This window comes from Glycine soja, chromosome 2 (genome assembly GCF_004193775.1).
Source record: "Glycine soja cultivar W05 chromosome 2, ASM419377v2, whole genome shotgun sequence".
In the NCBI taxonomy this organism is placed as follows: Eukaryota; Viridiplantae; Streptophyta; class Magnoliopsida; order Fabales; family Fabaceae; genus Glycine; species Glycine soja.
The window spans coordinates 14,017,871-14,078,818 of record NC_041003.1 but is presented as its reverse complement, the minus strand read 5'-3'; the positions used below and the strand labels follow the sequence as shown (position 1 = coordinate 14,078,818).

The window sequence follows — 60,948 nt, the reverse complement described above, 5'->3', positions numbered from 1 at the left end:
TCAAATACTCCTAAATACCTTTCATTTGAAGTTGTGTTTCCAATGATCATTTTCTATTTTTCTTTTTTGGTGAATACATTTTCTAATTTCAATATCAAGTTCTAATCAGAAGTAATTTAAAGATAAAAGTTACAGTATTTTTTAACCAAATGATAAAAGTTCAATTTAATAAAAGTATAGTGGGTTTCTTTTTCTTGTACTTGAGACGGAAGAAAATACTAGTGCTATTAATTTGTATTGAATGTGTGACTTGACCAACAGAACTTTCTGGTTACTGAAACGCAACTGCAATTTATTAACTAGGAGAATTTATGATAGCTGAAACCGATTTTCAAAGTTTCAACAACCAAAGAAACATAAACCAGAAACCAAACCACCATGATTGAATGTAACCAAAAAAACCACCATGCTTGAAGAACAGAGACAAACAGAGTGTTCACAGCACTCTTGGGAAGAAACTCAAAACACTTTATAAGGCTAAGTACACACAATTCGACATATTTGTAGACCTAAACGAACTTTAAAGACTGAGACTTTATTTATAAAAAAATAAAAGGGTGAGAAAAAAACAGAAAAAAAAAGTGATTTTTCCTTGGGCAGAATTCAAATTTCATTAACCAAGAAAGAAAAAAAAGCATATTTTAATTTTCATTAAACTAAACCAACTAATAATAAAAATTGTATAAATATGAAGAGAGGAAAAACCTCAAGATTTAACAATTAAGGGCCAGAAAAAGAATATACATGAGTTGAATAAATGAAAAAGAACTCATAAAATTATGTTAACAATCTATTTATAAAAAAAAAAACTTGTATTCGATTTTGTCTTTGTATAACAAAAATTAGAACCAATGAAAAATATTACCATAAGCGGATTAATCTCTGATCCAAAAAATAAGCTGGAGGACACCGTGGTGTCTCAATCAAGACTCAAAAAATAAGAAATGAAAAGAAAAACCATATCTTTAACCTGAGTCCATTATAAGCAGAAAAGGAAACTGGATTCAAGGAATACAAGAAGTCCAGCCAAAACCCAGAAAAAAAAAGGGCATCAATTTTCCTTACAACAACAACAACTGGGTTTGCATCAATCAGCGTTTGATGCACCCAAAAGGAAAAGAAAACATAGGGTCTATACAAATTGCGGAATTTCACAGAAGAAAAGAAAATAAATAAGAGATATTCTTCAACTCAACGGAGGTAGCCATAGAAAGGAAGAGGTGTACTTGCGCGATTCAACGTTCCAAGAGGCTCAGCGGTTCTCTGTTGAACTATGACCACTGTTTCCGCGACGCTCACGACGAACTCTATGGCTAGTCGAACCATGGTTATGCACAATTCGAGTCTGTGAATCACCATGGTTGTTGCTCTGTTCTGATCTGTTTTTGGTGTTTATTTTTGTTACTTTTTTTTTCTCACTTGAGTGAATGCAATGGCTTATCTCATGAATGAATATATGCGTGTATTTGTGAGATGCTTTGGCCCTTATATAATAGGACGAGGTTGGTTTTGTGGACCACTTATTAGTTATTAGTATCACACGATACCGAGGGAATAATGGACCCACGCCAACAGTGTTGGGAAAAAACTAACATGGGTTAGTTTGCGGTTCAAACTAGTGCATGTTAAACTTTAAAAAGAGTTGTTGTGTGAGAGTAAAGTTATGTTGAAGGTGCATTGGAAAATGGAAATATGTTAAATCAAGCAATGAAAAACACACACTAATCATATGTATTGTCACTGTAAAAATGTTTATTACTCATGAATCATGGCTAAGAACTTTTAACATAATTATTATTAATATAAGAATGGTGATATTTGATCATTTATTGTTTATAAATATTTTATTAATATTTGATATTTTTTAATTTTTTTCCTATTATTGTATCATCAATCTTATTGATCACTTTTTTTTCTCTTTCTATCTCTCTCAAGGTGTTTATATATCTTTTGGGTGTTTAAAAATCAATTTTCTTATTATAAGAATTTTATTAACCAGTATTTTTAGGATAGTAGTTAAAAAATTAAAAAAATGGTAATTTTTTATATCAATAAAAATATTGTTCCTTTAATTTTTTTAACCAATGCCCTTAGAACATCTAATGTGACTCGTTAACATTTATTCTACTATAAATGTTAATAAATTTATCATATATATATATATATATATATATATATATATATAATGATTTGTGATATGAATGTTAACATAAAATTTAGTGAGAAACTATATAGAATCCACGGTGTGAAAATGCATCCCTTGATCTTAGTGACAAACTTATATATAGTTTTTGTATTTTGTCCTCTTTGTCTTTTTATATTTGAACTCATTATTTTCTAGTTTTTTGCTCTCCTTATATATTTATTATTGTTTTACTTAAGAATTTGATTTGGAAGTAATGTTGTCCTTTTTCCTTATAACAATAGCTAGCTTTCTTAATTTCAAGGGTGTGTTTGATTCGTGTTTAGACACCCAAAATAAGGTTTTTCTCATGAAAAACTATATCTACTTGTTTGACAAATCATTTTTTAGATGAGTTGAATATAACTTTCACCAGGAGTGAGATTTACTCCAAAACTACTCATATCTTATTTTTGCACTCAGGATAAAAAATTTAAAACATAAATCAAGTTATATTAAATTTACTTTTAACTAAATTTAAGTTTACAAAATTAAATTCAATTAAATTCTACTTTTTTTAATTATAATTCAAACTCACACTTAATTTCTGGATCTGCTGCTAGTAAAATTGATTTACATTATTTTTAAATAATAATAATTCGATAGTGGTAGGGTACATCCACTATTAAAAAAAAAATGATGTATTTGGTTGATTACATTGTCTTTTCTTCATGGAAAGTTGATTACATAGTTAAGTTGTACTATTGTACTATTATTATTTAATATTTAATTGAGACTGAAATGTGAACTTATTCTTTTGAAATTTAAAATATTAACCCATTATGATGATGTCTATCTTTATCTATTCTTTGATTTGTTTATTATTGGCATACATATGGTAAAGAAGTGAAATAGAGGAACTGAGGAGGATGATTGGGGTTGAAGATTCATTCATTCATTCATGGTGGGTTGAAAAGATTCATTCATGGTGGTGGGGTAGTCATCAAGACCCATCACCTATCATGTTATGATTTAAATTTGAATTGGAAACGGACGGAAAATATGAATTAGTAAAGCCAAAAATGGCCATTCCATCTACCAAGGGTCAAGTGTTCCTCACGCTCCCCCCTCTCACTAGTCACTATTCCCTCCATTTGAAATACTTTGTCTTATTCGTCTATATACTGTACTATTTTTTAAGAGGCAATTTTTTTTACCAAAGAACATAACATGAGAAAAAAAAACATAAAAGCTATGTTCCGCATAATTAACTAAAATTTATGAAAGTGACGGTAGTTTCTCTCTTAATCCAATCATTTAAAGTTCGACATTTAGTGTATTGTTAAAAATTATCTTCAAGAAATATTCACCTTCTATACCTTCACGGTTAACGGACGATTAGACATGTTCATAATTTGAGAATTTACATAATTATAAATATATCTAATAAATAACTAGATTATAAGTAGATATTATAACTATAATCATAATTAGCTTTTAAAATATAAGTATAATTTGATATAATTAGTTGTTGTTTTTAAAATATGAATATATAATTAATTACTAATAAACTAGTTATATACCCAATTATATAATTAGTTATGAATGAATAAAAATAAGTTATTTAAATACTCTTAATTATAAAATTGGGTATAGTTTTATACCTACTTTTATATAACTAGTTATATAAAACTAGTTAGTTATTTTTTTAAGACTAGTTTTTTTTTAGCATTTCTACTCACCGTCTCCGACAAAGTTAATTATAGTTTTTGACAATGATAATTTACATTAATATTATGATTAACAAAAAAATTTAGCTAGTGACTTAAAATGGACACTTAGTAGTTGAAAGTTGTTAAACTAAATATTTATTAAATATTTATTAAATTATAAGTATTTGATAAATTATAAGCTATTAACCAAGCTTATTAAATCATAACAACAAAAATGAATATATTTATATAAATTTAAATTTTATTTTATAAATAAAAATATATTTTGGTGTTATTATTTTAGTTTTTTTAATTAATTTTAAACCTTTGTAATTTTTATTTATAGATAAACTATTTTAAGAGCTTAATTTATATACATTGAAAGTACAAACCAGTTTTATATTATCATCAAATAACAAACAAAATAGAATTTTATGTCATATCACCACATTTTCATTAAATTAATTAGGGTAATGGTTTAAAATATTAAAACTCTACGTTATGAGTGGAAGTAGAGAGCAAAAGAAAATATAATAAAATATTACCTATAGAAAAGATTTAGAAGAGAATGTACAAACCAGTTTTATTTTATAAATAAAAATATATTTTGGTGTTATTATTTTAGTTTTTTTAATTAATTTTAAACCTTTGTAATTTTTATTTATAGATAAACTATTTTAAGAGCTTAATTTATATACATTGAAAGTACAAACCAGTTTTATATTATCATCAAATAACAAACAAAATAGAATTTTATGTCATATCACCACATTTTCATTAAATTAATTAGGGTAATGGTTTAAAATATTAAAACTCTACGTTATGAGTGGAAGTAGAGAGCAAAAGAAAATATAATAAAATATTACCTATAGAAAAGATTTAGAAGAGAATGTAATAATTATACAAGCAAAAAAGAAAATAAAAAAGGGGTAAAACCCAGAAGCTATAGCATTTAAAAAAATATTAAAATTTTTAAGATGTTAAAAATTACTAAAAATTATTTATCGAATAATCAATCTAATTTTTCATCTAATAATAAAATTAAAAATTAACTGAAATAATTTGTAATATAAACAAAGTCTTAGAAATAAATAAAAACAATTACGGAAAATACACTACTTAATCCCGCATCAAAACTATAACTTTTTTTAGTTTTTAAAAATTAGTTTTCTTCTGTTAAAAAATAGTTTTATATTTTAATTTTTAATTTCAAAATAAATTCACTTTAAAAGTTTTCTAACCTATAAATTAATTTAAGAATATATTTATAGGACGGAAGTAACCGTGGTAGCCGAGGCGGTATTCACAACAGGAAAGTCTACTATCAAAAGTAACAAGAATGTATTCTTTTAAAATAAAAACAAATGCCTATTTTTTTAAAATCGAATTAAAATAATTTCAGTTTCAAATTAATCGATCGTACCTTATTTTCCAAATTACATTTAAAAATATAAAAAACTTACAACCACTGAAAACAAATATTAAATCAATTTCTGTATTAAAAAAGTATTAAATCAATTTATTTTTACGTCTAATTTTGATACTTTCACACTTGGCATTTTTAAGAGAATTAATAGCAGATAAAAAGAAAAAAAAAAAAAAATCTTTGGTGAAGGTAGAAAAGCCTGTCATTGTTGCGTACTTTATTAAAATATGATGACAGATGTCATTAATATCTCTATATTTATCACGAAGATGTTAATTCAATTTAATTCCACTTCTAGAATAAGAAAAACATAGCCACTTCATGATGAGGATTTTGCTCCTTTGCGATGACACTAACATGTATGCGAGTAAATTACACAAAAAATTTCTGTAGTTTGAGACTCCATCCATTTTGACACATAACTTTCACTTCCTTTATTATTGGATTTAATTGTTGTTTTAACTTTTTAATTTTTGATGAATTTTATTCTAATAAATTAATTTGATGTATTTTTATTTTTAATTTTCAGAAACCTACGGATTTTATCTTATATTATTTTATTCCTAACATAATTATACTTTTTATTCTTAATTTTATTTTTGGCAAATTTTACACCCAATTTTTTTTTATATTTTTGACAAATTTTCCCCAAATTTCTTTTTCTTTTTTGGAAAATTTCACTCCAATTTTTTTTGACCAATTTTACTCTCAATTTTTGTGTTTATTAATGAAAAATTATTGGACAAAAATTTGCTAATTCCATAAAAATTAGGAGTAAAATGTGTCAAATTAAAAGGTTAGGAGTTAACTTTCGCTAAAAATAAGAAAATTGGAAGTAGAAAATGCAATTAAATCTTATTAATAATGTTTACTTAACAAAATTAATAAAACTTAAAATTCATTATGTATTTTGGATATTCCATTCCTATCCTTTTCAAATTAGACCCTCTCTTTCTTTCAAAGGACCTTATCAATTGGTAAAATTGGAGCTAGGTTTATGGGTTTCTTGGAGGAGAAAGCAAGGATGATGCTTGTTGGTGTTGGTTAATGTATGGCCATGAGGGATGGTGAGGGTGTTGTGTGGATTTGTTGAGCTAATGACGGAAAAAAGTTTGGGTGGAAAGCACATGTGTGTTCTAACAAAGGGAAAATACTATTAGAAAAATGTAATTTAGCAACCGAAATTAGCGATAAAAAAACTTCGGTCTCTGCTAGCGATCGAAGTAGATATCACATAGTTACTGGTGCAAATCGCGATTGAATTTGCGACCGAATTTGATCATAATGACTAACTTGTGTCAACGACTGAATTAGAGACCGAAACTAAAGGTCGTGGCTATTTCGGTTGCTGTATATGTAAAAAAACAAAAATACTTTAGCCACCGAAGTAGAGATCGATATGTAGTTGAAGATAACAATTGAAGAGGTTTCGATCGCTATATCAAGATTATAGCGACCGAGCATTATTCGATCGCTATGCGTATTTTTGTTTTGAGATTAGAGACCGAATTAACGACTGAAATCTCTTTTTTGTATGTAAGTGAAGTAACAAAATTTTTATTTATTATAAATTGTAATAAATATATAATATACTTAAATATATTTTATACTAGAAAATATTGAAATTAGTATATTAGTAATATTTTTCAATTAAGAAAATAATATTTACATTATTTGATTAAGATAAATAAGCCATGCTTATCATTATTAGTCTTTTAATTTGTGTTTTTTTCAAAATAAATATTTAAAAATGATAATAAATACCCTTTATATTATGAAAATATATGATAATTAAAATTTATAAAATTAAGTAATTCCAAATATAAGGTATAAGTGTAACACCAATTATTCATTAAGTTTAAATATGACATAAGTAAAACTTATGTATTGATGAAGATCCAATTTGACTTTAGTACAACATGTTACATGTGCATTGAGCAAGACCGAATAAGATGCAATGTGTAACATATGCATTCACTAAAATCTTAAATTTACTTTAATTTAAGGCTTAATTGCAAAATATGTCCCCCTATTTTACCTATTTCACCAAATTAGTCCTCCTATTTTTTTAATTCACTATTTGAGTTGCTGATTTAAATTAGGGGTGGATAAACAGGCTCGAGTCTATGGATTGGATAGCAGGGCCTATGGTTTGCGCAAGCCACAAATCATTTTTTTTTTATAAAATCCATGGTTATGCAAGATTTTGGGTCCATTATGCATAATTCGTAAACTGTGTGGGTTTGAACGATGGGGTTCATAGGTTGACCCGCAAACCCACAACTACTAACCAAAGCCAACCCAAACTAAATTAATCCTAAAAGTCTAATACAAAATTTCTTTTCATTTATGTTGAAAATTTATTTGGTTGTGTTAAAATTTTTGTAATTGAGTATTTGTTAGAGATTTATTAAGATATATATATATATATATATATATATATATATATATATATATATATATATATATATATATATATATATATATATATATATATATATAATTGAGTGTAATTGACTTTTTTTTTAAGAGAAACAAACTATATTTATTTTCAAATTAAGTGTTTATTAAAAAAGTAGGCCCGCGAGGCGGGTGCGGACCAATATATTAAGTTCGTGTAAGAGTGCGGGACAGACTGGTCCGTCTGCTACTAATGTGGGGTTACGTAGGACGAGTCGGCCCGCTTACCTACTCATAATTTTAACTGTTCATGGTTAAATTTAAACATTGATTATAACAAAAAGTTAACTAACATTTTCGTAAAAAAAATAAAAACTTTAAAAATGCTTGAGGAAGGACAAGAATCATGATGTTTAGAATGAGAAACACACTCCTTTATCATGACATCTAAGTGCTCATTTGAATATTTGGTACAAAATATAATATTAATATAAATTTTATGCAAAAATAGTTGAAATTCAATTTTTTTATTTATTATATTTTTATAATCTTATATATGATCTTTTAAAATATAACATATAAGATTAAATTCTATTTTCACATAAATTAGAATATGTATATTTATATAAGTTTTTTTATTTTATGTATTATATTTATCTTTTAAAATAATGTTTCTGATTTAGTGACAACATTTTTTATCTATATTAATAAATTCATGTTATTTATTGTAATATAGATAAAAATATTGTCAATAAATTACATAAATAAATATTTTAAAAATAAAAAATATTCTCATTTTATTTAACTACATTTATTTACTATATAATTTAATTCTTTTAAAAAAGTAACCACTTGATTAAATAAAATTAAATATAAATAAAAAAAATACTATTCTAATAAATAATAAAAATATCTTAATCTTAATATATGTAAAAAATATTATTCACATAAATTAAAATATGTATATTTTTATATGTTTTTTTATTTTATATATTATATTTATCTTTTAAAATAATATTTTTGATTTAGTGACAACATTTTTTATCTATATTAAGAAATTTATGTTATTTATTGTAATATAAATAAAAATACTGTCAATAAATTACACAAATAAATATTTTAAAAATAGAAAATATTCTCATTTTATTTAACTACGTTTATTTACTATGTAATTTAATTCTTTAAAAAAATTAACCACTTAATTAAATAAAGTTAAATATAAATAAAAAATATTATTCTAATAAATAATAAAAATGTCCTAATCTTAATATATGTAAAAAATATTATTCACATAAATTAAAATATGTATATTTATATAAGTTTTTTATTTTATTTTTTATATTATATTTATCTTTTATAATAATGTTTCTGATTTAGTGACAACATTTTTTATCTATATTAAGAAATTCATGTTATTTATTATAATATGAATAAAAATACTGTCAATAAATTACATAAATAAATATTTTAAAAATAGAAAATATTCTCATTTTATTTAAGTACGTTTATTTACTATATAATTTAATTATTTTAAAAAATAACCACTTGATTAAATAAAGTTAAATATAAAAAATACTATTTTAATAAATAATAAAAATATCGTAATCATAATATATGTAAAAAATACTATCCATGTAAATTAGAATATGTATATTTATATAAGTTTTTTTTTATATATTATATTTACCTTTTAGAATATGTATATTTATTTTTAAGAATGGATTTGAAACTATAAACCATGGATATAAGTATCATTTAACTATATATCTTTTTTATATTTCTACACATTACTATTGTTGTTGTTTACTACCATCAGCACCAAGTATCCCAGATACTTTTTTCACTCACTCTTACCATTACCTTTTAAACCCCCACACCACATCTTCTAGGGCTCCCACTTTCTCCCAAATTTCTTCCGCAAAAACCTTAATTCGCCCTCAGATTTCACCATTTCTTCGTGCTTTCATGCTCTTCCCGTGACCAAATACATGAGTTTCTCTACCACCTACAGCGCCGCCGCGGTGGCGTCCCCCGACCACCGAGGTATCAACCTCTCCAACACCATCCACTTCGAGCTTGCCTCGTGCCTCCCGTTGTCGTCCCTCTCGATTTTCTGCGACACCTCCGATCAGGACCTCCGCTTCGTCGACTTGCCGACGCGTCTCAACCGCGTCAACATTTTATCTCTAAGTTTTGAATATCATTTCCTCGAGTTTTGAATATCTCTAAGTTTTGAATATCATTTCCTCGAGTTAAATTGAATGGGATTATAAATACTAATATAACTAAATTACATATCATTGTATTATAACATAGTAAACTTCTAAAAAAACAGTAAACTAAAATAACTCCGGTAAACTACTTTTTTACTCCTCAAACAACCACATTGATAGTTCTTTGATTTTTCCCCTTTTCTAGTCCTTCCTTGTCTCCTTCTCATCTCTTTCATCTTGGTGGCAAAATTCCTCTTCCATTTGATACCTCCAAAATTATAATATAGCTTAAAGTTAGCATTATTATGTGAAAAAGATATATTACAAGGAAAATGAAAAAGTCATATAATCATATTGGTGATGTTAGAAGAGTTCAAAAGTGTGATTAAAAAACATATTCCATAGGTGCAAATATTTAAGGAGACAACACACAACACATCAAATCAAATAGGAATACTCCCTATGCTTTGTTAATTTGGAGTTGATTGCCATCCTTGTGAAATACTATTATCTTTCTTTTATTGGAATTTTTAAAGAAATTTATCTTTTTATTTTAGTTTTTCTAAAGACTCCCTTCAAAGTTCAAATTGTTTTATATATTAATTGTTTTTATTAAATTTATTGAATTAGATAAATAATAAGCAACCAAATTTTATAATTTATTAAAAAAATAACATTAAAAAAATATTTAAATGTTGTCAGACTTCCACATTACAAGGGAAACGTGTGCAAGCTAGGTTTTTGAACCAAAGGTTTTGTTGCTCATTATCAACTCTATCTACTTCTATTGCTCCCATGGAAGATCAAATAGAAGAAACGCATGAGACAATTACTAAATTGAATGTTGAGTTTTTGGCAAAGACAAATAAGGAGATGACACTTAAGGAAAATATGTTGCGGCTCATAGAGAATCATGATCGGCAAAGTTAGGAGATGTGGATGGAAATGAGCACCATGTTGACGATGCTCAAGTTGATAATTTTGGCTATTGTTTTAGTTTGATTATGTCATGTTAGTTATGAATTTAAACTATATTAAACTTTCACATTGCATTTTATTAAACTTTGAATTTACACTTTATCAATATTTAATTAGAACTTTGTTATTAGATGTATTTACATATTATGAATGTTCACTTTTATATATAAGTTTGATTATATAGTTTAATTAAAAATTATATTTACAGCTGGTAATTATTAAACAAGTTAAAATCTAGTAAATGAAAAAATAAAAATTATGGCACATTTTCTTTGAACAATCGAGTTGTTTATTAATTTATTTTAAATTTAAAAATTAATTATTAAACTAGACCAAAAAATTTAAAATAGATTTTAGAATTTAAAATTAGCGACTGAATTAGCAACCGAAATTATTATTATTTTTTAGCTACTGAATTAGCGACTGAGCTTTATTTTAATTTACTTTACAATTAAAATATAATTTTTTATTAGCGACCGAATTAGTAACCATATCGTATTTTAATTTATTTTATATTTAAAATTTAATTACTTGTTAGTTACCGAATTAGCAACCCCACACTTCGGTTGCTGATTTGATCCTAAGCAAAATAGCAACCAAATATCTAGGGACCGAATTTTGTGTGCTTGCGACTGAGTAGTTCGGTGGTGAAATAACAACCGAATAGAAATTCGGTCACTGAGGGCTTAGCGACTAGGGTTTTTGCGACGTACATGATTCGGTCTCTATTTCGGTGGTTAAGAATTTTAGCGACCGAATTTAAGGATTTAGCGACCCAATCTGTTGGTTGCTAAACTATGCTTTTGGTGTAGTGAAAAATGAATTGTTGTCATGAGTTTGTGGCTTATGGAGATGTCATGGGTTGTAGGAAAGAATTGGGAGAAAAAGTGTGAGTCAAGGGTGGCGTGGTGTGTTGAGTTAAGCAATGTTGAAGTCATTGGGAGTCAAGGGAAGAAGAAGGAAGTGGTTCCAAAGTTAGAGGAGATGGTATTTTTGGAAATAATGTCAAATAATTAAATGATGTTAATGAGTGAGGGGAGATCGGTGTAACATTTAGTGAATAATTAGGGGGTTTGTAGGTTTTAAAAATGCAAGGGAGGTAGGTCAATGTAATTTTTAAAACATTAAGGAAATTTTGTGTAATTTATTCTTAGAAGCATGCATTTGTTATATTTTTATTTTAGAAATTTATTAATATATATTTTAAGTCCATATATATATATGTGTGTGTGGGGGGGATGGAGAGAAAATATTAAATTACTCCAAGAATAACATTTTTAGAGTTATTTTCCATTTAAATTATTAATTTTTTTAAAATTTAATAGTTAAAATTAGCTAATGAATAACTTAAAAAAGAACGATTCTTGAAGTAATTTATCATTTGTTTCTCTATTTATTTTTTATATAAATTATAATAATTTTTTTAAAACTAGAGTATTCTTTAACTATTTTTCTTTGGCCATAGCATTTTTAAGATTTATTTTAATTTCGTATCTCTTTTAATCTATATTTTTAATTCTAACTTAAATTTCAATATTTTTTTATAAAAAAATGTCAATGATTAAAAATAGTATTGTATCATAATATAAGTTATTTATCATAAATCTAAAATATAATTTATAAGTTAAATTTTTTTAATTAAAAATTTAATTATAATATATTTTATATATTTAAAAGGATTTATTTATTTTAATATTAAATATAAAGAAATATTTACTGAATACAATGCACAGGCTAAAATACTAGTTTTTATATAAAACATTTTAAATTTTTACATTCTTGAAATAAATACTTTCAACTTTTGAATTTTTTTTCTTTCAAATATCCATATTTAAACTAAGACTTAATTACATTTTTACCCTCATTTTTTTTTAATTTTAACGATTTCAACCCCAAAATTTTAATTTGACAAGTTTTGTTCCAACTTTTTGAAAATTATTAATTTTATCCTAATCAAATTTTCATTAATAAGCACAAAATTTGGGGTAAAATTTGTCAAAAAAAAATTGGGCATAAAATTTACAAAAAAATAAAAATGTTGGGAATAAAAAGTGTTATTATGTTAAGAGTAAAATGATAGAGGGTAAAATTCATAGATTTCTTAAAATTTAAAGATAAAATACGTCAAATTAAATTGTTGATAATAAAATTCGTCAAAAAATGAAAAATTGAAGTAAAAAGTACTATTAAGCCTTTAACTAACTATATTTTAAATTAATTAATTTCAAACTATTTATTTTATTTAAAATTTTTCATTATTGATTAATTTTTGCTACTTTACCAACAACAACGAATAATATAAATAATAGCAGCTTATGTTTCTTAAGTAAGTATTATCAGATTCAAATTCTGGCACTGAATATTAAAATTAGTTATTGATTTTGGTGGAAACTACTTCTATCAGATAAAAAAAAAAGTGTTCCCTCCCTTAATCCATTAGGATTGACGTTGACCTAGTAGAGGGAGTTGGGGTAACTCACATAAAATCCTAAGTTCGAAACTTTTTTTTGTATTTTAACGCATTCTCTCATTAAATATGATATATTTCATTATTAATTTCTCCTTTCAATTTTGAGTTTAATTTTTTAAATTAATATTGAACATGCTTTATATATTTAATATAAAATTTAAATTATATTTAAATTTATTATACATATATTTTTATAATTTAATTACTTTGTATAAACTTTTTAAGTTTTATCTAAATTCAAAATACAAATGCATAATATATAGCTTTTTAATTATAATTACTTCTTAACTATTTAGACTTTAGAGCACCGGAGACTTTAACTTGTTTAGGAAATTCTAATTTGATACGTCTGAGACTGAGGGTGATTAGCATTCATTGAGGATCCTGTGATTGCTTCTTCCTGTTTTACCTAAACACATGAAAGTAACCCAGTTAAATTGTGACATGTGAAACGGATAGGGAGCACTTGTCCATTTGCATATAAGGGGGGGTATGGGCAGCAAAAGCCCAATATGAAGCCCACCATATTATTTTGTCATTAGGCCTGCTATCGACTAAATATGTCTGTATGGATTCAGCAAGTTACACGTTGGGCGGGTTGTGTAGTAACAACGGACAAGCAAAATTGAAATATAAAAAAGGGAGGCGTTTGAGTATATCTTAAAATGTTTATTTTAGAATGAATTCTCCGAAATACAATGAAAGATAAAGAATTCAATAGTGGAAGTGCAACAAATAAATGTCAACCAAAAGAAATTTTAATAACAAGAACAACGCACACATTGGATTGAGACTAAGGAGAGTGGAAGTTTTAACTTTTAAATTTTACATTCTCAATATTCACTACTTAGAGATTTTCTATATTCTCTCAATGAGATATTATCAATATTCTCTTCTGTTTTTTCTTTTCTTTTTGTTTTTGAAAGTACTTCTCACACATTGCCCTCTATACTTAATCTCAATTTTTTTTTTTTTAAATCTATGCACTAAATCTTTTTTAATGTCTATCTTTTCCAATTTACTTTCTTTTATCTCTATTTATAACTTTGCAAGAGAAATGCCAATTAGAGAAATGCCCCTCTTCCCTCTTTCTCTTTTTACACTATGCCTTTCAACTCTTTCTTTCTTCCCTTGGTAATTCTCTCCCACTAATTGTTTATGTCATCATAGAACCATCCCATAACTAGGAACATGCTAATCAAACAATTATTTTTTTTCCTATAAAAATGCATAACCAATTGCGAAAAATACACATTTTCAATTTCTTTTTCACATAATAATAACTAACCACTATTTTTGTTGTTGAAAGTGTATGATGCGTTAAAACTGAATGTGCATGGTAGTTTTATTTTGGCTTCAATCTCAGTGATTGGATTAAGTGATCATCACTGCCTATGGACTCCAAATTATTTCGTACGCGGAGCAAAACTAAATTCACCCAGTCCGCGTTTTCTTGTTCAACACAGAGTGTTCGTGTTCAGTGACAACGAGCTCTTCGAAGCGGGAACTTTGGGGATTTGAATTGAGCACTTCGAATAAGCATTGCGGAGTGTGGCCGAAGGAATTGCAGTGGAGGAGCTTGTTGATGAGAAGGACGACGAGAAAGGCTCGGGATTCTTGTGTTGTTTGATTTGATAGACAGATGTGTCTTTGATTTTTTTTTTTAGTTTAATTATCATCTAATGTTGGTGTAAAATAATTTTATATTTCATTCAATCACAAATCATATATATAATTTTTAAAATAATTATTATAAAAGTTAATAATCTTATCACGATAGATTATGGTTGAATGACGATGTAAATTTTTTTATAATTATTAATATATAGTTCTTTTTCTTTTTATTTTACCAAATATCTGTTGTTTGATTTTTATGATTGTCCACATAAAAAAGAGTATTCAACTATAAACTAATTAGAGAGTGACACATAAAAAAAGAGATTCACATGTTAGTATGAATTTACTCAAGTTTAGTTTCAAGCTAAAATGTAACATATTTTAATTTTGTAAGAATGAAAAATTACTAAAAATTAAACACAAATGAATTTTGAACATTTTCATATTTATAAAAATAAGATATATATTTTAGTCGAACATTCTAATTCTTGAAAATGCGTGATATTGTCAAATTAGTTAGTCTCTAAAATTAAGGAATTTATAAATAAATCTTTGAACAAGTAATTTATCAATCATATTAGTCCAATGTTAAAAAAAATGTGACTAAAGGAATGAGTTAGATTGAGATTTTAAAAGTTTTTTATATAAAAAGTCATGTGGTATTTAAATCATAATTTTTAAATGATATTTTCCACTCTCACCATATCCTTTTATTCCATTTAAATATGGCATTGGATGGATTTATCATGAAGTAATTGTAATAATTAAAAAAATCAGTATTATCCTTTAAATCTTATAATATAAATATATTAAAATTAAACTATTATAAAAATCTTGTAAAGAAATATGATTCTTACATAATTTTTGGAATTCATAAAACTTTTTTATACTAAAATAGTCTTTTAAAATCCTAATTCATTACCCCATTAGTATTAGTATTAAATATATGTTTATAAACCAAAAATACTTGTAAGTAATTGAACTTAAAGACTAAAATAAATCAACTAGAAATGTAAAAAAAAAACTTGTTTAATTTTTTCTTATCTTCAAAACCTAGCATGTTACACTTTTTAAGATCATAATACTGATTTACTCTATTATAGTTCATTCAACCTATGTGGCCCATGTCCATGCAATAAAATGTAGAAAACAGTAATAATAATGGACCCAACATTGAATGACCAAATGTCATTCGATAATCGATAGTAATGGACCCAACGTACCTAATAATAGACTTACCAATTGATAATCTTAATGTGTATTAGATCAAAATAAATTCTTATAAATTTATTATATAAATTTATATATATATTAAATATATGTTAAAAATTTTAATATTTTATATAAAAATACTAATTTTTTTTAACATAATTAACTTACTAATTTAATTGATTAAAACATTATACTAATAATAAAAAGTCATGCGTTGGATACACCTGCTTTACAAACCAGGAGAGCATTTAGCCGTTGAAATTTTGAATCGTTGTTGTAATTAACGACCCACGTGGAATGACCAAAACACCCCGGCATTTCAAATCTCGAAACCGCGATTACGTCAACTTTTATATATTTTTGAATTCTAGATCAAATCTCAGCCGTTCACTTAAAACACCCTTTTCGTTACATCCATTTTTTTCAAATCAAAAACTCCTCACAAGCAACAACAAGAGAGCGAGAGTGAGAGAGTGAGTGTGTGAGTGAATGAATAACTTTGGATCTCTGTTGAAATTGAACGTTCCAGTTCAATCTCAAATCCCTAACTCAGATTGAAGCAACGCAACAAAAACCAAAGTAAAATTCACCACTCTTCAAATTCGTCGGTTCGGAATCTTGTTCTGCAACGACTCCTTCAGGTACCTGAAACTGAAACTCAAAACTTCCGTGCGATTCGAAACTCATTTTAATTAATTAATTTTGCGCCATTTGTGATTTTTTCATTTTCATTTTCCATGTATGCTGTAGAATGCTGAGGGATTTCAAGCTCCCGCGCCGAAACCCTAGCAAGCACGAAGAACCTGAGAATGTAGATCCTTATGATTCATCCACCACAGTTCAGAGGCACGCGGAAAGTTCTAGACCTCCGTTGAACACAATTCAAGGGCCCGATGCGCATTGTGAAAGCAAGATTGAGAAGACTCCTTCGAAGAGAGGAAGAGGAGGAGCTGAGCTTCGCACGCCGGATAAGCACGGCGGAGGGAGCATGATTGTGAAGCACCGGTTTGGTTGGAATCACAAGCACGACGGAGGAGTTTCGTCGTTCGGTGATGATAGGAGAGCATCTGGTGTTGGGAATGTGACTCCTCGCGTGCCTCGCACTGTGGGGAGAGCTTCTTCGAGTGTTACTGCCTATTCTGAGAGCAACTCCACGCAGAGCACTCCGACTAAGAGTGTGACAAAGCCACCTCCTGGCTCGAGCGTTCGGAGCAAGGCGGATGGAGGAGGCTTCAGTGCTCGCTTGGGGAACTATGCTGCATTATATAAAGGGGTTCCCAGTTCGGCTTGCTCCACGCCCACGGTTGTTAACACGGTCGAAGTGCCTCACTTTGATCTCAAGGAAGATTCTTCGTTTTGGATTAACCACAATGTACAGGTGAGTGATCCAGATTGTGTCTCCAATTGAGCTGATTTGATTTGGATGAGAATGTTTGTTGAATTTCTGGTGCTTATTGTGATTTGTGGTATGAATTTTTTGTTATGCATAGGTTATTATTCGTGTTCGTCCTCTCAATAGCATGGAGCGGTGTACACAAGGGTATAACAGATGCCTGAAGCAAGAAGGCTCTCAGAGCATTACTTGGATTGGGCAACCGGAGAACCGGTTCAACTTTGACCATGTTGCATGTGAAACCATAGACCAGGTGTGGTTACATTGAAAATATTTTTTTGAGGTGCTAAATTCATGGGATGGAGTTGTTGATTTCTGTCTCTGGTTTATGGTTTTGTAGGAAATGATTTTCAGATTGGCTGGTCTTCCAATGGTAGAGAACTGCCTTTCAGGGTATAATAGCTGCATGTTTGCATACGGACAGGTAATATCCTGAACTTAGCCGCCTTTTGAGATTATGTCTATCTTTTCTGTTGATTGGTCCTTATCCTTATAAACAAAGAAAGATTTAGGCATTTGTTAGCATGTAGAGAAACAACAGAATTTATGCACAGGTTCCAATGTAATGCTTATTGGATTGGATATTGTTTTGATTTGAAATTAAAAAAAGGAATTTGTGATGTCATTTGTAATCTACATCAGTGTTTGCTGGACTGGCTCTTTAGTTTTCTCATTACCAAAAGTGATGCTGCATTAACTCTAATAAGTTATCATGCCTCATAAATTAGGAGTGTTTGCCACTGCCATATCGATTTATGTCAGTAGGATCACGTGCAGTTCTATGAATTAGGGATCATAAAAGCCTATCACAGCTTAGATGTTTTTTCAGGTTTTTTTATGCAGAATTTTAGCTCTTTGTGCAATATATGGATCATTTATCTAAGTTGTTAGGTGTAAAATCAATGCCAGCTGTTGAGAGATTGTATGCTCTGGTGTTGTATAACATAATTAGAAATGGACAGTGACATTTTTTTAACTGTAAGATGATGAATGAGTCTGTTAATTTTGCAGACTGGAAGCGGGAAAACATATACAATGCTTGGTGACATTGAAGATTTAGATGTGATGCCTAGTCCTCATCGTGGAATGACACCGCGTATATTTGAGTTTTTGTTTGCCCGGATCCAAGCTGTAAATTCATCAATTGTGGCTAATTTACTTTTTTTTTTTATAAGAAGCTGGTTTTCATAATCAGTATTGATCATTAATCCAAATTCCAGGAAGAGGAAAGCCGAAGAGATGAGAGCTTAAAATACAACTGCAAGTGTTCCTTCTTGGAGATTTACAATGAACAAATTACAGATCTACTTGATCCCTCCTCTACTAATTTGCTAGTAAGTGTAGTTCAATCATCAGATGTCTGTCAAAGCATTTGTAATTATTTCTCAATGCTCCTATAATTTTTTTATTTAGCTGCGTGAGGATGTCAAGAAGGGTGTTTACGTTGAAAATTTATCTGAGTTCGAGGTTCAAAGTGTGAGTGACATTATAAGGCTTCTAATTCAGGTACTAGTCTATGGGTCCATCCTTTTCATTTTTGAGGAATACCCAAACAACTCCCTCTGTATGTTATTTAAACGAACACATATATTTGCCCTGAAATGCACTTTCTTCCATTAAGTTGTAGTTTCTGACATGTAGGGTTCTGCTAATAGAAAAGTTGCAGCAACAAATATGAATAGAGAGAGCAGTAGGTCCCATAGTGTTTTTACATGTGTAATTGAGAGCACATGGGAAAAGGATTCTACAACTAATTATCGTTTTGCAAGGTTAAACCTGGTTGATCTGGCTGGCTCAGAAAGGTATGTCATCAGCTTCTAGAGTTGATTGAACTAAGTGTAGCTGGGAAATTGAGATATGTATATGCATGTATTAACCAAGTTATCATTATCATTATCATATATCTAACAGACAGAAGACTTCTGGTGCTGAGGGGGAGCGTTTAAAAGAAGCAGCTAACATCAATAAATCATTATCTACCTTGGGGTATTTACATTTTAGCTTAATACATTAAGATTTTGAATTGTCTTATTTCTGCTTTCTCATTGAGTAACTAGTATTCTCTAATCATTCTTGCAGTCATGTTATTATGATACTAGTGGATGTGGCAAATGGGAAGCAGAGGCATATCCCTTACAGAGACTCTAGACTAACTTTTCTTCTTCAGGTTGATTTATATGCTGGTTTAGTTTGACTCTTTAGTCTCAGGGTTCTTTTGTTCATCACTATTTGGCATAAAATGCAGGACTCTCTTGGCGGAAACTCGAAAACAATGATCATTGCCAATGTCAGCCCTTCTATCTGGTTTGTTTATTTATCTGGAACTATATTTCCTTTATCAAAACTTTTCAGGTTACCATAGAAGCTTGATGGAGCTTTACCCGTTTCACTTTTGCAGCTGCGCTGCTGAAACATTGAATACACTTAAATTTGCTCAGAGAGCAAAACTTATTCAAAATAATGTGAGTGTCATTCTATGATCAGTCTGAATTTCTTTCAAAGGAATGAATCTCATCAACCTATCACTATACATTCCATATATTGTTCTTGTAGGCTGTGGTGAACGAAGATTCTACTGGGGATGTAATTGCTTTACAACATCAAATTCGACTTTTGAAGGTGGTATCAGTTATTTCTTGTAGTATAAGTTTTATGTGAGTTGCTAATTTAACTAAAATGATAAATTTTTGGGCCAGGAAGAGCTTTCTATCCTCAAACGACGTCAGAATGTCTCTAGGTCTTTGTCATTTTCTTTGTCATCGATCAGAGATATAAAACAATCACTAGAACTAGAAGACTGTTGCCTAGAAAATGCAACTGACATGGTTGACCAACATGAAGATAACATGCCGGATTATGAATCCAAGGGCATCAGAATGTCCCACAAACAGGTATACATGGGTAGGCTTGGCTATGTTAATGAAGGCCAGTGTAATGACAATTTATGTATGAAGGATGAACCAATGTTTCTATTGTTTTCATGCCTTGTTGCTTCAAGATATATTGAATTAAGGACTTCTCCTTTGTAATTATTCATTTGTTTTATAAGAGATCACTGTCCTAAGTAAAATAAGAAGTTGTGATTATGCTTTTAGTTTCTATGGGAGGGTAAGCCTTAGTGGAATGGTAATGCAATGCCTTTTGATTTGTTCCAAGTTTTAGCTGTGGAAGAAAACCTCTCTTATAGCGATGCAATGTAAATTTGGCCCTCCCCATATCCCATGATGGTGAATTCTTGTGCACTGGTCTGCTTGTGGCTAAACTAACATAATCTACCACTAGTCTCCTAAAAGTAACTTATATAATTGTTAGCATCTCCATGAAGTGACCATATAGTTTTTTTCCTTCAAATATTTATATATTCAAAATCATTTGTGTCTCAGTTGCATTCATTGGAGACAACTCTTGCGGGTGCTTTGAGAAGGGAACAAATGGCAGAAATTTCTATTAAGCAACTAGAAGCTGAAATTGAACAATTAAATCGTTTGGTATTTCTCTTATGAGCTCTTCTTGCTATTGGAGTTTTATATTTCAACTCTCTTCACTCTTTATCCATAAATTTGCTGTCACTCAGGTTCGTCAAAGAGAGGAGGACACTAGGAGTTGCAAAATGATGCTTAGGTTTCGCGAAGACAAAATTCATAGATTGGAGTCCCAACTTGCTGGTTCGATTCCTACGGACACATTTTTGCAGGAAGAGAATAAAGCACTTTCTGATGAGATTCAAATACTTCAGAGCAGACTTGACCGAAATCCTGAAGTCACTCGGTTTGCTGTAGAGAATATCAGGCTTCTAGACCAACTTAGAAGGTGATATATCGTTTGTTACCAAGACGGTGACTATGAAATATTATCTCTTTTTTGCAGTTCCTTACAATTACTTGCACAGATATCAAGAGTTTTATGAAGAAGGGGAGAGAGAGATTTTATTGACTGAAGTGTCTTCTTTGAGGGATCAGGTACTTGTGTTTCTAGAATTAATACAGAAATAATTTCCCTTTTAGATTCCTTGTTTTTTAAGATTCTATGATTTACCTTCGTTCTGTAGTTGCTTCAATATCATGGAAGAAACTCCATGCAGGGTAATTCAAATCATGATATTCAACCTCAGGTTAGTCTATAATTACTTGAAGCAGTTTATGATTTCCATTCCATTGAACATTTCATTCCCTTTTGCCTGTTAAAACAAAATGTATGCTGAAATTGTGTTTCAAAACCAGACTTACAGAGGGATATATTTGTACAAGTATGGTATGAAATTCAGTCATTGTTAGAATAGTAATCTTTAATCAACTGCTTAAATAGCCCCTTAATTGAAGCAGTAATCAACTTTCATGCTTACGTTCAAATCCAATATATTTCTAACAGTTTCCATTTACTACTGGTGCAGAAAGCTCAGTGCTGCAATAAAGAAAATAACCTTGTTGATCTAGAGGTTTTATTCCTTCATAATAATTTAACCTTTTTTTTCCCCTCTCAAAATAGTGATGTGTGACTGCTTCTGTTCATGGATTGCAGCTAAGAAACACCCTCGATGAGTTACAGGAATGCAGGCGCAATTTAAATTATTGCTTAGAGGAGAATGCAAAACTCAATAGGTATTATTTTTGTACTCCTTTTGAAGTCCATTTGGTTGTATGCAAGCAGATTGGAGCTCCAAATTTTGGCTGTAAAAATTCTAATGTTTTTATTGCATATTTATACAGGGAAGTAGACTCTCTTCACTCAATGTTAAGCAGCACAAATAGTACAAAGGTAGTCTTGTTATTCTGGTTTAACATCTGTACATTTTGTCCTTTACTATATTGTACAAATAAATAGGAGGAGGAGCATGTGAATGGTGTTTGTGTGGAAAGGCTTATGATGAACTCAATCATGTGAATTCTTTTGGAGTTGGACCTTATTTCATACACATTATGGTCTTTATCTTCAAATTTATTGTTTCTTTACCCCTTATTATGTATGATAGTTCTGTGTCATGTGAAATAATATTTATTTTTTTCCGTTAATGTTTTCAGGTTTCTACCAAAGGACCATTTATTGAAGCTCAGGCAGTTCCAAGGATGGGGGTCAAGCATGAAACTCATCTGTCACAACACACAGATGATATTTTAAATCTGCAGTTGGAATTAGATATAATAAATGTCATTCTGAAGGAAGAGAGGTCTTTCCGTGGCATATTGGAAGAGCAAAAAACATGCTTAAATAAGGATTTTATGATGGCAAAAGACAAGCTTGAGCAAACAAGCAAACAATTAGAAGATGCAAAGGACGAGCTTGGAGAGGCAAAATCTGTCATTGAAGCCTTAGAATTGCAGCAAATATTATCTATCAAAGAGATAGAAGAGATGAGGAACAAGAACAGCCATTTTATGGAGCTTATGGGGAAACAAGAGCATGAAATCATGACCTTGAAGAACCAACTTGCATCTAAAGAGTTCAGAGATAATTTGCTTTCAAATAATCCAGAGTTTGAAAACAAGTCCCCCTTACAGGTAAAACTCAGAAGGATGCATGATTCTCTTGAAAAAGCGAAGCAACTGAACATGTCGTACCAAAGTGATCATGCATTCCAGATATCCAATGAGGAAGAGAGGGATGAAATCCGTCGGCAGGCCGAGGCTGAAACTGTTGAGGTAATTGTCTGTATGCAAGAAGAACTTGCCCAGCTCCAGCATCAAGTAAATGATAGTCATTTGAAGGAAACAGAAATGGAAGAGAGTATGCTGCATCTGGAAACTGAATTGAAGGAGTTGCAGAAAAAAATGCTTACTACTATTGATGATAATAGAAGTTTAAAGGAGGAGCTTGGCCAAAAAGATATAGAACTCACATCACTGGCAGAAGAATGGGAACTGTTAACCTCTGAGATTGAAGAGGTTCTTCTTGATGGATGTGAGGCAATAGTTGATGCCTCTGAAGAACTTGGGAATATAAGGAATTCATTTCCACAGAAAAGGATCTGGATTTCTGAACAAGTTGGCATGATAGTTAGAAAAATTTCTGAGAATGAATTATTAATTGATGAACTTAGAAGATGTTTGGAAGATGCAAGCAATAAAAGAAGTGATATGGAGTGTATGCTGAAGTCCTTAAGAAGTGCAGCGTTAGTCATTACTGAATCCCACCAGAAGGAGTGTGCTGAAAATGAAAAAGAAATTCTCCTATTGACCTCACAATTGAGTGAAAAAACATCTACTGTGGCACAACTGAAGGAGCATTTGGTAATGGCAGAAGATCATATCAGAAAAGCATCAAATTGTTCAACAGTGGCTTTTGTAGTTGTGAATAGATTGTCAGAAGTGAATCTTGGTTACCTGGATGATCTAAAGCATAAGGATATTCTGCTTAGTGAATTAGCAGAAACTAATAATAGGAAGGATGTCCTTCTCAGTGACCAATCCACTTCATTTGTTCAAGCAGAGAGACAGATAACAGAGTTGCAGGAAAGATGTAATGATTTATGGCAGAAGCTGTCTGAGGAGCAAGAGCATTCTCGTGCTTTGGAACAAAAGCTTGAAGATATTGAAAAGAATGCCATTTCAAAGACAAGGGAGCAGCTAGTGACATTACAAGATGGTGTCTCTTCAATCAGATCATGCATGGCCTCTTTTGCAGACCATCCAGGAAGTCTTGATAATAGAAATTCATTGGATGCATGCACATCAGACTATGATGATATTGGTGAACAAAGGGTAAGCTAATGCTGCTTTCTGATAGATTACTTTAGGTAATGTCACATTTATTTGATTTATGCCAGTGGTCTGTGAATTGTTTTTATTCAGTATTTGCTATTTTGACATTGTAGCATACAAGTTCGGAAACACATCAAAACAGTGATTCAGATCCGCTTTCTGTTGAAGAACATATAGTTGACCTGACTGACTTACAGTTGGTCAAAAGTGGATATGATACGAAAGACCTGAAATCAAGAAAAGTTGGCAAGAATGTGCTTGAAAGAGATGCTACTATTAGGCTTTTGAGAAAAGAAATCGAATGTGCTCTTGAAAGCTTAAAAGAAGTGCAATATGAGATGGCCAGATTACATGAAGAAAAAAAAGAGATGTCAGTGTCTGAAAAGAAGAGTCGGCAAAGCATAGAGTGCCTCACAAATCAGATACTTTTCCTGCAAGAAGCTATGTATCACTTTGAGGAGAAATCTAAAGTCAAGATTGATGTACTCAGTCACAAACTTAGAGGCCTGGAGAAACCTCTGAAAGAAGCCAGCTCCCATTGGTACCAAAGGAAAGAGGTACATCGTTGAACCTCTGTTTTCATTTTTCCTCTATTCCATTCTCTAAAATAAGAAATTTGTGTTTGCTTTATGTCATTCTTAGTGTTGATTGTGCATTTACTTGTTTTTTTATGTTGTCATTAACTTTCCCCATTCCCCATTGATGCTGATAGACACTTGTTGACTGAATAGTGTTAAGACAATGCTTCTAGGAATATGGCTAGAATACTTTTGGGGGTTGAATTAGGCACGGTTCATTTATAACAATAGTGTTAAGACATGCTGATAGACACTTGCTGACTGAATAATGCTAAGGCAATGCTTTTTTCTTTGCAGTCACTTGAACTTGAAGTTGGAGAGGCAAAGATCATTCAAGCTCAGAAAGCCCAAGAGGCATCTTGTATTCTTGCTAAATTTGAAGAAGCACAAGATACAATGAGAGAAGCAGATATTATGATCAATGGATTGGTGATAGCTAATGAGTCAATGAAGATAGATATAGAAAGACTGAAAGACAGAGAAATGACTTTACTCAATGAGAAGGGTACATTAGTCAGCAATATTGAAAGCTTACAAACTGTTGTTGATTTGAAGCATCAGGAGATAGAGAACCTTGTTGAATCAAGTCTAGTAGAAACAAGGGATCTAATTGTTACGTTGGATGATGTCATTAAAGACGTCCAATTGACGATGGCAGAAAATTTCAAGTCTTTAGCTTGTGATTTAGAGTGCTTGAAGTCTCAATGTTTATATTCCACTAAATTGATACAGCCATGGCTTGAGAAGATATGGTCTGAGATAGTTTTTAAAGATTGTGCTATGTCTGTGCTACATCTCTGTCACATGGGTATTTTACTGGAAACAGTAACAGGGATGCATGCAGAAAATGGTTTGCTTTCACACGGCTTGTGTGAATCGAACTCTGTCATAAGTGATTTGAAGGAACATAATTATAGGACAAAGCAAGAGCTTGATATGTGCAGAATCTTGAAAGGGAAACTGCTGGCTGACATCAAGAACAGTTTTGATCGTATTAATAAGAAAGAAGTTGAAGCTGGAGAAATCACCATCAAGCTAAATAATTTTGCTAAAAACATATCAGACCTACAACTTCAGGAGGAGATGATGCTGCAAAGGTCGAATGAAATGGGATCCCAACTTGCTAAACTGATGAGGGAATTGGATGTGAGTAATACAGATATTGTGACATCCCTTTTAGATCAAGAGAAACTACTGAAACAGAAAGTAGTGGCCATTGAATGTGAGGCCGAATTTTTTATGGCAGATTGGTATGCCAAAGACTTTGAATCACTTATCCATGCATCTGAATTGAAAAATATGTCATGTAATATAGCTAATATGGAGGAGCATTTTGTCAAGTACTCCATATTAATTGAGCAACTGAAGAAAGAAACAATCTTTTCCCAAGTAGAAACTGAGTTTGCAAAACAAATTTTGATGGATAAGGAAGTTGAAGTTTCCCTATTAGAAAGAGAAGTTCAGCAGGGAAAAGTGGAAAGGAAGGACCTAGTTACAGAATTAAACCGGAATGTCTTAAGGATTACAGAGATGGGTGAAGTAAACAAGGTCCTTGAACAAAATATTGAGTTTCTAAAGGATGTTACTTGTTCTAATCATGCATTGAAGGGTGAACTTGTTGAAGCTAACAAGGCAAAGAAAAGACTGCTGGATAGGATTCTTGATCTAGAAGCTGATTATGATAAAGTAATTGGTGATGTCATTGGGAAGGATGTGGCTTCTGAATTTTCTTTCCAACAGGTTTATTTTCTCGAACATCAAAACACAGAGTTAAAGAAAGTAAACTATATGTTGGAAAATTCATCTTGCAGACTAAAGAATGAGCTGAACCTAAAGGATTCGGACTTAACCAGAATGCAGAACTTACTGGAGGTTGAGTTATCCAGAAAGGATGATGTAGTAAAAGGACTGTTGTATGATCTGAGCTTACTACAGGAATCTGCATCAAACAATAAAGACCAAAAAGATGAAGTTGAAAAAATTGTGGCTACAATGGAGGCATTAGAAGTGGAGCTAGCTGTTAAATCAGGTGAACTTGCTGATGTTGTTGCAAACTGTCAATTGCTTGAAGCTCAGTTGCAGGACAAATCAGACATAATTAGAGCTCTTGAGTTGGATCTCTCAAAAGAACGTGAGGCTCTAGCGTTGCAAGTCAGTGAAAATCAAGAACTTAGAACTCATATTGAAGGCGCCTTGACAGCGAGAAAACTGGCTGACAATGAGCTAACAGAAAGAATGAAGATAACAGAGAGCTTAGAAGATGAAATCCTGGAAATGAACAGTGTTTTTAGCCAAATGAATGATTCATTTAAAAATCTGAGTAGTGATCTGGATGATGTCACTAATGAGAGGGATCAGCTTCAGGGTCAAGTAATTTGCCTCAAAAACAGGCTTGAAAAAGCTGAAGCACAAGCTGAAGCTAATGAAGCAATTGTTCAAGAAGCTCAGAAGGTAATGCTTTTATCTATTAAAAATGTATCATGTTTTCCTTCCATGACATTATTATTGAATAATCCATGACTCAACATGAAGAACTTTGTTATCTAGTATCTTCAACATAAGACACAAGGAGTTGTATCTTCAAGACTTCAACAGTTCTAACTTGTCAATATATATATATATATATATATATATATATATATATATATTTTATTTTAATGTCAAGTAACATAGAAAGCCATATCAATTTGGGATTTGAACTTTGTACAGTTTTTGTAGAGATACAAAATTTTGCACATTTCTCAACTCTGGCATCTATACAATTTAGTTAAACTGTGGGAATCAGAATTCTATAGAGAGATTCATGTGCCAAGGGAAGCAAAATATATAGTACAATTTTGATTTTGATAACCTATCATTAAAAGTTTGATCTTTGAAAAAGAATTTCATTTATTTTCATTCAAGAAGCCAAAGGAAAAGAATGGTGAACTAGCTGGATGATTGTTTTCTTCCTTGTTCCTGTCTGATATCTATTACATAATTACAGGTGGCAGAATCGAGAAAAATTTATGCTGAAGACAGGGAAGAAGAGGTGAAACTTCTAGCGAGATCAGTTGAAGAGCTGGAAAGTACTGTAAATGTACTAGAAAACCAAGTGAGTTGTCTTTTTTTATGGTGATATTTGACAAGACGCTTGTCTATCTTCATAGGTATAACACTTCCTTAATTATTTTGTTCAGGTTGACATCCTTAAAGGAGAAGCAGAACGACAGAGGCTACAACGAGAAGATCTAGAGTTGGAGCTACATGCATTAAAAGATCAGATGCAAAATGTCAGAAATGTCGATGGTGACATGAGAAGGTTTTGGACATTTATTCCCAACTATATGCCTTTTTTTGTGTATATATGGCTTCTTTATCGTAGGCATATGCAGATCTACCATGCTAATCTATAAATATAAAATATTTTTCTGTTTCTATTTCAATTCCTGTAGATTTTTGGATGAAAAAGAGAAAAGCCTCAATGAAGCCCTAAATCACATACAGGTTCTTAAGAGGGAGTTAGCAGGAAAGGATGCAGAGGTAGGATTTTTAAAACATTACTAATCATGTCTCTTGGATTGGAGTTTCTCGTAACAGATAAAGATTCATCTTTTTTGTTGGCTGTCTGACAGATTCGACAAATAAAAGCTCATATTTCAGAGCTAAATTTGCATGCTGAAGCACAGGCCATGGAGTACAAGCAGAAAGTTAGTAACTGTGTGGAATAAAATAAAATGATCTTGGTTGCTATTAGTTATAATTTATATATAGTTCAGCAGTACCAACTATGCTCGTAGTTTCTTTACAGGCTATTTATAGTTCTATTATTATTAAGTATCTCGTTATTTTAAATCAGTTCAAAGCATTGGAAGCCATGGCTGAGCAAGTCAAACCGGAGGGCCTTTCTAGTCATTCCACCAGTGCTAATTCCCACAATGCATTGTCAAACAAGTCTGAGAAGAATGCCACCAAGTCTCGAGGTTCTAGTTCTCCTTTCAAATGCATTGGGTTGGGCTTGGCACAACAGGTAAAATATGAGAAGGTTGAAGAGCTGTCTGCTGCAAGACTGCGCATTGAAGAACTAGAAGCCCAGGCAGCATGTCGACAGAGAGAGGTTGATTTTCTCTTAAATTGAATATTCTACAGTGGTTGGTTTTGCTTTTATGGGCCTCAATTTGTTCCTTCCTTTTTGTTGTCCAGATATTTGCACTGAATGCCAAATTAGCATCTGCTGAGAGCATGACACATGATGTAATTCGAGACTTACTTGGAGTGAAGTTGGATATGACCTCTTATGCGGTAAACTAGTCTACTTTTAGCGATTTCTTTCGCAATGTCTTTTTGTTTTCATATTTCATGTATGGTATACATGGACAAAAATTAAACTTTCATGTTATCATTATTCTGAAAGGAAATTATGCACTTGAAATTATAATATGGTAGACACGGGAGAATCATTCCCATAAACAAAGGAAGAGATAAAAATGGAAGTAAAAAAATTTTTTTTTTAACAAAAGAGTATTTAGAGTTCTAGTCGCACACTGATGCTCATCTTTAATTAAATTTCCTTAATGCAGTCACTAATTGATGATGAACAAGCGGAGAAGATTACAGAGAAAGTTAAATTTCTTACTCTGGAGTCTCAAGACAAGGTAATCTAAACTTTGGACTAGATAGCACTGTTATTATGCTGGAGCTTAAGTTAAGCTGAATTGCTTGTTCATTTCTGGAACAGGAGGTTATTAAGCTAAAGAAGCAGCTGAATGAATTCATTGAAGAGAGACAAGGGTAATTAAATTTCAGATTTATTTTGAGAGGTGGGGTGGGGTTTGAGAATCAAATGTCAGATGCTAAACAGGGAGGTTATTAGCTTTTTTTTCCTATACACACAATTCTTATGATTCTGAATCCAAATCTGTTAGATGGCTACAAGAAATGGATAGGAAACAATCAGAGTTGGTAGCTGTCCAAATTGCATTGGAAAACCTTCGGCAGCGAGATCAGTTACTAAAAACAGAAAATGAAATGCTGAAGGTAGATGATTAAACTTCTGTTCTCTCACTCTTTTTTGTTAGGTTCTTTTATTTTTCTTCCATTTCTAATTTGCGGGCCTTGCTGTCCTCATTTTGTGCAGATTGAAAATGCAAGTAAGAAGAATAAAGTAGTGGAACTGGAGGAAGAAATTAAAAAGTTGTCTGGTCAGCAAAACCTTCAGCAGCGTATTCATCACCATGCTAAAATTAAGGTAATATGTCAGCATTTTACTTTACTCAAGGTTCAAGCAGATGTTTTTGCTTCCTAGTTCCTAAATTATTTTCGCAGCACCAGATCTCAAACTATTGTCAACATATTGAATCCAAATACATCAGCAAAAAAAAATATTGAATCCAAATAATAATAATAATTCCAAAATATCTTTTACTAATCTTCTTAGTAAACAATGATTAAATGTTTTTTCTATTTCTAAAATATTAAAAATATCAGTTAGAAGAAATTATTAGAGGATATAACAATGCTCACAATTGGCAAGGTATCTTCAATATATAACTGATCGTGGAATTATGCAACAGGAGGAAAATAACAAGTTAAAGATACAGAACGAAGAACTCAGTGCAAAGCTCCGGAAGTCAGACATCTTCCATTCGCGTGTCAAAGAAGACCTTGCACGTCTTCGTGCTTCTACTGGCGCAAAAAAAAGCATTAATTTGGATGAGGAACAACGTCTGATGATAAAGCTGAAGGTCAGTTACCAAAGAAGTAATGTGATGTGTTGTACTTTGAAGTAGCTAAATATGACGTAAATTTTACATACATGAGTGAATAATGCCACAGGAGATCGAGGAAGAGAAAGTACAACTAGCCCAGCAATTACTGAGATTGTCCACTAATGTTCTAAAGGTTAGGACAATGATTTATGGTTCTTAGCCTTCCAAGTTCCAACCTCTCCAATGCAATAAACGAAGTCTGAGTTTGGTTAAACAAACCGTCATTTATACGCTTTATTTTCAGGTGGCTGGAATAGCAAGACCAACATCAGATGTAAATCCTTCTATGGCTGAGGAAGCCCTACAGGACCTCAAGAATAGGATAACTACCCTGGAAATGGAACAAGAAGATTTGAAGTTTAAGGTAAGCACATAATACATAAAGGGCCTTTTTGGATAATCTTCTTCACAAGTATTTATAGGAGGAGAAATAAGAAAGAAAATAAAATAAGTTTCTGATAGGGCCTTAGAAGGTGATGTGGGCTTGGGTGATCAGAGAGTTAAGCCCAAGGAGTGGAAAGTTTATGAGAGGAAAAATAGAAGGCAGAAAGGGAGTGAGTGATGAGGTGGTAGAGAGACAGAAGGAAAATTGAGAGGTGAGTGGGAATGTTTGTTATAGGGTCGTTAGAGGAGAGAGAGGGTATCATCATTGTTGTGAGTGAACCATTTTGGTGAGGTCAGAGAATTATCTATTCTCTGAATACTGAGCACAGCTCTGGGTGTAGTGTAGTAGGTGTTACCCCCTACTGCATTGTTTCTTTTCTATTATCAATAATCACTCACTGCTATATTGCTCTATTCTTCTCTATTTGTTTTTCTCTGTTTTCCATTGTTATATTGTGTGTGGTGCCCGTGGGTTTGCATCAGTTTCTCCATAGGCATAAAATTACTTTATGCATAAATTAATCTGTAGAAACTCTTTCATTCTAGCTTTTCCAGAAGCTAATTTTTAACTTATGCATAAACTAATTTTTCATCTTCTTTTCATTTCTAAGTTCAAAGTAGAGTAATTTGTTTACGAAGCCTTCTACATCAAATGCTAAAGAACATTTTGCTCACTTTTACACAGAATAAAATTATTAAGGAAAAGATTCGATTATCCGAGCTCATGCCACAAGCTTCTCCTTTGAACCCGAGATCTGAGGAGAATCGTTTAACTCCACCAAGGGTTTCCCTGGCTCCATTCCTTTCCAGTTTTGATCGATAGTGAAGCGTGCTATTGTATTTTGTCGTGTTTAGCCATTCATGTTATATTCTTTAATTAAGCTGTAAATAACATGTATGTAGTCTACGTTGTAAATAATCTTTATGCACAATTTTCGGAAAGCTATTTAAAGAGAAATTATTTTGCGAGATATTCAGTATAATTGATGATGTACACTTCATTTATTTAATTTAAACTCTTAAAGTAACAATTAGATTAATTAAATTTAATGTAAATTAAAAGTTTAATAAGTTAAGCAAAATCTACTTTTTGATTAAGTATTGGATAATTATTCTCTTTAACAACTTTTTATAGAATATAAAATGTCAATTCAATTGTTGAATTTTATGATATTATTTTCATAATTATACAGAATTTTAAGCAAATTGAACCTTCACTTCATATATGTACACACAAGTTATTTACAAGTTTTTAATATGTTAAGATTACAAAACTTAAATTTAACACGAGTCAACCATGATGTTTGAATGAACAAGTAATTAATTAAAATAAATATTTTTTTTATTTACAAAAATGAGTATTTTGAACAATTTTTTTTCCATATAGCATATTATCTTGTTTAAGAAAAATGCTTTCAATACTTCTTCCATTTTTATATATAAGACTCAAGATTAAAATAATGTTTTTTCCAAAATAATGTTTTTTTTATAAAATCCAATCTATAATATTGCTTGCATTAATTATTCTTAGACTATTTTCTTCATTAAAATGAGAGAAAATATATTGAAAAATAATTAGAAAAGAGAAAAATATTATTCAAAATGATAGTTTTGAAAAAAATTATAAATTTAAGACATTTATTATTATTAGCTAAATTAATTATTTTTTTAATTTTGATAAATTAGGTAATTAGATCTTATATATAAGAAATATATAAGAACGAAAGGGAGAGTATTCTTTTTGTATCAAATAACATTATTATGGATGGACATAAAGATATAAAAAAATTAGAATAAAATAACGGATTGTTTTGAGTGAATAATAGATTATTTCAAAAAAAAATTTAAAAGTTGGTATCAGACATCTTCAACATCATTTCAAATCAATTAAAAAATATTTATTTTTTCTCTAGATTTACAGACTTGTTAACCAAGAAATCAATCTTTAAACATTATTAACTAGGAAAATCATTTATAAAAAATAAATGGAGCCCAAGTGTTACCTACTTCAAATATCCTCACAAAGAACATCTTTTATTCTAAACTCCAAGCAATTTGACCTTGTGAGATATTTTTTTTATCATCAAAACTGTTGTCTAATCCCTTTTTTTTTTTTATCAGCATGTTATCCAATCCTTATGCATTTTCAATCACATTTCTTTCCATATTTTTTTTTCTCTTGGGTAATTTGGGAGAGAAGTCTTAATGAGAGTGTAGTGGTAGACTTCGAATTTGTAATCTTGTTTCTCAAAATGTTATTCAGATTAATTGACACCAAATTCATCTAGGAATTAGGAAAATGATGTTTGGTAAGCTCTTCAAGAGGACTCTTTACTAAGTACTAACAGTAGAAAATAAACAAATTCACTAATCAAATTAAAATAAGCACACCTTTCAACTCTCATTGTCATGATCAAGAATAGGTAAAGATAATGGATTCTTTAAAATATTGACATGATTAAAATAGTAAATTAATACAATTGATTACCCACTATAAATAAGTATAATAATGACATTGATTATTACACATTCTTGTATATGGCTAAAAGTGTACTACAAAATAAAGCTAAGAATACACTCAAAAAAAGAATGTTAGTTGCAGTAAGAAAAAAAAGGAATATTAATAGGAAACATAAATTATATTCAATGCATGACACATCAATATGTATAATTTTTCAAATACAAATTTAGGAATCAATTAAATGGTTGATTGATTTTGGCTTAACTCGTGTCATTTTGGAGATGGACTGCAAGGTTATTGTAGATAAGGTAAATAATACTGCTATAGATAGTACAAAGATATGGTCCATTATTTCTGAATGTAGAAAGTTACTTGTGCAGAATCCAAACATTAGGATACATTTTATTATGAGGCAATCAAATGATGTTGTCCACTCTATTGCAAGGGGGGCAATATTTCATGCTAGATTCAAAGTTTATCATTATGTTCCTACTTGTATTGTCCAGACTTTTATCAATGAGTTAATGTGATCCAGTTTCTATAAAAAAAAATTATGAATTTAGGAATCATTATATCGAATTATTTATATCTTTTTTTAAACCGATAATTATCTACATCTATTGACATAAGGACTTATTTTTTTTGAAAAAAAAGTTTTTATTTCGTTTTTTGCTTTCACACTTATTTTGAGAAAAAAAATACCTTTATTATTTTTAAATATATTTATAAGAAATAGTTAAACAATATAAAAAATTCATCATTTTTTATGTAAACATTTAATAGGATAACATTTTTTTAATTAAAAGAAAAAATTAAGTAATAAAAAATAGTTGCATTAAATAGTTGGAGTAAGAACTTTTTATCCATTTTATTCGTCTTAAAAATGATTGTCTCATGTAAAAAAATTAAACAAAAGAAAAAGATTTTCTCAAAAAAAACTCTAGATAAACAATGCAAACAAAAATGATTGTCTCATGTAAAAAAATTAAACAAAAGAAAAAGATTTTCTCAAAAAGAGACTCTAGATAAACAATGCAAACAAAAAGAGGAGAGGCTCTCCACTCCACTTGATTTCATCCAGGACAACTACAGCTAAAATGGCAAAGGCATAGAACATGGGCCCCAAGCAAAATAAAAAAAAAAGAAGAGAGAAAGCAGATCAAGCTTTCTATCTTTTAAATTTTGATTGTGTCCCTTTTTGTTTTGTGGTAGTAGGAGAGAAAGTCAGTTTTCACGGATTGCCTATGAGAATGATTCCACGGGGCACTGCAAAACAAATTGGTTGCTATACTTCTCTTTGTCCTCTCCCATCAATTGATAGCATTATCTCGGATGATTCTCGTGTGGAGAAATATACATTTTATCTAGGAAAATTTAAATACACACAACAAACGTGATTTTATCATTTAATTAGATTGATTAGACTTAAAATTCAGCATAGGCTCCTTTTATTCTTTACATATCAGGATCTAGGTAAGGTAAATCAATAATGCAGAATTTAGATAGCTAATCTTCATATTTCAGAAAGGAATAAAGCTAGCCACTTGAGAGTTTGTGCATTTTACATTTCAAAACTCTTACCTCTGTCATTTTATTATCCAAAGTTTGATCATGTTTTTATTTCAGACATTCTCACTTGATATGTCTTGAAATGGGGAAAGGAAACTATATAAGCAAAGAACAAAGCTTAAATGCAATTCCTTTAATGTTGTTCTTCAATTAAAGTTTAAGTTTCACTTTATAAATTACATAATAAATGTTTGCATATAGATTATAAAGTTAAAACTTCAATTTTGATTGAAAAACATTATTTTTTTTCTTGTGTGTATAAAATAGAAAGATATTTTTCAACTAATAGTTAGAGACTAATTTCTTTCGAGACGTAAAGATTTCTGAAGTGAAAATTTATTTCCCTCAACAAAATCTTTTCCATCCACAGTACTTAAATCAGCCAAAAAAAAAACTACATGAAATTTTGAAGGAAGGGGGAAAGCCAAAGAAGACCAATGCATATGGTATATAAAAATAACATAACTATCAATACAATTATACAAAGAAGCACGTAATCATGTAAGATCACAAATACAACTTAAATACATGTTGGATGAATTCTCTCCCAGCATATGGAAAATTCCACACACACTAAGCAATCCAGGGCATAACATTAATATTGACCCCCCAAATTCAGCTCAATGGTCTTCCACCAGCTTACATAGCATACACAATTTCTCCACTGCTATCTAAGTCAAGGTCAGGATCCGAATCCATGTCATCATCAATATCCAAGCTACCAGTAAGATCATGGTTGAGAGACTGAGATCCAGCTGCAGGAATTGTAGCCTCCTTAATTATCTGCATGATTTCTTCTATGCTTTGCATTGGTTGATCAGGCTCCTCAAACTGGTTGTTGTTAGTATTCCCATCCATGAGATCACTTTGAAGGTTCTTCAAAAACCACTCATGGTTTCTGATCTCAGGAATAGAGATTCTCTGTTTTAAAAGCAGTATTAGTTTCTAAAGTTAAATGTCAATGTCATCATCCTTCACACAAATAAAAGGAGGAGAAGCAAGTAATATAATTGCACATGATTAGAATGAATAACCTCTAGACTTAATTATATACAAAAATAAGTATATGATGGACTCAAGTATAAATAAATTTTAACTGCTTTCAACTTATTTAGTTAATTTTACTTATATTTGAGTCTAAAGAGATTATATGTACTAATAGTGTAAATGTACTTTATGCTATCATCTAATCGTAAACTCTTGTATATGATAAATTTGTTAATTTTTATAATAACTGCTTTAAAAATTATATCAAATATTATTTTTAATTGATTGATAGTATAATTTTTTTTTATATTAATAGTGTATGTCTTTTAAACTCATTTAGCATCCTTTTCACTTCAACTCTCCAAATAGTATAATAAAAGGTATCTAAGTTTCAGCAAATATATATATTTTTAAAAAAAAAACTGACCTTTGCAGGATCAGCAACAAAAATCCTTGATATCAGATGACGGCACTCGGAAGATATATGAACATAGTCAGGAATTGAGTACTGAACATTCAAAATCCTCTGCAACAAGCATGCATCAGTTTAGGAAAACTAATTCAATCAAAGTAACACACTGATTGAAAAAAAGGTGCAATTAGTTACATGTATTGTCTTGCGGAAATTTTTAGGTTCCTCTGGATCCTCAAAAGGATATGCACCCACCAACATGACATATAAGGTCACCCCACAAGACCACACATCTGCTATCTGAGTCATAATTGAGTGTAAACATTAGCAACAGATAAAAAGCTAGCTGAATTCTAGACCATGCATGCATAACAGTAATCACAACCTTTCATTCTACTACCCATAAATGAAACATAATACTTCCTCGTCCCATTATAAATGTCTGTGTAAGAAAAAAAATATTTCAAAATAATTGTCATTTTAATTTTTTAATGGAATATTAATTATTATTTTCTACTTATATCTCTTATATAATATATTAATGATGAACTACAAAATCTAGAATTGAACTAATAATGATTTAAGATTAATTTTGTACAATCACAACTTTATAATTTATTTATTACTTTTTCTTGGTTGGTGTAACACACATGCATAAAGTTATAATCAAAAGACACACCTAGTAACTAGAACTCTCTTGGTACTAAAGCTAGTAGAGTGTCTAAAAGTAGTGGAGCCAATTACATGTCATTGTGGTCTCACATACCAACTTATAAACCGAAAGTCATAAGCAAAATGGAAACAAAGGTCTTTATAAGCTTATGAACATAAGCATAATCTATAAAAACACATAAGCAAAATAAAGAACATCTTAAGAGAAATTATCAAAGTCTCTTCAGTTAGATGAATTCCAAGTGATAGAAGTTACATACCTTGCCATCATATTCCTTCTTAAGCAAAACTTCTGGAGCGATATATGCAGGGGTACCAACTGTAGATTTTGGTTGTGAATGTAGCACTGAAGACTGAAAAATACAATCAAGGTGCATAGGTATTGCAAACTAATCCGTTATCTACAAATTTCAGATAAAAAAATTTGCTTGATCTTGGACATGGAGAAACCTACAAATTCATAAACTTTCTAAACAATTACCAGTTGAAATTTGAGCGCCACAACCTGGAATGCAGATACTATATACCTGAAGGTCTCATTAAATAAAAAGCAATATCAAGAATGAACTATACCTTTGAATAGCCAAAATCACAAATCTTCAAACGAGGAGCAGGACTACCATCCAACAATGTGTTTTCCAACTTCAAGTCGCGATGGCATACTTGCTTCATTAAAGAAGACAAATATAGAAATTCAAGTCAGACATCTCATGCTTTCTTTCTTCTGGGAAGCAAATAACTGGTAAAAGTAAAGACTACATGTGTTGAATTCATGTACCATTGCATGACAGTAGCTAACTCCTGATATAAGTTGTTGGAAGAAGAAGCGCGCCTGCAGCATAAAAAAAAACAGACATAAAAGGCATATGCAGCAGCATTACACAAATGAATGAATGCAACAGATAAGAACCTCATCCTCACTGAACCTCCCTGCATTGCATATTCTCTCAAATAGCTCTCCTCCAGAAGCATATTCCATCACAATTGCCAAATGTGTTGGTGTCAATATAACCTAAAGTCGCATCAGAAAAGGACTAAACAATATTTCTAAGATAGGAAGAAATAGGATAAGACATTAAAAGTTTACACACCTCCTTGAACCTGACAATATTGGGATGCCTCAGTGATCTGTGATTTATAATTTCCCTTTGTACATTTTCATCTATCTGTTAACAAATGAGCATGATTCTCCCGTCAGGTTTACCATTGCAATTTTACCAACACAGCCATTGTCTACAATTTAGCATTGAGGAGAAGTAGAGAACATAACAAACAAAAGTTACCCTTCGATCATCATGTGTTAGTAACCAGAAAAGAACAAAAACATCAGGTATTTTTCTCAAGGAAACAAAGTCCACCCAAGACATACAGCAGGAAAAGAAATGCTAGCAAGAGAAGGTCACCCAACCACCACCAGAAACATGAATTCTATGAAAGCAACTACAAGTAAAGAAGCTTAGTTAACCAAAACAAGTGCTCCTTGAAATGGAATTTAATTTAATGAAAACAATTAAAATATAAATTCTAAGAAAAACAATTGCAAAGAAACTCAGCTGATCAAAATGCCTATAACACCCTTGAGGACCAAACTACTTACTCACTCAGTTCCCAACTTTCCTCCACATACAAGCATAAACTTGATTGTTTTACACTTCTATTTTTTTGGTTTCAAATTATGTTTGAGATACAGTTAAACACTAAATGTGGACATTTCCCCAAACAAGAATTCGAAACTTGGTTTGTCATATTCTGATAGACTAGTCTCTTCCGCTAAACCAAACCATGTTGGTTGGTTGATATATATGCACTTTAAAGTACCCCCAAAAAAGGCTAAAGAATTCAGAAGACAAACCTTTTCACCTCTCTCAATATACTTAACAGCAACAAGTTCCTCAGTATGTTTGTCCCTCATAAGCCTGGCCACACCGAAATTCCCAGAACCAATGTCACGCACAAACTCATAGCGATCACTGTCATGCATGATCGGCAAATCCATTCCCGGCCCAACACTCATATCAGACACTGATCCTTTTGCTTGATAAAAAAAATAAGACGAAAAAAAAAACCGTTTTTGCAGCACCCAAACAACAAGCTGAACTCTCACATTATTATCATTCCAAAAGAAAAAGCAAAAGCAGAAAGACAACACCGAAACTCCGGTTTGGATTGACGTGGTCCGGCGTGGACCACTGGATTTGGAGTTGGTGGGTAAAGAAAGAGACCAGAATGGTTCCACCCCGTGAAGGGTCACCAACCAAAATGAGTTTTTGGTGGTATTATTTTCTGATGAGTTGGATATGTGCCATGTAAGTAGTAGTAGTAGTAGTTCGATTCCAGTTGCAAATTGGTGGTGTTACACTCGTGAACTCTCTCTCTCTAGATGCTTATGTTACGTGCTGTCTTTGTGTTTGGTCCTCCGAAGGTTTTACTTCTTTGGTATGCATGTTACTAAAAAGAACCCTAGATTCATGAAGGGTGATACAGATTTTTAGTAATGATTAATTTGTTTCGAGTTAGATAAGATTATTATAAGTAACGAAATTATTCTTTTCAATATTTAACTTGTATATTAAGATTTAAACTTTTAGACTTTTAATTAAGTTAGAATAACTCAACATCAATTTATCTATACGCACAGAATGATGTGGCCGCTTGCATTTAGTTGGAAGAGTTAATGGCACACTGAGAATAAAGAAGGGATGAGAGGGGGAAAGAAGTTGCGGGGTGTGAGTGAGCATGCATGGAGTTTTCGTTTTCACCTTTTTTGAGGTTGATTTCCGCTAGGGTGGTGAAAATAAGCATGAGAAAAGGTGATTGCTTCAAAGAAAATGACAAATCCTTGATTCATTTTATTGTGGATGTTTACTTCAATTTAGTATCTATCTATGACTAAGGGAGTCTAGTTAAGATAAAAGCAATCATATATTTGTTATAAATATTCTGGTATTATCTTTAATTTTTAGGGATAAACTAACTAAAAATAAAATGTTAAATGAAATTTCAAAACTAAAATTTTATAAATTAGTTAAGAAAATTAAAAATATTTACTAATATTAATTTTTATTCTAAATAATAAATCTAAAATAAAATAAAATAAGGTAAAAAATCATAAGTTAAAAAGACCAAAAATAAAAATAAAATTTATACAATTACATGAAGTAAATTTTTAAAAGAAAAAAAAATATTGACGACAGAGAAAATAAATTCAGGACTAAATTATGACGAATTTATACATTCAATTTCAGGGACTAAAATATCATTTACTTAAAAATAAAACTTGGTTAGTTTATTCTCGGGTCAGATCCAGCCAACAGCTTCCACACTGTGGGTTTTGGGTTACCATCACATCTTGGACCAATACGATAATGGTTCAGGACTGCGAAAACCAACAACTTAGGCTCTTGCTAAATACACCTTCAGTTTTCTAAGTTCACCTCCATCCCTTCCAGGCCGGGTTGTGCGTTCTTAATTTTGTTGTTTTCAAGCCTTAGGCCCTCCTCAAAACTAAAATAATAATAATAATTAAAAAAAAAAGCTTAAGGTAAATATAAAATTTTAGATATTAAGATTGATGTCTAGTATTTCCGTGGAAAACTTTTTCCTTTGGGGATCATGATTCAATACTGTTGTTTTCAATTGTAAACATTTCAATCTTGAATCACTTTCTTTTTTATGATAAAACGATATATATATATATATATATATATATATATATATTATATATATATATATATATATATATAAGATTAAGATTTTTTTTCCCCAAACTATATTTGATGCAGTTAAATTTTTAACTGTAAAGATTGTTTTTTCCTTCCATGGTTAGAACTTAGAACGTTGTCCTATTCATTGTTTTCTTTCACCTACTGTCTCTATTCTCTTATTAAACGTTTTCTTGATTATTTTTTTTACCTTTTGATTTCTATTTTGTTTCAGCTACGACCCATGATTTATTCCTAGGTTAGTTCCCATTATTAAAATTGGTCTGCTCAAGACAAACATCTTTAAAAATTGTTCACAGCGTCCTTCTACTCTTTTAGATTTTAAAATGAAAAAGAATAAAAATAAAAATAAAAATAAAACACTATTTATAAGTACATAAAGCATATTTAAATATGTGATATATCTTCTTCTGTTATATTTGAGTGCGGGCCTATCCGGGTAAAACTCACGGTTATGGAATGTTTAGGCCCAAATGATTAGTTTCCTTTAAAAGTTAGGGCCCAATTTATTTCTTGCTATTTTTTTCTTTCGAAGTTTGCTTTTTCCTTGAAATTTATAAATGCAGCATCATAGGCTTAAAGCTTAATATGGATGACAAATGGAGGAAAATGCATTAGTTTTTTATTTTCTTTTTATTTTTCTGGAGTAAGTGATGGTTTTTTAAAAGAAATGATGATAACCGACAAGCATTCCTTCATATTACAGTAAATTATGCGAGATCAATGTAGTGCACAATCCTATTTGAGTATAAGCATTTCTAATACGAATTTGATTCTTCTAAACCGTGAGAATGCACTTTACAGATAAAGTATACATTAATTAAAAAATTAATAGTTAGGACTGTAATAATAAATATAAAATAAACTTTAAGATTGTTCCAATCCCAATGATTTATTTTTTTAATCGGCAATCGAAAGTTGTAACACACTTTCCTATCTTTAGAGGTGTTAAATTGTCTGATTTAAACACTGTTTATCTAAAAGCTTCAAAGTCAGATATTACGGTAAGGATGTTCAAGTAAATTGGTAGTCAATAAGAAGTGCTTAGTGCGATTGCGATGCTTTCTATGCTTTGAAAATGGAAGTGTCAAACACTAAGTTCGATTTAGAGCTAACGTGGATTTACAACCATTCCTTTATGTATTTATTAATTGAGAATGTTTACTTTAACTATTCACTTGTTATTTAATTACCCTTTAGTTTTAGATGTAGACTATAAGTATAAGTTTTATCTTTATATTAGCTATAATTATGAATGTTAGGTTTACTAAAAAAAATTGTGAAATAAGAATTTAGAAGGAAGGGATGATGACTTGTGTTGTGAAATTATGTTTTGTTCTATTCGATCAACTCCTTAAATTATTTATTTTAGTTTAAGATATAAATATAAGCTAGAGTAAATTATGAATATATTATAAATACATTTATAGAAATCTTTTTTTTTTTACATCACATGTATTGAATTTTGCTTAAAAAAATTGGGCTTTTCAATAATGAAGATTTTTTATAAGCAAAATTTATTAAATATATGAAAAGCTTACAGTTACATTGAGCACAAGATGTGCCCTTCAATAAAGAAGAATTGACTACAAACTCTTTGCTTAATAAAGTTAAGACGTGACATTTATAGAAATGATTGATAATTATTTGATGAAAATTAAATGAAGAATATTAATCCGAGAATCTTACTTACTTTTGTTGTTAGATGTAACTTTTAGACCTATTTTAATACTTTAACAGGGCTTTCAATAAATGTTTTAATTAAATAATATTATATGCAAATACGCTTGTAATAGTTAAGACTTAGGATTCATTATTATCTCAAAAATTTGGAAAAAACTGAATATAAAGAAAACTTGCAAGCATAATAATATTTTTTATTTGAGCATATTTCTTAGCGTAACAAATATATGTACTCAACTTACTCATAAAAAATTATGAATTCAACTTTTGTTTTAATTTATATCATAAATAAAAAAATTAATTTAATACTTATTTTAACAAAAAAAATATTTTTTTTAAATTAAAAATTCATAAAACCGTGCTTAGTAAAAAAATTAGATATTTGGATGTTTTTTATTCAATAAATAAATAAATTTATAACTTCAAAATAGATATCAACTAAATTTTTTTAAGCATTTGACGTAAAACATGAGTATCTTGTACTTAATATATATATATATATATATATATATTCCAAAGCTCATATGTAATTCCTCTTGAAACAAGTCTTTGATCGCCGGCATTTGAAATATTTTTAAATAATTATTTTACATATGCAAAAATACTTTATATACGTGTCATCTTTTTCTGATAACATTTTTGTTAATTTTGCATTAAAGCCAAAAGTTGGCAATGTGCTACTGCTATAAAATTAGGGAGTGGGTTTAGAAATAAAAGGTCCCGTCAAACTATTTAGAGGATTAATTACGAAACTAAAACGAGAAATTATTCAATGTGAAAATTATATAATTTTTTTAAAATTATAAATAATATAATTTTTCGTAGTTTAATAAAATATTTTTATTTTTATTTTTTAATTAAAGTACTAATAATACCGATTAACATTGATTAGCATTTTTCTAAAAAAAATCACAAAATTAGGGAGTGGTCCCAGTTGGGTTTTGCTAAAAGCACCACCGTTTCATATGCGGCGAATCGATTCTCTCTCATCATTTGCCACCGTCACGCCAGTTCCTCCAGTTGCACCCACGTTTCCTTCTACTTTTTTTTTTTCAGTCAAGATAGAAATAATTATAAAAATAAAACTCAAAAAATAAAACTTTCTTAGCAATAGTTCCGAAAAAGTTTCAATAAAAATATATAAATAATTTTCCAAAAAATATTAAATTTTCTACAAGAGTATAACTACCATATTTATGATATAAATATTGCTATTTGTTGTGATTTTAATTTTCATAACTTTCTTATTCTCTATATATTTACTAAGTGGTTGTGAATATAATTAAAGATGCTCTTGTTGTCTTTTAAGTGCTCTCGTGTTTCATGACTGTCGCAAAATATGTATTATTATATTGTTTTCTTTTGAGATATTTTTTCTGGCTATAGGGAATAAATTGATAATATTTTCTTTTTGTCATTTTTATTTTTTAAAGCATTTACAAATTTTTTGCATACTAATAAGAAAAAAGCATACTAATAAGAAAAAAATTATATAGCATTACTTTCCCTTCAAGTATTGTTTAACTTTTCTCCACAAGTAATGCTTTCAAAACTCAAACCTTTAATAATTTCAACATAGTTTATTTAATATCCTACCTCTTAGGCCTGAAATGCATATTTTTCCCCTATTGCGCTTAATGCGTTTTCATGCATGTTTCCATTTGTTTCAGAGTGGAATACAAGAATAGGTGCCCTGAAAGAAGAAGAAAAAAAGTGTAATATTGCACATTTAATTAATCGCTTTAAATTAATTTTGTGAGGTTATGAGCTTGAATATTATTCAATTCGTAGTCTTTTTCTGCCAAGACCTATAAATATTTTGACATGATATGGTTTTAGATGGAAAATTTCTCTCTAAACTTTTACACGAGAAAAAAACAATAATGTTCACCCCATCTAAAATGTTACTTTTTCTTTTCTTCTTTTAATATCCTCGGGTCAATAAAGATAAAACAATACTAAAATAAATAAATAAAAGTATAGAAAGTATATTTAGGCAACCAATAAGTAATGTCCACCCTTATTGATGTGTGTGCTCAAACGCATGCAGTTTGCAATTGATTTTACTGTTATCTTAAAAAGCTTTGGTTCTGTAAATTACTATAATGGTTGAATTTGTCCGAAAGCAACCAAAATAGATATGGGAGTCTGGAATACTCTTCTTCTCATTGGAAAGCGACCCTTATGCTTTGCTCTCTCACTCTCACTCAGTGCACCATGTTAGTCAGAATAACAAGACTTATCATTATACTGTTGGTTATGCGTATGAAGCAACAGATCAAACGTAAAATTCATTCCTCGTAATTGACTCCCATTTTCCTTGCCAATCAAAGTTTCTGAACTACAATCTATATACCCTTATTTTTCACCTACAAAACTGTAAGCTTGATTAAAATAAGAGCCATCATATCTACGAAATTAATCTTATTGGGAAATTTCTTTATAGTTCAATAGTGTAATGATCACACACTCTGACAGTATACAACAACAGTCTTGTATGGTCAACTAAATAAAAATTACTGTTTAACATAATTATTATAAAAAATTTAATAATTATATATTTATAGTATAAAATAATTTTATATCATCATGATCACTAATAATTATTTATATAAATTAAGATAATAATTATAAAAGTTAACAGACTTTTATACATAATAATTTATTATTAAATAATATTGTAAAATTGTTTGAATAACCTTTTTTGTTTATTATAAAAGTAAATAAATTTATCCTACATGATAATATATACTATGTAATTGGATCACTATTTTTTAAGTTGTAAAAAAATGAATGAATAAATAAATAAAAGAACCTTTGGGAAGTTGTAGCTAGTATTATGGATGGTTATATGGAGAGGTTTTGTTTGAAGCGTTAAGAATTTAGGAGGTGATTAACATGTTAGAAAAGGGGAAAGAGAGAGATATTAGAGCTAATCATGAATCATGATGTATTGTGTGTGTGTGACAGAGGAGAATAAGTGGATTTCTTGCAAGGGCCAAGCAAGAGCAATAATAATAATGTCACAAACAAAACAATCCCCAAAAGAAGACAAGGACACCAAACTCTAAAAGCCAAAAACAGCCTCACAAAGTAGTGAAAACTGTTAGATGGTACTATCAGTCATTATTCTAAAAGATTCCATCACAAAGGGGCAAAAAATCCAGGCCGTTGTTATTATTATCACATGGATTGGGGACAAATAAATGCCTTCGTGAAGGACTGACACAAATGCCATTAAACCCATGAATATGAGCTTGTCATCACGTGAAAGATGCTCTTATTTTGGTAGTTGGATGGGGGAATTGGAATTTGTCTAAAGCTCTTATATAAGGTATCTTATGTTCTCTGGATCCAATCAAAACAAGTTGGGGTTGAAAGTGAAAGCAAATTGCACTCTTCATTGAACCTATAGTAAAGTTGAAGATGACCTTCAATCAATTAAGTACCCTCGACATTAACAACTTTCTATTCATAGAATCATGAATCTCTTAATTTTATAATGTGATCGAGAGGAGAGAGGATTATAAGTTCCATTATAACGTAACAAGATAAGTTTGTATTAGTAATTAATTAATAATAAAACTTTTATCTGAAATTGATGGTGTTGATAAAAATTAACCAAAATCAAAGTGACCCTTTATTAGTTATTTTGGCGTAATGCATAGCACGTGCTAGGTTATTGGGAGGCAAGACTCGAGAAGATTTTATTTCAAGTTGGTGGTGTGGAAAAAATTGACTAATGACTATAGTGCTTTAATAACTGTCAAATTTTCAGAGGAGATTTTTAATTATATTTGTGATTTGTCTGATAAAATTATCTTAAAATATATCATGAGAAAATAAGTTATCACATAACATTATTAGATATTTCAAAACTATCATGTTATCTATGAACTCATAAATAATTATACTACATGTGAATAATCAAAGATTAACATCATTATCTTTAATCTAAGGAATTTTTTAAAATTCAAAATATTAAATTATTTATATATCCACGATTAATGATTGGGATCATAAATGATATAATTATCTTAAATCACCTAATAATTTATAGTGTCTAAGGGGCAAATCACTAGGATTTAAAGCTTTAATAAAATGGAGGTTTGTTGTGTGAAACCATATTAGGGGTAGAGAACTATGAAAATTTGGCAAGTAACTGTTACAGATCCCATTTCTTGGATTCCTGTTTTGAGAGTATCTCCTCAAAATAGATGATGATGCTTTGCTTTGGCCATCAAACTTTGGAGGATTGGTTGGCAACTAGCTAACCTTCCACAAACCACTAGGTCAAGTTACCCCCGACCCACCACAGCCCCCCTTCTTGTCTTTGTCACTAAGAATCAAAATTCCATATTTCCCACTTTGTTTCCACTTTTTTTTCCTCCTTGAATTGACCTAATCAAATATATTTTTTCTGAGTTGAAATTTGAAAGATCCTAGCAAACTCATGATCCAAGACCCGGTTGTTTTCAATTCCATGCTATCATTACTTCCATTGGAAGAAGGATTCCCCTTTGACTGCTTTAGGGAATAACATAACATAATAATAACCAAGCAATAGAAAAAAAGTTAACGCAAGAATAAAATTACCATTATGCTCTTCACTATTTTTGGAAAATTTAATATGCCACGTACTTTAGTACTATTATTTTAGTTGACAATTGATTACTGTTAATTATTTTATGGGGAGAAATAAAGAAAGCAGAATTTGTGCACACGTCTGAAAACGGAAGATCACTTATTAGACTAGACTCTTTCGGTTGAATTAGGATACTTTTTTTTTTTACTCAATTTTTTCTTGGTCAAAAGCACAATGAATTCAATAGTACTTTGGCCGTATATTGACCATATATCTTATACTAATCTAACTTGTTATTAAATGTGCTACATCTATATGATTGACTAATTAGCGTCGTATTATCTTACCTCATGTAAATTTATCCCTGCAAAAACAGAAAAATAGGCTTTGATATATAAAATTCACCTTACCCAGTCAAAGAAAAAAAACTTCCACCTTACAGTTTCATATTAAAACTTTCCTTTCCATTATATAAAAAAGTACTAAGAGTACTTTTATAAGTTTAATGAATTTTTGAAGGAAAACAAACGTTTTTGAATTTTTTAAAAAAATAAACATAATTTTTAATTAGAAAATACTTCGAAAAATACAAATATATAAAATAGTCCCTAATTAAACATCCTGTTGAAGTCACAACTCACAAGTCAACATAAGGGCAAACAAGAAACAATTTATTGAAGTACACATCCAGTCAAAATTCCAAATTTACAAACAACAAATTAACAAACTTATAGTGTGTTCAGAGAACACACAAGAATCAATTCTATCACAAAAATTATAATGATAATATGGAAAAGTAAAAGTAATTATTTATTGTTTTACTTCATCATAAAAAAATAATTGACTATTTCTTATTATGAAGCTAATTTAAACACAATATTAATCAATGTTGTGACTTGTAAATATAACTGTTTGCATAAGTGATAGACCGGTAGACATCACTGTTAAGTTAACGTAAATTATTTGAAAATTTGAATTTTTTTGGATAATTTGGGCTAATATAATACGGGACAATTTGTCAATTTGATGTGAGAATTAATTGACACCGGGTATTGATTAGATTTTAGTATTTACAACATTTAATAATTTCTAGAAAAAAAATTAATACCCATATAACGGTATCAAACATGTAAAAACAATGGTTTGTTTAGGATACAAAATAGAAAGAGATGAATAAATGAGGGATATAGTAAAAAAAAAAAATATAAGCATGTTATGAGGGTATTTATGAAAATTGGCATTTGTAGCTTCTTTTTTGCAGGTTGGATTCTTTGATGGTAAGCATCCGACAAAAGCAGTGGAGATGCGGGAAATGGGAGCGAACAATTCAAAACTGCATGCTTAAGATAAGAATAAGATATTATTATCAAATTCAATCAAACATTAAATAGTAATAAAGGTGTGAATCTTAAACCAAATCATAATAAATTAATTAAAAAAGGGGATTTTGTGGAGCGAGAGAGATTCTTAATTCTGTGGAAGAGAACTGGAATCTAACGGTGGTAAAAGCTTGTCCTTTTCAATAATAAATAAAAAAAAACAAGTGCACGAAATGTTGTAAGATTGTTAAAATTGATTAGATATCTTGAATTCAAATATTAAGTATTAAATTACATTAAATACTTGAAACAATAATTTTGTTATGATCAATAATCTTATTTAATCGAAATAAAATTATTTTTTACGAAAAATATGTGTGATCTATAAAAAATAAAAAATACGAACAGAAAAGAAAAAGAGGCATCTTTCTCCTCTGTGCAATATTCCAGACGTAATCTGGGGCAATGTCGAAAGTGGGGTCCACTGCACAATTGGATTCCTTATCTCTAGAACGATGTTGAGAAATGCTCAGCGCGTGGATTTCACGCGCAATATATGATAGTAGTAGTTGAGATTAGGATTCCACACCATCTTTCTACAAATTTAATTTAATTAATATATGCAAACTTTCCTCTTAACTTTATAAGATAAATAATTATTTTTATTATTAAAAATGTGTTAGGTTGATAAATTTGTCCTTAATGAAATGATAAAATTTAATTTTTGAAAATGTATAAGTTAAACAAATTTATTTTATTATTAACCTTTTTTTGTTAATATTATGAAATTTGCCTATATGATATGCAAGGATAAAAAATTACAAAATGGATGCTCACCTAAATATAAAGATTATAATTATTGACAAATATATTTCCACTTTAATGATTTATTGACATTTTCATCTTTGGATGTTATGTCGATGAGTTTTTCTAATGTTAACATGTGAAAGCTAATAATAAAATAAATTTGTCTTATTTTTTTTATCTTTTTTGAAAACTAAATTTTATTTTTTCATTTTTTAAAAATAAATTAATCAATATTACATATTTTTAAGAACGAAATAACCATTTATCCCAAGTTTGTACGAATTGTACACGCCGAAAAAGGAAATTAGTTCAAACCGTAGGCCCAGCTAGTTTGTATAAGATTCTTTTTTAACAAAATTAAACACAGTTTTGCGTGTTCTCAAAATTGTAAAATTTTCCATTTCATATGTACAGGTAGATAGTAACCTTATTGCCATTAAAACTACGTTGTGTTTTTTTTTTTTTTTACCTTTTTCATTACTTACTTCACATGATCCTAACTGTTGTTTTGATTTTAAGAATCTACAAGTAGAAATTATGGGCAATATATTTTTTTAGTATATAAGCCAAATAGCATCTTCAATGTTTTTGTATATATTTTTCTCTTTACCGGTGGCACCTACTTTACAATCGTACAACTAGGGACGGAGATGGATCTAAAACTATATTAAGGAGATTAAATTTTTTTATGTAATTATTTAAATATTTAACTTTTAATAAATAATAATTTTAACAAAAAAATATTTATTATTAGTTTTATGTGTAAAACTAGATATATGATCTATTACTAGAAAAAAAATTAAGCATATATCAACTCAAAAAAATATTTTTCTTTATTGATATTTATTTAATTTTGATTTTTTTTCTTATATATACACAAAAGATCTCAAGGGAGTGTGTACAACCAATAAAGTATAATTTAATTGGTTAAATAAAATATGTGAATTGTTATAAATTTTTTAACACTTATTTTTTTATTTTTACGGACAAAAAACGTTACAATCGTAAACAGAAAAAATTATCTCCTACAACTCACCAAAGTCGTCAATCAACGGCGGAGTAATTTCTGAAAAATATCTTGGTGATTCATGATGACTTATTATCTGAAAATCAAAATTAGAGGATAGAGGAATCGAAGTAGATAAGAGTCAAATCTATGGTAGGAAGGATAGTATAAAATTTCCTCGAATGCCATAATGAAGAGGACTCTCATGTGTAAGTAGAATAAAAAAAAAGTTTTTGCTTTATTGAGGTCTCCCGTCTTCTAGTTTGATGAGAGAGATTCTCATGTGTTTTTTTAGAGAAGAAAAAAAAGTTTTTTGCTTTATACTTTGAATGAGTATATCACTTATATGAATTATTGTTATTTTCACTTTTACAATATTTTTTAACATTATAATAGAAGTAGAACATATTAAATAGTATAAAATATTGTTTTCTTACGTCAAAAACACTCCATGCATGGTTTCTTAATTAATTAGTTTTTTGATTAAGTAGATAAATTAGGTTATATTGGGACCACTAAAGGATTAGACACCTTGTCACCATTTATCTTTATTCTCTGCGTAAAAGGTTCTCCAATATCGTTTTAAAGATTATGCTTTGCGACTCTACATTTCTTCAAAATTGGTTCCAAATGCCCTGAATCATTAGCTAAATATTATTAATTTCCTGTCGACTCAATAATCTTTTGCGAGACTAAATAAATAATTAGCCCTACTTCATGGACTTTGCCACATCAGGCTCTTAGGCCAATTTTATCAGAAGTGTTTAATTGTTAAGCAGCATTGTTAAATAAGTTCCATCATTAGAAGTCAATGAAGTGATAAAGAGAGTGAAAGAGAGTTTCTTCTCTGAGCAATTATATTAAGTATATCGGAAAAAGATATACTCACTATTTTATATACAATTTGCTAGAAGGGGAAAATATGCAACTGAAAACTATTGCAAAGATAAAAGTGATCTTAGTATATGAGAACACGTTTTTCTATTATTCAAAATATATATTTTTTTTCATATAATTTGTTAAACAATATACCACACTTTGTTATTCTATATATATATATATATATATATACCGCACTTTATCGGTGCTTATGGGGGTTTATGACTCATGAGATAGAATAAACTAAAAAATAATTTTTAATATATTTTATAACTCATTTTTTCTCTCTATATACATATCACGTGAGGAATGTTAGTCATACTTTTTTAATAATCTTTTGTTATTGATTAAAATTTATTGAAATTTAAAAAATTTAATAAACATTACTTATCATTTAATAAATCTCTCCTAATTTAAAAATAAGATTTCTAAAACTTATTATTTTTAATAAATTTCAAAAAATAGTAAATAATTTGTTAGAAAGAAAGTATTAGAAAAAGTGTTATTAGTAGTCTAATATTACATTACCTTATCTCATATCCCCCTATTTCCCCCCCCCCCCCCCCCCCCCCCCTTTATTGCTAAGTATGTTGTGTGATTTTGTTGGAAGATTAATTATGTTGACTCCATACATAGAGGATCGATGGATACCACCTTCAATGGAAAATTATTCCACCTAATGCACTTTGGACGTCTCCTTTAGCTTAGTCTTTATTGATTGACAGTTGTACTAACATCTGGAATGCTTTTACAAAAATTTGATGATGAGATTCTGAAAGTGAAGATTCATTGGGGATAAGAAAAAATTGGATTGGAAAATATGCGTAAGAAAGGAAAATATGAAGTCTAGTTCCAAAGTAGTGTTTAAACAATATTCTGCCGATCTCTTAAGCGTGTTGCGGTCAAATTGGAACACTAGCTTGTCAAAGGATACTTAATAGTTGAAGGTTCCATCCAAAATCAAAATATTAATGCGGAGATTTTGTCAAAATTAAATGTCCAATTTGATCGAAAAGCAAACACAAGATACCGAAAAAAAAAAAGAAGATAAGACCTAGATTCATTCAGGTGGTCTCAACTCAAGAATTGTGGATGAACTTTCTGATATGGTTAATGCTGTGATAGGTGAGACTTGAGCTAGAGCCAAAGAGAATAAAGATAACTTGCAAATATTAAATAGGGATTTTTAGCATGGAGAACAAACTTAACAAAGGTGGTGGATAGACCTCCTCTCAAGTACGTAGTCATAGTAATATTTATGTTTTAAATATCTCATTATATGTTAAAATAGGGTTAAATCATTTTTTTTTTCATTTAAAGTCTCAATTCCGTCCATTTTTTTGTTTTCTTCTCTACTCCCTTTTGATTTAATTTAATTCTTTTCCTCAATTGTGGTGATCAAAATTTGTTACATTTTTTGACATTTGTAGCAGTTAAAAAAACACTACTAAAGTTAATAATCGAATAATAAGTTTGTATAATTTTGTTCTTGGATTCTAGTCTAGTCCTTCCATTTTATTCATCCCCTTTTTTTTTTCTTCTTTAATGTTATTTGGTGCGTGGTTGTGGAATGGATGTTTGGGTGCTAACCTAGCTAAGATTTCTAATCCTGTTTCCGTGTCTTCACACCCATAATTTACAAAAAAAATAGTAATGGAAAGACATCGTTAAAACTAAAATTAAGAAGACATTAAAACATTAAAGATCAAATAAAAAAAGAAGCTAGCTAAACTATAACTTTTAAGTGCAAATTTTGCTAATGTATACCTCCTTATTTTTTGGCATGAGGGTTTTCACAAGTTATATCATTATGTATTTTAAGATATTTTTTAGTTATAATTTGTTAAACCAGAATGTATATATTAACAAATCTCTTTTTATATATAAAGAACAAAAGTGTGTAACTTAAAAGAGATAAAAGACTATATAATCACATTCTTTCTTATCCCCTTTTCTTTGTCCTCCTCGAGTCCAGTTTTTTTTTACCATTTAGGGTTAGTTTTTGTCAAAATTACCAAATGAGATATTTTTTGAATTAATTTTTATTTAAGAATAAGTCATGAAAGTAGTTATCTTAATTTATACACTTTAACATAGAAATAGTAAAAATGATTACGACTTTATAAGCCGAAGGATTTTTCTTTTAACTATTTGAGAGTAATTTTGGACCATGGAGGGGATCAGGAAGATAAAAATAGTACAATGTAAAAGTAGTCCTCCTCTTCCTCCCCTAATTCTTCTATCCTTCTACAGTTTACTCTCTTTGTCAAGATAACATTAATTACTATTTTGCTTATGTTTTTTTTTTAGCAAAGCTTGTGGTGGTTTTTGATTGACACTGAAACTAATAATACAATAAAACGTGAAACTGAAATTAAATGAAGAGATAAAAATACCAAATTGAGGGAGAAAAAGGATAAAAGTATAAATTAAGACGATTGAACAAGGACAAAAGGTATTATTTAAACTTAAAATAAAGTGGTTTGGTAAAAAATTTATTAATTTTTAAATTGTGTAAAATTTGTAAACGTAATTTACTTCATGAAAATTTGAAATACAATAATTAGATTAATAAAAATTACTTTATAAAATGTTATCAAAAAGTGTATTAGTATAAACTAATCGTGTCCATGTATATATATTATACCACAAATAAACAATCATGGAAGATATAATTTCTTTTTAAAATTCTTTCTCAGAAAACTAATAAAAAATAAATGTACTACATTTTAAAAATTAATTAATTATTTTTTTAAATACTTTACAAATATAAAAATAAATCATTATTAATTTTGAATAAACTAAATTGTAAACACACATTTATTCGAATAAAAAACAAATTTTCTCAACCACCGAATACAAAAATCAACGGTATAAGTTATTTTAAGCTCGAGATTGTCTCAAGTGCTCTTTTGAGAAAGAATATACTTTAAAATAGTATGTTATAAAATGGGATATTGCCATTTTATTGCTTCTAAATAAATGAAGTCAGTTGAGGAGAATAGTGATTTTATAAAAGTAAAGCATTATATATATATTTTTATTTTTTAGACTCTTAGATTAATAATTCAATGACACTTTTTTTATGATAATTTAAATTAAATTGTAGTCTATCTGACACGTGTTGGAATCTCCATGAACATAAATTCCACCTTTGGGTACCTTCTCATTCCAAAAGCAGATGATTCTTGACTTATATCAAAACCTAGATAAAAAGATGTTCTTTATTTTGTTTTTGACAAAAGATACAAAATAAAATTAAAATAACTTATCATCTGACCCGACCAAACCATTCTTGCTGATTCGCTGTAATGCAAACTAATATATTAAATTTTGAAAAAGAAAATAGGTGAATCGTATTCTCAAAATAAATAAATACTACATTTCTATTGTTTGAGAAGAGAAAAAAAAGAATTTAATTTTGAAAAGAACATAAATAGAAAGAAAATTTTGAATTCTCTTAAATTAAAAAATAAAATATCATATATATTCTATTTTTATTTTATATCAATACTTTTTAATTGCAATCATTATAAAAAGTGTGCACCTGTAAATTGTAATACAAAATGATTTGTTAAATATTGAAAAAAATTGAATCATATTCTTAAAAGTTAAATTGAATATAGTTTAAACACTAATGTTATACTTGTATAAATCACCTCTTAATTGTAAATAATTTAGAAATTAAATTCAACATAAAAACTTTTCACAAACCAATTTTCAAATACTCACTCTACTTAATTTTTTATCAATTATACATAAAATTTATTTAAGCTACAAAAAAATTGTGGTAAAAATTGTAATTAAATATAAAAATTGTTTTGACTGGAAATATAAAAAGTTTAGTAGTTACTATTTATTTACTGCAATAGTAGTTAGTACTTACTAGTTAACAACTAATAGTTATTAAATGAATTGAATATTTAATTAAAGAAGTAATGAGATAATGGATGTCAAGGTAAATTATTATTTTTTCTTTTATGTTTGTTGAATCAAATTACATTTTAGATTTCTTACAAAGTTTTTTTTAATATTTCCATCTTTTTGGATCAAAAGGCATGTGAAACTGCTTATGATAGTAAAGAAGGTAAAAGTGGTCCAATGAGCATGCAATCAAATACTATTAAAAATATTTTAAATTTAAGTTAGTATATCAACCAATAAAATAATAACAACATCTCTATAACTTAGTTGATAACACATATTTAATTTGTAGGAGGAAAAATTAAATTCGATCCCACCAAAACTTATGAAAATATATTCTTACCAGAAAACTAAAAATCCAAATTTCGATGGTTTTAGAAAAACTTACAAAATAATAGTTTATGAAAGATAGTCTTTTTTATGATAAGGGTGGAGACGGAATGACTGGGTGGAGCCATGATAATCTCCAATTTTTTTTTTTTAATTTAAATTACTACGTAAAGTTATTTTGTGATTCTCCTTTCTTATCTTAGGGAATATATAAAAAGTACTTTAATATATAAATATATATTTTACATAGAAGATGTTATATATTTCTTTACTCATAAAAAATATTATTTATATATTAAATTTCTTACATATGTTATACAGTGCATGTACGAATTTTACTACTTTTTTTTACTTGACTCATGTTTTTTGTCTTGACTTTTCATAAATAAAAAAATTGGCTTTATCCCTACTTGGGTGTTCATCGGATCGGATTTATGTTATCCTATTAATTCAACAATTCAAACTAAACCAACTAGATTGATTGTTATTGATTATTTTTACTTCAAATTTAAATCAAATTTATTATAATATAAATTTTTTTTATTGAATTTATCTTTTTTCAACCTAAACTAATCCAAACTTATTCAATTCAGAGTCGATCTAATGGAAGTGAGGCTTAAAATAAATTTAAAAATAAATATTTTACTTTAAAATGAAAAATTATATATTTAATTTTTTTAACATATACAATCCTTTTTCTGATAAATCTGACCTTTTTTACTTTATAAAAACTAAAAGTAATTTTTCTTTTGTTTGTAAGCCTAAAATTTGAGTTTTAGTTGCTTTATACTTGGATTAATTCTGATCCAATTCATTATTTTTTAACTTTTAAATCAATATATTTTAAATTTAAAACTTAAGTTTTGCTTCAACTCTTGTATTTTCTCTTATTCATTTTTTTAGTTTTTGTATGATCTTTTCTAACGTTATCAAATATCTTAAGTGGGTCAGGTTTATCGTGTAAACTTTTATATATATATATATACATATATATATATATATATATATATATATATATAAAGTGATGGCTATAGAAAAATTAATTTCTATTTTTAAAAAATAAATAATTAGTTATTAAAAATAAATAATATTTTTTTCTTGGATTAATATTTTGATCATTATCTTGCATATAAAATTAAATAAAATATTTATATAAATACAATAATTAGAAATAAAAAATTTAAAAAATATAATATATTTTTTTATCGTATGATCTGAACCAGGCAACCCGAGGTTAATACATTTGGTTTGATTGAAACTTGAACCAAATTAACAAATTCAAATATATATAATCAGTTTGAAATTTAGTTTTACTATAAATTGAAAGAGATTTGCATAATATTAAATAATGATAGAAAAAATATTTTTTTATCAGTTTTATATAATATAAATTATAAATTTAACATTTATAAAAAAAAAACAAAAAAACAAAGGGACTCTTGTGTGTATGTTTGCGACACAAAAGAAACTTTATATAAAATTTATAAAAGAGTAGAAGAAGTGTTGATGGATATAGTTTTTCTTTCCATTACATGATATTGGAGCGAAGTATATATTGTTCAGGCACCTAAATATATAACAATAGAATAGATAAATAAGATATCACTTTTGATCATTTTTTTTGGTTTCTCTTTTTTCCTCCAACATAACTTGCCATATCACTATTCCCTCCAAAATATAACCACACATTATCTCCCTCTCATATAACCGCATATCATTTTCCGTGTATATATATATATATATATATATATATATATTATCAGTAACAACTCTCATAACTCTCATCTTTATGCATCCTTCTTCTCATAAAACTGGAATTGCAGAACATAGTATTATTATATTTGTTTTTTTTTCATCCATTTCTACTTTTATCTAATGAATTTTGTGGTTTCTAACATTACTTTATTGTATTGATACAAATGCAGCCATGCACGTTTAATCCAAGGAATTGATTTTTCAATATAAATATATTTTTATGAGCCTTTTGTTATTTATTTTTTAAAGCATTATGTCGGCGTGAGTACACGATTTTGAAACAGAACATAATTTCATTGGTCTTCTAGATCTACCTTAGTTCTAAACCTGCATCTAACTCTAGGAAACTAAATTTCAATATTGTACTTCCTCCAATTTTTTCTCTTGCAATTTGAACCACCATCTCTCTCTACATCATATCATTTTGGACTAACTGTTCCCAAAATTTTAATTTGGGTTTAAGGTATTTTATTTTACTCCAAAAAGAGAATTTGATTAGTCTCTATCTCATCAATTTGGACATTCGGGTGAAAACCTCTAAAGCAAAAGCATGTCTAAACAATGAAAGAAATCACGTTGAAAAAAAATGAAAGGTATGTGCAATTTTGTTCTATATTAAAAAAATAAAATGATTTTTTGTGCATTCTGAATTAAATTGAAAGAAAGAAATGCATCTTGGTTTGCCAAAGAAGAAAAATGTTTGGAAGAGTCTTTCAATTGAGATAAAACAACATAGATCTTAATGGACTATAGAAGAAAAAAAGTTGAAATTTGAATGATTTATAGAAAGATAGGGATTTGTCATTGTAAGTTTTTCTTTATACATTCTATTTTTGTTTCATGCACCATATGAAGTATTGAATAATATCAAAATTAGTATCACCTTACTTGCTTTGACTTGACATGTTATTAGTATAAAAAAAAACATTTGAAATACAACATAATTTTAAACCAACTTTTAAGAATGGATTTTTTAATTTTTATTTAAAAAGTGAAATTATGATTTTAATTTAAAAACTAAATCAGGATAAAAAAAAAGTACCTCTTCGTCTAATCCTATTTTCAAGTTTTAAAATTTCCTTTCTTTTTTTAAATTAATTAAATTTTAAAACTGCATACCGATTTTTGTGGAAGTGAATAATTCACCATTTTGGTTAAATGAAAAATATTTTTAAAAGAAAAAAGTAAATTTAAAGTATTGAATTTTTTTAAAATTATGACAATTTTTAGAATAAATTTAGAAAAATAAAAGCAGACTTCTTTATTTTTTTAAATTTTGATTTGTTTTAAAAAAATTAATAAATTTTAGAAAACTAAAAGCAGAAAAAAACTCTGGAAACGCCACGTAATTATAGAACTACTTTTAGAAAAATGACTTTTTATAATTTTAAAACTAACAGTAACAAATAATTTTAAAAGTAAAAATTATGATTTTTGAAAGTTCTCATATTCCTAGAAAAGGAAATAAAAAAAATAAATGTTAATATAAAAAAATGTAACAACAAAATAGAGATGTAGATACACATGTGTGATAATATCTATGTTTTTTTAATATATATAAGAGAAATATTTTTATTTTCATTTGAGTATTATTTATTGAAGATTATGATTCAAATCATAAATCATTTAGGAAACATAAATTATTATTATTTATTTGAAAATTTTTTGTTTTTGGTACATGATAAATATATTAGTTTGCTAAAACTTATTTATTAAAAAAACATTTATTTTAATAAAATAAACATTTTTCAGTTTAATTGTTTAAATTATTTCGGCTTAAAAACTCTTTACTTATTTAATAATCAAATTATATTGGGTCATTAAATAAACATTTTTTAAAACACTTATTTTAAAATTAAATTTTAAACAAACTGACCCATAACTTACCCTTAAAGAATAATATTACTACTATCTACTTTGAAGAAAAAAAAAAGAAAGTGGAATAGGAATGGGTTTAAGAGAGTGGGAGGGAGATGTTGGATTAAATACGCGAGGACCCGAAAGTGACTTTTAAAACCTCCGTCGTCGTTGCTTTCTTCTTATTCTCTCTCTCTCTCTCTCTCATTCCTCCGCAGAATCTTGGCGTTTTGAAATTTCCCTTCACTTTCCTTTCCTTCTTCTCTCTTTATTTATTCATTCATTTGGCTCCTCCTTCTTTTTCTTCCTCTGCAACCAAAATCTGAATCTGAGGACACCAAACCAACACCACCATCGATCCAAATCCAATCCAATGGGTTCGGTTCCCGCAGAACTGAGCTTGGATTTAAGACCCACTTTCATCCCCAAAACCATCACCGATTTCCTCCGCCACCTCTCCGACAACAACAACCCCCCCGCCACCCTCCACGATTTCCTCGCCCGCCTCGAAGACGAGCTCCGCAAGATCCACGCCTTCAAACGCGAACTCCCCCTCTCCATGCTCCTCTTAAACGACGGTGCGTTTCGCGTTCCGCATTTCTTATTACTAGTTAGCTACTCGTGCATCCGTGTTTATATTTTTTTTATTATCTGCCCAGACAAAACTAAACATTAGAACAGTACAGGAGAAATTGAAATTTATTTATATTTATTCACAGACATCATATTTCTTTACACGCATCTAAACGCCGTCGTTTTTTCCCCTGTGTTGCAGCAATTTCAGTTCTGAAGGCGGAATCGCAGAAATGCAGGGTCGCGCGTGATTCTGCGCCGGTGCTGGAGGAGTTCATTCCGTTGAAGAAGGAGCGTGGTGATCAGAGCGAGGAGGAGGAGGAAGAGGAGGAGAATGATGATGATGACGACAACGAATGCCGGGATAAGAGGAATTGGATGAGTTCTGTTCAGCTCTGGAATAACAACACTACCACTGCCACCACTAATAATAACAACCCTTCTGATCGCAAACAACTACTTCACAAATTACAAACCAAGGTAGAAATTGAATAACTAGCTAAAAAAACCAAAACCTATATTCAGTTATGTGCATTAAGTATTAGTTTTCAAATCAAAATTAGAGTTTTACTTCAATAATTCTCATAACAAAGGATTCTATTGAAGGTAACTGTGAAACTCTAATTCTGATCAGATGCATCAATAATGGAAGGTTAATTTTTATGAGGATGCTAAGATTTTTGGCACTAAAATGGAAAGAAAAAAGAATACATCAATACTAATATACTGAGATTATTGCTGATTATCATTGTTCAAGCATTCAATTAATAATGTTAATGTGTTTTTTTTTTGTTTGGTTTGTTGGTGATGGCAGAAAAGTGAAGAAGGGCAATCTGTGGTTGAGGATCCTTTTCAGACTTGTAGTAATATAAATGAAGGAAGAAGGGCGTTTATGCCTTTTTCTAGGTACTCATCTTCATCATCATCTGTGCCGGTGACGACAGTGGGACTGGGGGCTGCTGCATCCAAAGAAGAGAAGGAAGAGAGTGTTATGAATAGACTTTCTCTTCTGACACCTTCTTCTGTGAAAGAGGGGTGTGGTTCAAGGGGATCAAGGAGCAGTTCCAACAGGGCTGTTTCTTCTTCTTCTCCTCCCATGGTTCAGCCGAGTTTGCGTGCGACTTCACTTCAGCAGACTGCTAGGAAACAGAGGAGATGCTGGTCCCCTGAGTTGCACAGACGATTTGTTAATGCCTTGCAGAAGCTTGGAGGTTCTCAAGGTTAGAAACTCGAATGCTTTTCTTATTTTTTTTTACTTTTTTTCAATCTTGATATGAAATTGAATTGTGATCTATGTATATTTCACTTTCTTAAACTATAAATGTCAAGTTATTATACAATTTTTGATATGGGTTTTTACACCAGACTCAATTTTTGATCAATTTGGAAATTATAGGTTAGCAGTAGTCCGGGAATATGATGCTGGAATTGGGTTGAACTTGAAATTGTTGATGTTGGTT

General features: G+C 29.5%; 3 protein-coding genes across 4 annotated transcripts in view; 2 read left to right on the top strand and 1 right to left on the bottom strand.

Annotated features, from left to right (window-relative positions):
• Positions 1–16,578: 16,578 nt before the first annotated feature.
• LOC114388913 (kinesin-like protein KIN-12D) lies at positions 16,579–31,930 on the top strand. Its single transcript, XM_028349460.1, has 38 exons — positions 16,579–16,791; positions 16,901–17,528; positions 17,641–17,796; positions 17,884–17,967; positions 18,555–18,674; positions 18,764–18,877; positions 18,957–19,049; positions 19,185–19,345; positions 19,455–19,529; positions 19,623–19,710; positions 19,789–19,847; positions 19,942–20,005; positions 20,097–20,162; positions 20,240–20,434; positions 20,927–21,031; positions 21,118–21,353; positions 21,433–21,502; positions 21,592–21,654; positions 21,934–21,978; positions 22,062–22,141; positions 22,250–22,298; positions 22,562–24,238; positions 24,352–24,795; positions 25,114–27,267; positions 27,803–27,910; positions 27,996–28,117; positions 28,251–28,338; positions 28,431–28,505; positions 28,655–28,912; positions 28,999–29,097; positions 29,376–29,450; positions 29,534–29,586; positions 29,721–29,832; positions 29,933–30,043; positions 30,369–30,539; positions 30,631–30,696; positions 30,808–30,927; positions 31,633–31,930. Exons 2-38 carry the CDS (start codon positions 16,902–16,904, stop codon positions 31,768–31,770), a joined length of 8,421 nt encoding a protein of 2,806 aa, XP_028205261.1. The 5' UTR covers positions 16,579–16,791; position 16,901; the 3' UTR covers positions 31,771–31,930.
• A 3,468-nt stretch (positions 31,931–35,398) lies between these two features.
• On the bottom strand, positions 35,399–39,492 carry LOC114388901 (serine/threonine-protein kinase SRK2E-like). 2 transcript variants are annotated; one of them, XM_028349443.1, is made up of 9 exons: positions 38,901–39,492; positions 38,140–38,214; positions 37,959–38,060; positions 37,827–37,880; positions 37,622–37,714; positions 37,309–37,401; positions 36,572–36,676; positions 36,392–36,490; positions 35,399–35,898 (listed from the first exon to the last, which is right to left on the bottom strand). In XM_028349443.1, the coding sequence occupies exons 1-9, from the start codon at positions 39,060–39,062 to the stop codon at positions 35,617–35,619; spliced, it is 1,065 nt and encodes a 354-aa protein (XP_028205244.1). In that variant the 5' UTR covers positions 39,063–39,492; the 3' UTR covers positions 35,399–35,616. The 2 variants fall into 2 exon arrangements, with proteins under 2 accessions (XP_028205244.1, XP_028205251.1); XM_028349450.1 differs by lacking the exon at positions 38,901–39,492 and adding an exon at positions 38,332–38,535.
• A 19,548-nt stretch (positions 39,493–59,040) lies between these two features.
• Positions 59,041–60,948, top strand: part of LOC114388893 (transcription factor HHO5-like) — a 3,038-nt gene continuing 1,130 nt past the window's right edge. Inside the window, exons 1-3 of the mRNA XM_028349431.1 lie at positions 59,041–59,493; positions 59,691–59,968; positions 60,303–60,708. Of these exons, the coding sequence (XP_028205232.1) occupies positions 59,289–59,493; positions 59,691–59,968; positions 60,303–60,708 (889 nt within the window). The 5' untranslated portion in view covers positions 59,041–59,288. The remainder of the gene's footprint in view (positions 59,494–59,690; positions 59,969–60,302; positions 60,709–60,948) is intronic.

Bases quoted from the DNA above. Each gene is read 5' to 3' on its own strand.
- LOC114388913 (XM_028349460.1), top strand. From the start codon at position 16,902: ATGCTGAGGGATTTCAAGCTCCCGCGCCGAAACCCTAGCAAGCACGAA. The intron at 21,655-21,933 runs GTTAGTCTATAA...CTACTGGTGCAG, and splicing joins ATCATGATATTCAACCTCAG to AAAGCTCAGTGCTGCAATAA. The intron at 29,833-29,932 runs GTAGATGATTAA...CATTTTGTGCAG, and splicing joins CAGAAAATGAAATGCTGAAG to ATTGAAAATGCAAGTAAGAA.
- LOC114388901 (XM_028349443.1), bottom strand. From the start codon at position 39,062: ATGAGTGTTGGGCCGGGAATGGATTTGCCGATCATGCATGACAGTGAT. The intron at 37,715-37,826 runs GTACATGAATTC...TCTTTAATGAAG, and splicing joins TTAGCTACTGTCATGCAATG to CAAGTATGCCATCGCGACTT. The intron at 36,491-36,571 runs GTAACTAATTGC...TGCTTGTTGCAG, and splicing joins ATTTCCGCAAGACAATACAT to AGGATTTTGAATGTTCAGTA.